The sequence below is a fragment of the Oryzias latipes genome, chromosome 5 (assembly GCF_053564925.1).
Source record: "Oryzias latipes strain Hd-rR chromosome 5, Olatipes_Hd-rR_3.1".
Lineage (NCBI taxonomy): Eukaryota > Metazoa > Chordata > Actinopteri > Beloniformes > Adrianichthyidae > Oryzias > Oryzias latipes.
The window spans coordinates 5,906,968-5,970,933 of NC_136241.1; the positions used below are offsets into that span (position 1 = coordinate 5,906,968).

Genomic DNA, 63,966 nt, shown 5'->3' on the forward strand with positions numbered 1-63,966 from the left:
CCCTGTCAGTTGTCTTACATAGGACTAACAAAACTGAGACAAAGAAAGTTTTTAAGGTAAATCTACAGCAAAGGTTATTGTTTTATTGCAATAGCAAGTTAGCAAAAACCATTTAGATAACAGAGAGCTCAAATAAAGAATCATATTAGCTGCTGGGATTTTTTAGGCTCTATGTCTCTTTTGTTTGATTGGATTGGATTTGACTTGATTTGATTGGAGTTTAGTTTAGTTTAGTTTAGTTTAGTTTAGTTTAGTTTAGTTTAGTTTAGTTTAGTTTAGTTTGTTTAGTTTAGTTTAGTTTAGTTTAGTTTAGTTTAGTTTAGTTTAGTTTAGTTTAGAGGGGCTCCAACTGTACTCCTAGAAAGTGAATTGGTGTACGTCTTCTTCCTGGTTTGAAATTCTCAAGTACCTAAAACCGCTTTTGACTCAAATTCTTTTAGCAAAAACTTGTACATGTTGCCTTTAGTCTGATAAACATTCCTTGCATGAGTGCCCAAAAAACTGTTTCAGTGAGGAAACATTTTTTATTTTTTATTTTAATGTTATTCCCATAGGTTTGCAAATACATTTTTTACAAGTCTAACTATAGCAAACTATAACTGCATCAGGATTGTTGGATATTTTTTATTCTGGACTAATTTAAGTGCTACTACAACACTAATATGATCAATTTTTTGGGGAAAACACATTCTTTACACATTTATAAAGCAGTGACACAGTACTTTGAACAGCTATGGGAGGAAAATCTGAATGCAAAAGTGGATGGTGCTTACTTAGACGACCTGAGCAGTTGAAGCAGAAACGTTTTGGTGGAACACAGGCAACACAGGCAATTGGGAATGTTTTTTTTTCTCTGGAAAAATGTAAATAAATATAACTATTTAGCCCTCTGATAAGGTTTTACAATGAACTTGAAAATTAAATTTGCAAATTAACATCAATAGCAGAAATACATGGTAATAAATATTGTGTTTTTTATGTTGACTTTATAGCCAGAAAATATTAATTCCTATTTAGAGACATCTTTTTTAGGCTTCAAATTTCCATGCACAAGAGAGGCAAATGAACAAAAACAAACAATTATTTCAGGAATTTGGTAAATACACTCATCATGCTGAAGCTATAACAGATTATAGCCAATTAATTTATTTGTTAGATGAACATCAGACACACTTTGAAGGGTAAACTATAAGATTAACCACTGATTATGGTTTATTAATTTGTTTTGCAACAGAATTTAGGATCACCTTTCTTTAAAAGAAAGAAAAAATTGAAATTAAAGTACAAAACTCCTCACAACCCATCTACACAGCCTTGGAATAGAACCACTCCTCAAATTTATTTCATGTCATCTAAATATAGTTTTACACTTTTTTCTGCTTATACATCAGCATGACTTTTTTTAACAGGTAAGTTTCAGAAAATACATGAAACCAAACAAAAACACAGATTTCAATCTTCTATTGATAGTTTCAAATTCAGGATTCCAACCTGCAAGTTGCAATTAATGCGAGCAGTTGACTCAATAACAATATGAAAGCAAAACCAGTTAAAAAAGAGCAATATATCCCAAAATAATATTGCCTTTAAACACCATTCACCTTATTACTCAAAGGAAAAAAAAACAATTTAAATAAATTGGCATTATATTGACACCAGACCGTTTTTTTTTTTTTAACGCTACATTTGTTGGCTATTGAGTGGTTTTTCATGAACAAAAAACTGATCGATAGAAGCATGTTTCCTTGTTGAACTGAACTGTAGAAGATGAATTGTCTCTACAAGATACCACACGAGGAAAGCCAGGTTTTGGTGTGACTGAGCAGGAAAGACTGCAGAGGAAGCCTCAGCTCATTAGTAGGATATGATGTGAATCTGAGGCTCTGGATCAATCTCAGGCTAAACCTCAGTATTGATAATTTGTGTCTGCTCAGTGGTCGTTACCAGCAGCTTAACACCTCTATGTTGCAGGAGTTACAGCCTAAACAGAGGACACTGACAATAACATGATGTCTTTACACCTCATTGTAACTGAAGAGCAAACATTCTCAGATGTCTCCATACATGGAAACAGGGATACAAATCACCAAGTTATGATGATGAGGTTTAGCTGAGTTGTCAGGTGTGATCAATAAGTTCGTGCCTTTCCTTGTTTGGGGTCTACTAAGACATAGAAAATCTATTTCACAGTGAAGGTGAGAGGCTTCAGCCAAATGCCCCCGCTCTGACTCACAGTGAACATTCAGATCAGTCAATTGGAGAGGAGGGACTGAAACGGGCGCTTCATCAACTGATCTGAAGTTCAGCTCAGATCATCTTCAAATCCACAAAAATAAAAAAGTAAAATACTGCAAGTTTGTGCTTGAATATGTTTTGATGTGAACTCATCTATTAAAAACTTATGCCATGCTCACTTATATTGTACCACAGAATATTTTTTACATATGTGAATGTTTAAGAAGTCCATTTTATTCTAAAATATTTACAAGATTTTTTTTTACTTTTTAACAAAATCCCCTCAAGCTGCATTGATTTCACTGTGATGTGCTGGGCAGTAGGACTGTGTTTGAAAATGTAGTGATTGAAAATATAAACTTAAAAAACTGTATCTCCAATCTATCATTTAAAAGCTTAATTTTAAGGAACTTTCAATGTATTCTTTCCAGGGAAAAACAAAAGGCTTTAATTTCAGTTTTTAACCCTAACTAACCATTCCTGTCAAATTTGATCCATGCATTTCTAAGACCCTCATCTCATTAGCATGATCCAAACGTTCCTTTAAAACCCATTGTATACACCTTGGTCAATTTTTTCTGCCCTGTAGTTCATCATCATTCCACCAGGGGCAGTAGTGGCACGATGATCATTCCAAAATGGCTGCTTCCATGAAATTTCTAAGGTTATGTCCAAATCCCCTCCCTGCTCCGTAATTACTAAAACACTACATAGTGTGACATGGATTTTAAAAGCAGTTTGGACACCGTGCTCACTACTGTTTTTTGGCCTTTTTTAAACGGCAAATATGACATCACCGATTTCACGGAGTAGAAACCTAATCAATAGGAGCAATATTAAGAAAACATTAATGGTTTATTAAAAAAATAAATTTATCCCTTGTGCTATCTTAGATGATCCCACCCTTACATTGACGTGTTCTCCCTACCATGACAAAGGTGGATAAAGGTGGAAAGATTTCATGTAATCCATGGACACCAGTGAAGATCACAAATCATTGAAGAAAAAAGGTTCAGACCACTGTCTAGTGGGTCTAGATGACCCAACTCCCAATGATAAAGTGCCCAGGATAGCACAAGGGTTAAGCACATTTTGTTTGCAAAAATTACTCAAACACAATGCATTGTGGTCTATATTCCCCACGCCGGCGAGGATCGATACACACTGATTTTTCACAGAGAATTATGGGAGATTATTAGGTCACTCGATTTAGGATTTGTAGATTTAGAAAGCACAACAAAATGGTGCACACAGTATAGTGCATTACTGAAAAGTAAAAGTATTTGGACATACCCTAAAACACTTTTGGCATCATTTCTCTAAATGACTATTTGGTGTATTGAAAAAATACCAAATTTCTTGTTAAATAATTCTTTATAATACATGATAAATGTGTGGATCAAATTTGAGATAAATAAGGTTTTCTTTTTCCCCTGAACACTATAGGTAGTATTTTTTTCATCTTAAATCAACATTGTTGTGTGTCAAAACTAAAAAAAACCACCCAACATATCAAAATTGATACTATCTAAAGCTCATAAAAAATAATACAAACATTTTTTTGCAAATCAAAGGGTTTAAAATTCCAAATAATTTGACATTTCTGTCATTTCTTTGATACAGTGGGTTTTACAGGGACAGTGGAAGAATGTATAACTACAGTAATCTAAGTTTATAGCTTTTTTAAACAGTTATGTAAAGACAGTTTTTCCTATCAATCAAAAATGTTTTTGAAAAAAAATTACACATCAATATTTTATCCAAATGTGTTAAACTGAATTAAACTTAAACATGATGTTAAACTAGTTTGGCAGTGAAACACAGTCCTACTGCACAGACATGACAGGACAAATTAATAGTTATGGATAAAAATGATCACTTTTTTTCTTCTTGTTTTTGCATGTTTTCAGAGATGGAGGAGACAAACGAGAGGATACAGTCAGTCGGCATAGATGAGGAAACCCGAGAAGGTGCTATATTTATTGGTGTTCCCCCCATGAACTTTGCCACCGTCCAGCTGAACGCACACTTCATCTCCTACGTCCAGGTGTAGGATGACGCTGTTGGAGGCATAGTCATAGTTCTGATCTGCATCTTGAGCGATAGCACTGGCCCTCACCTGGTACAGAAACAAGAAATAATAGAATAGTGAGTGCAAAAACAGGAGGATACAAATGTGAAGAAGCACCACTTTTGCATCAATTGGTTTGTGTTTCGCCAAATATTTTTGCTGGTTTGACAGACAGAAAGGAAGAGACACATCAGATCCAAACCTTACATTAAAAAAACCCCACTTTTAGTTTATTATTCAGAATGATTGATCCTACCAATGCCTTTTTCAAGGTAAGAAAAAAGACATTTTCTTACTTTTACACTGTCAGGTGATAATTAATAGCCTATAAGGTCACTTATTTACGGTGGCCCTGAAGTGCGAACCACAGCAACAAATCACTTGATGCAAAAACATTTTAAAGATCACAACGACGTTTAAAAAAGTAAAACAAAGATTAAAAAAACAGCTTTAAATTTTAAAAGACAAAAAACTAATTTTCAGAAAACAAAATGAAATGTTAGAAAAACAAAACACAATAAAAAAACGGAAAAGATTGGCCGAATCCGAATTGCTTCCCCGCCCCAAGGGCTCCTCCCCGCTGCTCAATTGTAGGGGCATTTGGAGCTGTAGAGGAGCCCCAACTTGTTTTTTAAGGCGTAGCGACTTAGGGCTGACTATTGCCATGCCGGAGGGGTGATCCATGTTACTCTGTGGCGTGGAGGAGAAATGTGTTTCTTCACGTGGGTGTGCTCTGAAACGCAAAGGTTTACATTTAAAAGTCATGACTTTTTGTTTTTGCATGACTTTTTAAATTCATTAAACAGATGTTGTGCATTCTCCGGGTGCTGGCAGCTACGCACTAACTTAGATGACCGGCAAGTATTCATGATGTCATCGAGTGAGTAGTAACGACTGGACTTGGAACACAATTTTCTATATCTCTTGTCTTGGAGGGATAAATGTAGGGGTAGGGAGAATCCGAATGGGTAGGAAATGGATTCAGATTTGGCATTAGGTACAATGGGGCATCTCTGATTGGATGATAATATCCAGTATCACTTAATGCCAAATAACTTTCGGTTGCAATGATGGACAAACGTAATCATTAAATCATCAACATCCCATAGCAACCTTTTATGGTTTCTCATTTTGTTTTCTGGAAAATATCTTGTTTTCTAAAATGTTTTTGTTTTTTACTTTTTGGTTTGTGAATTTTTTGTTTAGTTTTGTCTAAAATGTAACTGTGTTTATTTTTTATATCTTTTTTTTTTGCTGTTTTGATTGTCATTGTGATCTCTAAAATGTTTTTGCGTCGAGTTATTTGTTGATGTGATTTGCAGGGCCACCGTACTTATTCTATAGTTTTATACAACACATGCAATAAAGGTATAATCATGTTTTTATTATTTTACACCAAAGTTTGAATAAATGTATTAACCTTAACTCATCAGTAAACTCATAATTAAAACAGATTTTTATTGCTTTTTAACTGAATAATTTTCTGTCACCTTCCATCATTCGTTGACTTTATTTGAAGGTGACCAGTGCTGTTTTATTTCCTGTTTTTTACTGAGAATCTGGTGTAATGTCTTCAGCGCTGATGCTTTCCTGTCCAGTGGATAGATAGATTAGATGTGCAGTGATCTTTGGCCTCAAGCCTCCATCTGAAAGCGTCACCTTTCTAAGTCGCTATCACTTTTTCCAGAGGATTCTTGCTCCCACACCTGATCCACACAAGGATTTTAAAGTCAGGGGGGGATTGCAAGGCAAGATGATATCAAGGAACTCCTTGGTTCATTTGTCAAGCAGTTACAAAAAGCTCAGTAAAGTAATACTTATTCCAGTTTCTCATACAGATTTTGTTCTTAATCACTGATCTAAAGTTGACTGCTCATTGCAAGTTTCAAGTGTGCTAATAATTTGCGTAATGTTCATGCCTAACCAATACGGTAGGTGTTTTCAAAAGCACAGTTTTAATCAGATACATGGTTCAGTTCCAGCTTTTAATCATTTGTACAGCTATCCAGTCATACAGCTTTGATCCAGATTCCATCTGAGACAAGGAAAACAAACGTATACCGGCACATGGATCTATTTGTCTGCAGGTGGATGTATCAGAATGGAGCGGAGCAGGGAGCTCGTTGTCCACCCAGCATTATTTTTAACTTAACTACTACAGGCTTTTTTAAACAGCATTTCTTCATCTGCCCCTGATTAACAACAGTTTGAGCACAGAAATTCTCAGAAATACAATTTGAATCCTATTTTTCTTTAAGTATGTCCTCAAGCATCAGAAAAATGCTACAAGAACATGTTAAAAACACGATATTCACCTGAGTGGGTCCTTAAGTAAAAATGGGAGGACAAAGGTTTTTTAAGTTTCCTTTTGCCAATTGACTTAAAAATAAAATATTAAAGGTAACACTTTTATGTATAAAAAAACAACTTTTCTGCAAGTTAGAAAAAAAATCATCTAAATACTTAGAAATGCTTCAGGTAAACAAATGCAGAAAAAGGAACTGCACACCTGCAGACCTGATACATATATATACATACATATATATATATATATATATATATATATATATATATATATATATATATATATATATATATATATATATATATATATATATATACATATATATATATATATATATATATACATAATCTGCATACATAATACATGGAACCACAAAGCACCAACTCTGTTCTCGTCCCTCCCCCCGTCTTCAGTTATCAAAGTATCATAGTTTTTCCAACTACAAAAAATAATCATAGGTTAAAAATTTATAAGTTCCCATCAGTTGCCATCCACTACCTAATAATTTCAAGAAAAACATGTCTTTGTTTAAGCATTTGCTTCATGTTGGGAAGGTGACCATTTTTATTCCCCTGCCTAAGACAGAAATTAATCAATACATTTCCGTTCCTTTAATTCTGCTCACATCTCTCCATTAATTGCTGTCGCTTCCTTCACACCTAACACCCCTTCCATCATCCTCCTACCATTCACCACCACATTCTATCTCTTCATTCTCAGCCCATCTATCCATCTTTTTGTGACCGCACGAAGCAATAAGATGCAGGTCACGCACACAATTTCTCTCCCCCTCCACGGCAGTGTTGTCAGGAGCAGCGACTAAGTGTGTCCCTGTCCAGTCTAAATCGGATTGATTAACGACGTGCTGCAGTGGCGGGTCTCCTGAGAAACCCTACCCGACCCCCGAACCACCCCCTTACTTCCTTCCCCCTCTTCGTACAGCATCCCTCACCCCTCCGGTACCTTCCAGAGGCATTAGGGAAGGCTATACATGGCTGCAGGCTACAGTAATTGGTAGTCTGACAGCCATGGCAGATCCCCACCTAATAGGTCCAACTCCTCAGTAACTCCATACAGTCACAATAACTGGGGGCACGGGATAGGCAACAGTGGTCAAATGGCCTAAAGAAATACCAGCAGGAGGTCAGGATGAGAAACCAAACACATACACACCATCCTTCTCTGTGTCGAGAGATACAAGCATCTCTCTTTTCTTTTCGTTTATGGGGCTAAAGCGAACACCTGACATGTTAGACATAATGTTACCAAAAATGTGAGTGTTTCACTCTGAAGGGACTTAACTGCCCCCCTGAGGAGACCTAATAGGTTTTAGAAAAAAAATCAGTGAGAACAATCTGACAACTTGTACATCCAACATCTGTCTACATGGTTGAATAGGATTCCCCTGATAGTACTGTCAGCCGAGTTAAGGGCTGTCAGGCTGCTGTTGCTAACTTAGAATTCAATGTTAAACTGAACTGAGAACGTTATGTCTGCAAAAGAAGGAATGCTAATTCTCTAGCAAGAAGAAGTAAATAAATTGCAATCATTAATATGCTTTAAGATGAGAAATGTTGGTATTATTTTAGCAAACTGCCATGTTTCATATCAGCAACTGGTGGCTTAATGCCTTAGTCACAATCGTCCTTACGGCTGGACATGGGCTGTCACCAGGACGATATTTAGTTAATTATTTGTCAGTGTCTGACCCTTGTTTTCCACTTAAACTCCCGACCACTAGGAAGCAGCACAGCACACTGAGCCTCTTTGAGCAACTCTACTCAACACAAAACAACAACAATATCTCAGCGAGAAGCAGCTTGATTTGTTGTTATCAGACCTGCACTACTTAGTTTTTACTTGGGATGAGCAACGGAAAGAAACTCTGTGCCATGTTGATGCCAGTAACATATAAAAACCTTTGCTTTGCTGGGCTTTGTAGCGACTCTGATAAGAACAAGTGAAGCTGCACAGCAGCTAATGCATGGAGCATCAGCCAAAATGCTATCGGCAAAGGGGGCCAAAGTTCTGCAGAACCTCCCAGCAAAAGATTCTAGTTAAGCTACCTGAGGGATCAGAGTGATGTGTACAAGGCTCTGAAAAAGGCCAACGCCGTGGCGATGAGCAGTGAAATATGTGTTTACTTCCATGTGAGACAAAAACGGAGCTGCAGCGGTGTAGTGCAGACTGTGATGTATATAAAGCACCTTAGCCACATTAAAGCAACTTTAATGTTGCCTCATCACACTTATTTGTTCCTGAAAGAGTTTGAGTTTTTTCCCCTTTTATTTTTGGAGCACTGTTCAAGCTCCTTGACCATACTGGAGAAGCTACATTTAGAAATGTTGAAAATAAAAAGCACTTTATTTCCTTAATCATACTTTTAGAACCTTGTTGGTTAAGGCACATTCATTCTACTTATACTGAAAAATATTTTGTTGCGGAAATCAGACGATGTTGACCAGTAGCAGTTTTAGGCACGAGCTGTAAGGGCAATTGCCCGGGGCGCAAATTTAAAAGGGGGCGGCAGCTCTGTGCATTGAAAAAAAATCTGCGCTACTATTGGTTTTCCATTATCTGTTATATTACAGAAATTTAAAACGGCCTGAAACATGCGAACTGGTGCCCCCTGCAGCTGCAAGCGCTCCTGTCTTTGAGAAGGTGCCGCAAATGTGTGTGAAGAAAAAGGGGACAAGTCTGGAGGGTGAGGCTGCAAGCTAAGCACGGAGCGCAGCCTCGATTGTGCAACACCTGGATCATGGCGTGCCTTTAGGTTACTCTGCTCATGCTAATAATGTCATTCTTTATTAACTAATGTAGACATTTTTATTACGTGTCTTTATTTTTCACATATGGGCAGTGGCTAGACTCTGCTTGAAGCCAGTCCAGAATGGAGATATAAGGCACCTCCTTCCCTCCACTAGCCTAGGTGTACACCTTGGGCAAGTGTTAGCACACCCTGAGCCTCCCTAGTCAGGGTACGGCATTGGCGGTTCTGGCTATCAACTCGGTACCAGTTCCGGCAGTCAGCAGTAATGTCCACGTCAACTCGGCAACATATCTGGCAACAAGCAACAGAAGAGTTATGCAGTCGTCTCAACTATGTTGTGCCACTGGGCAACATAATCTTCTGCCAAGGGACACTATTGTGCACCGTTTAGTGTCGTCATCGTAGGTGCAGCCTCACTTTAATCATGGAAGTAAATTCGAATTTGACGAATAATATTACCGAGAGGCTTAAGAAGTGAAGGAGTAATTTTACGAACAGCTTGGAGATTGTGTAGAGAATGCAAGAAATGACATCATTATTATCATAGGATTATCTAAATGCCCGTGTTGGAAAAGATTGGTCGTCCTGGCACTCAGTAATTGGAAACCATGAGGTTGTAAACATGAAATCCAATGGACTCGTGCTACTTGAATTTTGTTCCAGGTATCAGTTATGTGTCATGGGAACCGTGTTTCAAATGAAAAACAGTCTTAAAATACGGTAGTCCAGAAGGGTCACAACACATTAACTTTACACACAACACACTAACTTTACACACAACACACTAACTTTACACACAACACACTAACTTTACACACAACAGATTAACTTTACACACAACACATTAACTTTACACACAACACATTAACTTAAAACAAACACATTAACTCACAACACAACACAATAACTCACAACACAACACATTAACTCACAACACAACACAATAACTCACAACACAACACATTAACTCACAACACAACACATTAACTCATGGCCCAGAAGGGTCACAACACAACACATTAACTTACCTCACAACACATTAACTCACAACGGAAGTAATTGAAGTGCTTTTATTCTGAAATTTCTACTGGGCTGAGCAGCTAACTACCTAACAGAAAGTAATGTCACAGTGAGCTGTGGAGGGAGCTGCACGCGCGCTCCTCTCCTCTCCTTTTTTCCGCTCTGTCCTCTCACACAGGCACGTGCAGTCCCCAACACACGCACACACAGGACAGAGCGGAAAAAAGGAGAGGAGAGGAGCGCGCGTGCAGCGACAGAGGGGGGTGTCAGAGCGGAGGGAGGAGTGTGTGTTCATATTGTGTGTGTTAGAGGAAGGAGAACCGTAGTAAAGACAAAGTTTCTGGCAACACTGCTGCTAGCTTCTCTTGTAGCAATAACATGCTCCCTCCACAGCTCACTGTGACATTACTTTCTGTTAGGTAGTTAGCTGCTCAGCCCAGTAGAAATTTCAGAATAAAAGCACTTCAATTGCTGCTTTATTTCCGTTGTGAGTTAATGTGTTGTGAGGTAAGTTAATGTGTTGTGTTGGGACCCTTCTGGGCCATGAGTTAATGTGTTGTGTTGTGAGTTAATGTGTTGTGTTGTGAGTTAATGTGTTGTGTTGTGAGTTAATGTGTTGTGTTGTGAGCTATTGTGTTGTGTTGTGAGTTAATGTGTTGTGTGTTAAGTTAATGTGTTGTGTGTTAAGTTAATGTGTTGTGTGTAAAGTTAGTGTGTTGTGTGTAAAGTTAGTGTGTTGTGTATAAAGTTAATGTGTTGTGTGTAAAGTTAATGTGTTGTGTGTAAAGTTAGTGTGTTGTGTATAAAGTTAATGTGTTGTGTTGTGACCCTTCTGGGCCACCGTATTAAAATCACTTGGCAGCATCCATGCTCTAAACATCTTCACCAAATTGATCATGTACTTGCCAATACAAGTGCAAAACATTATATCACCATTGCAAAAGTTGACACCACAGCTGATTGCTTTACATACCATTAACTACTAACCTCAAAATACAAGTTCAGAATTCATCGTAAAAAGAAAGGTTTGAAACCCCTAAAAAGTTCGATATCACGTTAACTTCAGAAAAGAAACAATGTTTGAAACTGTTTCTTGATGAGAAGCTTCCAGATTGTAGAAAGTATCAAATGACTGGTTTGACAATAAAGACGAGAAGATACAACAACTCTTGAAAGATAAACAAATGAATCGAAATGAATTACGCGAACGCATCATGCTTTTGAAAAATCAATGGTTTCATGAAAGAGCTGCAGAAGCTGAACGTCACGCTCAGTCCAAAAACCAACGAGAATTCTATGCAGCTATCAATAAGATCTACGGTCCCGGGAGCAAAACCACACACCCAGTATGGTCGAAAAGCGGCGTCCGTCTTACATCAACCCCGGACATCAAAGGTAGATGGGTAGACCACTTTAGCGAGCTACTTAACCAACCAACAAATGTCGACGCAAGCCTTATTGATGATATCGAACAGCTCCCAACCGATGTTTCACTTGATCTTCCAATAGCTGAAGAAGAACTTGATAATGCACTCAAAAATACAAAACTTGGTAAAAGCCCCGGTCCTGATGGTGTTTTGCCTGAAGTACTTATACATGGTGGAAATACCCTAAAAGCATTCCTTTTCAAGATTATTTCAATGTTCTGGATCACTGAAAACATACCATCAGAAGTTACTGACCCAAACATCACCATCCTCTTCAAAAAGGGAGATCGAAGTCAATGCGGGAACTATCGAGGGATTTCTCTGTTAAGTGTGGTGTGGAAAGTGTTTGCTGATATCCTCTTACAGAGACTCAAACGCATACCTGATAAGGTCAAACAACGTCAAAATATGTACATTGTTTTTGTCGATTTTACTAAGGCGTTCGACACCGTAAACAGGGACTTTCTCTTTAAAATTTTGGGTAAGCTCAGCTGTCCACCAAAGTTCATCAGGCTGATTCAAAGTCTTTATTCTCAAGTTAATGCCCCTCTTATTGTCGATAGAGTCTTGACCGAATCGTTTGAATACAATAGTGGTGTGAACAGGGATGCAAGTTAGCAACAACACTTTATGGTATCTATGCTTCTGTTCCTCTCTTACTTGCATACAAAAATATTAGCCAACAATTCAGTATCGAAATCAGATTCCCCTACGATGGTGATCTCTTTGACTTACAGAGATTGAAAGCCAAAACTAAAACCTTTACAAACTTTATCAGAGAAGCACAGTACGCTGATGACATCACCATCTTTAGCGACTCCTCACTTGGTCTGCAGACTTTGCTAACGGCATACAGCGACATGGCAAAACGAATGGGTCTCTCTATCAATATCCAAAAGACTGAAACTATGTGCATTGGTCTGGAAGAGCAGTTTTTCATCGATGGCAAGCCAATCAAAAATGTAAACCCTTGTAACCCTTGTTCTATCCTAGGCACTTTAACATTGGGAGTGGGGTCATCTAGACCCACTAGACAGTGCTCTGAACCTTTTTTCTTCAATGATTTGTGATCTTCACTGGTGTCCATGGATTACATGAAATCTTTCCACCTTTATCCACCTTTCTCATGGTAGGAAGAACACATCAATGCAAGGGTGGGGTCATCTAAGATAGCACAAGGGTTAAATACCTCGGGAGCATTGTTACCAGCGACTGTTCAGTAAAAGAGGAACTAGTCACACATAAAGACAGCAGGTAATGCAGTAAAACAGCTTCGCTAAATGAGATAAAAAAAAAAATAGATTGTTTGTTTACTGAGGTTTTTTGGAGATTTTTACAGTCGGTGTTGCACAACATTAGGAAAAAGCCAAATATCTTTGGAGTAATTCCAGTGATGGGTTCTATGATTTAGTTTTTAATGTTTTATAAGACCTAAAAACATATTCACAATAATAGGTTTTTAAAAATCAAATCCAACTGAAAACACACACAGGTCGTCACACACCAAGCAGAAATGAACTTATTTCTAAAAATGATGCAGTTGTCCAGCTCTTACAAAATGGACAAAAGAGCAAAGAAAACAAAATCATTTGTTATTTCTTATTATTAATATTTCCAGGCTTTGTTTGTTTTGCTCTGCAGCATCTTCATATTTGTATAATTTTGACAGAATATATTTTTAGGTAGAGCAACGTTATTGAAGTTATAATACGTTATTTAAGGTTTACCTTGACTTATTCTGGATTATAGGCCTGTTTTTATTCGTATTTTTTTTCAAAAAGTTTTAAAGGTTTAAAAGTTTAGGTTTAGTTTGTTTGACACCCTTAAAATACGAGTTTAGAAAATTCATGCATTTTTTGTGTGTGTAAAATCAGCAAATAGGAATACGGAACACAAGAGGATGTCGTCAAATTGTGTGTTGACTGTTCCCTTTAAAAACAAATATATTTTTAGTTACCAAAATAAAAGCACTCTTTGTCGGTCACGTGACTCATTTAATTTGAAAAAAGTGTTTCCATTGCAGTTTTGTGAAATATATCAATTTTGCCTCAAAAGCCACCTCCTCCAAGTGCAAATCCTTTGTTCAATAAATACGAGTTTTCTTAAAATTGTCGTGTTTTATTCATTAGGCAAATTCATTATCAAAAATCTATTCTGCACAATGACATACTCAATGGAAGTGCAGCTAATGGTACGGACCATTTCTATGACATCCCTTAAGGTAGTCGTACAAGCCACAAGAAAACTGCAAAACAAACCTGCTCACGTAGGCGCTCCACTCTATGACCCTCTACGGGCCCAGACAACACAAAAAGCCGCAACACCCATATGGGTGCACGTGACTAAGTCTTTACTTGTCCAGACAAACTGATGAAGCCTCTTAAATGAGGGAGAAACTTTGCTGCACAATTTTGCATTGACTCAGCAAAATGTGGGATAAATTTAGGCTTTTGAAACACACATGACACTCACAAACATTTGTGCAATATTTTACTGAGTTGTGAGACGATTATAGAGGGCTGTTTTTTTTTTTTTTGTTTCACGAAAAGGAGAGTATATATATATATATATATATAGGTTTTGCAGTTATAGTGCAGATTCAGTTTTGCTTAGCATCTTTCTAAATTGTGGATTCCTAACAGATGGAAACTCTACGAAATGCACAAGAGCAAAATATCAGACACTTCTAGTTTCAAGTATTGCAATATAACAAAAACACAAAACATGCATGGATTGTATATTTTGGGAACCCATTATCTAAAAAAAAGCACCAGGCATCTTAAATTTGAAAAATTGCAGAAAACAAGCCACAAAATTTCTGTAAAAACGTTTTTAAAATATGACTGCACTGTATTAATCCTCTGTGTATTTGTTTTTTCTTTTTTGTTTTAATGAAGTCCCTCTTCGATCATCTTTTAATCTATTTTCAAAGCATTCCCAGTCGTATTTTGATTATGACGTTTTAAGCCAAAATCTAAGAACCTGTGTTTTTTTCTACAATATAGTTTCTGCAGAGTGGCAGGAAAATTCACCTCTGAGTTGTGGGTTGGACTTGTGGCGAAGAGTGAGCCTGTCCCTACTCACCATCCTCCATCTGATTACACCCTCTCCTGCTAGCTTACAGCCCCTCACAACCCAACCTAATATTAGCAGTGCAACAAAAACTGCGAGCAGCAGTGGAGCTATCCTGGGGGGGGTATTCAGTTATGGTCCGGTGGTACATCCCATGAAGGGGTTTGTCCTCCCATGAGGATCTGTCCTCCAGCTCTGTTTCCTCTGCTCTCCATTGCCTGAGACATTCACTGAGCACACTGTCAGTTGGGATCTTGATGTATTCATGCATCTTGAATGTTTCATCCCGGATAGTGGTTTCTACACTCACTAGTCCTCAGCCTCCTTCCTTGCGACTAGCATACAGTCTCAGGGTGCTGGATTTGGGATGGAACCCTCCATGCATGGTGAGGAGCTTTCATGTTTTAACATCCGTGGTCTGTATCTCTTCTTTTGGCCATCTTATTATTCCTGCAGGGTATCTGATAACTGGCAGTGCGTAGCTGTTTATTTCCCATGTCTTATTCTTGCCATTGAGCTGGCTTCTCAGGACTTGCCTTACTCTTTGGAGGTATTTAGCTGTTGCAGCTTTCCTTGTTGCCTGCTCCAGGTTGCGGCTGCGGAATTCCAAGGTACTTGTAACTGTCCTCGATGTCTGCTATTGTTCCTTCTGGGAGTGAGACCCCTCCTGTGTGGACTACCTTGCCTCTCTTTGTCACCATCCGGCTGCATTTCTGGAGCCCGAATGACATCCCAATGTCAGTACTGTAGATCCTGGTGGTGTGGATCAGGGAGTCAATGTCATGCTCGCTCTTAGCATATAGCTTGATGTCATCCATGTATAGGAGGTGACTGATGTTGGCCCCATTTCTGAGTCGGTATCCATAGCCAGTTTTGGTGATTATTTGGCTGAGGGGGTTCAGACCTATGCAGAACAGTGTTGGGGGGACAGAGCATCACCTTGGTATATTCCACATTTGATGCAAGTGGCTTGCCATTGGCTTCAAGGGTGGTTTTCCACAGCTTCATCGAGTTTCCTATGAAGGCTCTTAGAGTCCTGTTGATGTTGTACAGCTCCAAGCATTCAGTGATCCATGTGTGTGGCATTGAGTCATAGGCCTTCTTGTAATCAATCCAGGCTGTGCACAGGTTGGTGTATCGTGACTTGCAGTCTTGAGCGACTATTCTGTCAACCAGGAGTTGGTGTTTGGCTCCTCTGGAGTCTCTACCAATGCCCTTCTGTGTGTTGCTCATGTATTGATCCATGTGCCTATTTATCTTGGAGAGACAGGTTATTGGCCAGTAGTAGTAGTAGTGGATGGGACTGCACCCTTTGAGGGATTCTTCTGGTTTAAGGTCGTTCGCCCTTCCGTTAGCCATTCGGGGTGAGTCCCATCTCTTAGCAGCTGGTTCATTTGTGCTGCCAGGCGCTCGTGGAGTGCGCTGAGTTTCTTTAAGCCAGTAGGCATGTGTCATGTCAGGGCCTGATGCTGTCCAGTTTTTCATACCTGAGACTGTTTCTTGGATGTCTGTCACAGTGATGGTTACTGGATTCAGTTCAGGGTGGTTGCTATGTTCTTTTCTCAGAGAGACCAGCCCTTGGGCATTGCTGTTATGTGCTGTCTCTTTCTCCCACATACTTTTCTTTTTTCTTTTTTTTCTAACTTCCTGCCCAACAGCTGGGCAAACAGATGAGAGCTGAAGGCCTCTTGTGTTGGACATATTTTACTTTAACAACAGGGGTTGTGAAGTTTCTGACAAACCAGAGGTATGTCTGAACAAACCCCTTTTGTAATCAAGGCCAAACTTTATTCATTTTAATCGTATTTGAAAATCTTTTGTGTTGGACCGGACGGAAAAGGAAAGGAAGAAGAAGAGAGAGGGATCTTGGAGAAGGGGGGGTGGGGGGGTAAAACAATGAAGCAGCATAAAGCAACAAGTTGCTGGGTGTTTATCATTACGGTAAGGTTCAGATGTAATACAAATCTAGAAGGGGCAGGGCCTGTCCACAGACACACTCAAATGTTATAAACACCCCTGTTGGCTGCAAAGATGTCCACATGTCAACATGTACACAATGTAAACAAACCAACTAGTGTGAAAGCCAACATACGTTTCCAGTACTGTTCAGTTTCTAGCCTTGGTGGGTCTGATTAACTGTTTTAACCCTGCCACTGAGTGTACACTTTTGCAGGCTGAGTTGCGAACAGCCTGTTTATCCCTCTGGCTTCAACCCCACCCAGAGGGGTTACATGCAGAGAATGTGAAGTAATTTATATATATATATATATATATATATATATATATATATATATATATATATATATATATATATATATATATATATATATATATATATAATATATATTATATATATATATATATATATATATATATATATATATATATATATATATATATATATATATATATATCCTAAATATATATTCTTGTTCTATATTTTTTGATGGACGTATAATCTTTATAATCTTTATACGCCGTCATAAAAATCTCAGACTCTGTCTCACTGGAGTATAGGGCTCTCTTTTGTTCTCCATGCGTTTCCATGGTGACTCGGGAAATCAGCGATCCATTGAGAATGTCTTTATGTACTTGCCGTACACGAGCATTAACCCAGGGTCCCCAAGTCGAGCGTAATTACGCCAACTCATATCCGGTCTTTTGGAACCGACATACCCAGAGTATCAAGTTCAGGCGGATTTCAGCCAGAGTTCAGGGTTAAAGTCAGGGTAGTTTAAACATGCCTTCTGGAATACCCCCCAGTATAGTTTAGATCCAAATTCCAGCTAAGACAAGGAAAACAAAGACATTCATGGATCTATTTGTCTGCAAGTGTCTAGAACAGTCAAGGAGGGAGCTTGTGGCCTAATTTAGCTTCTAAATCTCAAGATTTTTCTAACAGAATTTTTGTCTGCTTCTGGAACCGGTTTAGCTCGTGCTGGTTTGCGGCGCCTTTAATCCGTTCGACTCCGGGCTGCTCCCTGTTCCCTTCTCTACTTCTGTGCCGGTCCCAAGCCCAGTTGCTTTGAGAGGGTTGCGTCAGGAAGGGCATCCGGCGTAAAACATTGCCAAGTTTACCATGCGGCTCGTTCGCTGTGGCGACCCCTGATGGGAAAAGCCGAAAGGGAAAGAAGAAGATTTTTGTCTGCTTCTGATTCACAATAATTTGAATACAGAAATACTCAGAATTGTAATTCTATGCTTAATCTTCTTCATATGTGTCCTCCATCATCAGAAAAATGCTACAAGAACATGTGAAAAACATTCAAAACACCATTTTATTTTTGTCTTTAAGTCCAGATGCCGTGAATCATGAATGAATGTGAACCTTCATAGACATACTGTATATAAGCATCAAGTAGTGACAGACAGGCTTCTGTGAATGTTTTCAGTTGACTCATACTTAGTCTTGTTTATATCTTGGTCACAGATAAAGTTAGAATACATTTAATGGAAAATTGAAATGTCCTAGTTTGAGCCAAAATGTTGTTCCATTTTTTGTGCAAAACTGCAATTACCAGCTTTCTTTAACACAACACAAATAAATCACTGCTAATATTGTTTAAGTAATCTATATCCCTAAAGTTTACAAGTAGGAGACTCTGCAAAAGTTGCAGCAGTTTTAATCACTCCACTGCACTAAAATGCTCTAGAACATCAGCTAATTGTGTTTGCCAGCCAAAAGGACATGCTATAATATACGACTTATGGTTGACTACACTGTAAAGCACAAAGTGTTCCTTAGCCTCCACGTAGACAATGGGGATGCTGACATTTAATATGCTGTAAATGATTAGTCATGGATCCAGCCTCTTTCGGCATTAAGAGATGCAGTAAACAAAGTCTGTTGTTTGGATATCAAAACTACTTTTCCCGCTTGGACAAGACACTTTAGCCCACCTAAGATGATGCCACAGCTTCTGTACACTCCAGCCATCAATTCCTCAATGAAGATAGACAGTCTGCTGTTAAATCAATATTAACAAATAAAGCAAATAACTTTCTCCTTTGCAGTTCTTTCATTAACAAACAAAAAACTCAAAATAAGAAAAAAACATGTATGCTTATGTGTTCAGCGTGCTGGTTGGTCAATGATCCACACTTTGTCGAATCACTTAATTCAAAGAGTTTTGTGCATAACCCAAGGCTTCTTGTTCGTTTCACCTGCGTTGTGAAAGATCTGTGGCTTCAAATTAGATGTGCCTCTTTGTTTTTCTTCTTTCCCAACAAATATGACCGATGGTTAATCCGCTGAAGAGGTTTTGCAGCTTTCTTCCACAGGTTGTGTCATGGTGTTTAAATACAAAACCTAAAAGTGTCTGCTTCATAGCTAAATGCGAAATATGTAAAAGTGCCCCTCCGATGAAAATCATATTTTTGATTTTTGACATGTACTGCATTTTTCTTATGAAAGAGAACAAATGTAATAAAAAATAATTTCATTTTTGCATTTCTGAGTATTCCTTCTTTTAACCTGCTGTCAATCAAACTGTTGCAAAGACGCTCGGTTTGAATGAATGAGCCTTTGTGATGTTACAAAAGCCCAGGAGCGCATGTGCATTGCCCAAGCTCCCGGATCTGCCCTGCCCAGCGTGCACAAGCTCAGGTGCTGGAGAAGAGCAGATTTTTCATTGCTGCATTACTTGCACACATTTTAAGTGGGTCCAAGGCTGGATTCTGTTGTTTTCTGCATGCATTTAAAATTAAATTTAAAGTTAAAGTCCCATTAGCCGTCATGCTCTTAGGTGCGTGAAATCTGTTCTCCACGTTTTATTTATCCCCCAGAGGAGCGGTGAGCTGCAGAAACAGCCGCACTCAAGAACCATTTGGCAGTTTAACCCTAACCGTAATCCTAATCTTGACCCTTTCTCTGGCTCTGTGCGGCCAAGAAAAATGTTCATCTTATCTCGAAAATTACGTGTGAATAATAACTTTCTTTCTGGCATTTCATTTTATTTGCTGTTCAAGTGAATTCAACAATCTGCATGTTCTAGCATCAAATCAGTTCAGAGCCACAGCCAGTGCTGCCTGCTGCTGCAATGCAGCCTAAATTCCAACGTCATTCAAAGCATTTTTCATGTTCTTTTTCATGTGTAATTTTATTAAACAGCAGGGTCTGGTACAAACATCTGTTTTGTCATTTGTTCGAAAAGTGTCGATTTGGAACCAAAAATATGTCACTTTTCACCATTTCTTTATCGCTAATTGGGCGGCTGTGGTGCAGTGGCAGGGCGGTCGACCTCTGATTGGAATATTGCAGGTTTGATTACTGCCTTGCCCATCCATGTGTTGAAGTGTCCTTAGGCAAAACCCCACCTTGCCTCTCGTGGAAGGTTATCGCCACCCATTCACCCATTCAGTATGTGAATGGGGTCTGTGACTGTAAAGCACTCTGGGCCTTCCAAGTAGGTAGAAAAGAGCTATATGAGTATACGCCATTTAAAATTAAAGAGAAGCTTTAGAGAATAGAGACTGTCAGTCGGTGTTGTTTGTCTGAAGCTCTTCACTCATGCCAGACACAGCTATCATCGTCTGAAAGGGGGATATCAAGTGTGGGGCTACTCCGCTCAGTATCAATGGCCACGCCCATTTAGGGGAGATTTTGGAAATAGAGGCTTCAGATTAACAGGACGTATGGCTTTTTAAGACATTAAGGTTGTGGGATTTTGGTTTAAAATTTCATAATCAAAAGTAAAACACCACTGGGAAAAAATTGTCATACGGGGACTTTAACCCTATATAAATTTGTATCATATTTGATACAAAAAGTTATTTTTTTAACTGTTTTTTGTGTGAATTTCATCACAGGTTAAAAAAAAAGTCATAATTCCCCCAAATTAGAATTTTCTGTCAATTATTTGATGTAGTGGGCTTTACAGGATTGATCCACAAAACAGATACAAATATTTTTTTTAAATGACACAGCAACCAAAATCTGCATTGGCATTATCTCAGAACAGAATGCAACAACAGGCCTGATGTACCAGATGTTATCTGAATATTCCTGTTCATTCTGTCACTGAGGAACGTTTTAAGAGTAGGCCCACGATGATCACATGTGGTTCCCTGCCTCTAAAACCAGCACAGATGAGCCTGCAGGTTCAGCTGTCAGGAACAATCAGAGTGAAACCTTGTTTTGGTAAAGTAGGCAGGAGGCACCAGGGCATTGGGAGTGAAAACAAGAGAGAAAGGCAAATCAGGATTATTGTCAACAGCAGCGGAGATTGATAATGACAAGGGAGAGAATTTCTGTCTTTTGGGCCAATGCTGTTCTGACTTGATCTGCTGCTGTTGGGAGGAGGGAAGACCCCAGGGACACAAGAGAAGATTACACTGCCTACACTTTTCATTTGGGGAGCACATTAAATGTGGATAGAAGGTGGTAAAAAGAGGGGAGACATCAACAACGTAGAAAGACTTTACAGTCACAATGGTAAACGTCCAGCTAAATCAGCATTTCAGTTGTGTCATTGATTTGTGTGACACATTTATTAGCTGACCTGCTGTATTTCAAATATTTATTCTACATTTTTATGCCCTGGGTGTTCATAAATTCCAGAGCTTTGTCTTTGAATAAACCTGCTGGAAAAAGTTTGAGTGACAAAAACAAATAACAACCATTACAGAAAATGGACTTTTGGTTCAATACATAGATGGTAAGCAACCTCTTTAAATGGACTAAAACAGGATCAGAGTAAAGAAAGACAAAGTTAAAAGAGGCCTTGAGTGAAGGAGAGGGAGCCCGTTGGATAACAAACTGATCAAGCATGCTCGCTTTGGAAGAGAGGAGGGGGAATAAATGAGGTTGGGGAGCCGGGCTGTCCACGAAGTGTGTTATTTTTTCAGTTTTGTTTTGTTTCGCAGTGGTGCCTTGATCCTTTGGTAATAAAACTGACAGGATTCATTCACTGTGATGTACAGATCTCTCAGAGCGGAGCGAGCGATTGAGACAGGGTCTCTTAAACTTACCTGAGGGACCACTAAGGGTGAACTGGGAGTGAAAAGAAGGGCAAATGAAATGACTTTTTTTTTTCCGTAAAGGCCTCGGTATCTTTGGCTCCATCCATGGGTACCAGTTTGAGGCACTCTGCCTCTGTTATCCAGGTCGACATGTAAACCTTCTCCTGCACTGCAGACTCAGACACTAATTGGCATACTGAATGCTAATATTTTGCCATGACACTCAAGACCCAAAGTGTCAGGATGCTGATTAGAAAGTCTCTAATTGGCTCTACACTGAAACCTTTGAGGAAAGAGAAGATGGCTTAATTGGATATAAATGGGTTCTTTGACTGGCCTACCTGCAGAGCTTCTGCTGAGCTTCAGCTCTCCGGCCAAATTCACAATTCCTAACATTTTTTAACAGCCTTGTACGTGCTTTGGAAAATAACACGCACAAAACTGTACGCACAATTTCTAGACAGATGGACAGGATGTTGTAAGTATATTCAGCTCAGCTCACCTCAGAATGCAGAGTTCTAGTTCAAGGTGGTACTTCATTTCTACTGTCCACACTTGATTTTGTTCAATCTCTGTTTTGAACCGTAGATGTAACAGCCAGACATTCCCATAAACAAAGTAATAAGATTAGGCCTTTTAAGGGGTAGGAATGCAGGCGCATTCCTGATGCCGCGGTCACAAATACAACCGCAGCCGCACGAGGGGGAGGCATCAGCAGAATCTTCAAGAATTAATGCAGCTGCCGGATTTTTTGAAAATCATTGGCGTGGACATGAATGTAGACGGCGGCCGTCAGGCGGCCGTCAGGCGGCCATCAGGCGGCCATCAGGCGTCACTAAGTCCGGTGGGGATGACACCATTATGAAATCAGGCGAGATATGTGACCAGGGTCTGAGGATGGCTGGGTTAACCCGATGGCTCAGGCTCCAGTGTTGATGTTTTTTGAATTTTTCGGAACTCTTCAACCATTTGTGCAATTAACTAAATTACAGCGGATTCTGATCCGGAAAAAATCCATGTAAATCAGCTGATACTGACACAGAGGAAAGCAGCTTTGAACCAGAATGCAACACTTTACTTCTGTAAAGTGTTAGTCCTCGCCAGAATCCATTGAAATTACTTTAATTGGTAGTTTTAGCGGTTCAAAGAACGTGCGCTATTTTGCTGTCGCCAGACACAATATCCATTCAGCACAGCGAATGTTATCAACGCCACACACATATGAGCACGCAGCTACACCAGTTTGAGAACCCTTTACAATGCTAAACTTTTATGTGTCTGTTTTGTAAATCAGACATTTAGCCTGTGAAAACATTGCAAAAATTTGCAAAAACGCCCCAAGTTTGTAAAATAAACCAGCCCATTGTGTTCAAATGTATTGGACCATTGAAATATTTTTGACTAAATACAAGATGAAGCGTTTCTGCTTAAATAAAACCACAAGACATTGAGATTTCAGAGGGGAAAAACCCCAAATGCATAGATTTAAAACCCCATTTCCTGTTATAAAAAAACAGGAATAACCACGAAAATATGTCTCACAGGTTAGAAACTAAAACCCCTTTAAATGATGCATACATACTCTAAAAAAGCTCTATCTTCTTTTTTACACGTTCGTATTTGATCTGAAAATGCCAGTGTGACACACAACTGTTTATGGAAAAGACAAAACACTGGCGCCTTGATCAGGAGCAAAACCGATATAATGGGAGGCAAAAGGAAAGCACAACAAAGGCACTGCAAACAGCAACAACCAGCTGAGACCTTTCCTCAGGATATAATGGCCTCCCCCATTATCACAGAAATATATAGTTAAATAATGGTCAAGTTGCAAATACATGTGTTGTCTGGGAGAAAAGAAGAGAAGAACAAGGAAAGCTGCAAGGCGTATGACAGGGCTGTCTGCTTGCTCCACAAAATCGCCGTCTAAAAAGGATTGACTTTTTTCCCCTTATATCATATAATGCCTCCCATTATTACATGACACCACTGACACACCAAAGTAAAGCAAAAGCAGACAATAAACCCATGAAATATTCAATTAAAATATTCCAATTAGGCTACAAGTATTGGAGTATGAAGCAGCTGAAAAAATGCCAACATGAACTGAAATTAAAAACTATTGAATGAAGTGCTGCATGAGCCTCTTATTGACACCTTGTCTGGCTGCTTCTCTAATTAGCAGCCTCCAGATCACACGGCAGCAGCAGCAGCATCACACCTGCCTGCTGGAGGTGAGCCGTTCTTTCCTTTAATTGAGTCCAAGCTTGACATAGGAAATACATTTAAAGTGGTTATTTTAATTATCTCGTTAGCTTAAAGTTGTCACGCATGTGGATACTTTCCCTTTAAAGGGGTAATATAAAACTGAAGTGTTAAGTTTCACCTCAATGTTAACACTCAAAATTATTTTTGATGCTCTCTGCCTGAAGCTGATTGTCTAAAGGAATATTCAAAACAGTTATAACAGTTTTAAATTCAGCTTTTTCTAATTTTTACTTCTATCCTTTAGATTTTTTTTGGGTTGGGGTTTTTATCAGAACTGTCGTAGCTTTCCTCATGCTTTTAAAACCTATTTCTCTTGGCTGGTGCACCTTTAATTTTCTCACAGTTTAAAGATCAAATGTCAACTGTTATTCTATTTTTGCCGTGACCTTTACACCTTACCTTGTCACTGCTGAGAGCATTTTTCTGAGCTTTCTAAGGAACTGGTCCTTTCCACGGTTCGCAGCTACAGACTGACCAACTGACCAGCTCAGATTCACCCACACTCAACAAACTATAAATATTCATACTTTTGCCTCATGCTCATCACTGTAAAGGGCAAAGTACATATTGGTGGTGAATTATATATCAATTGAAAAGGTCATCTACCTCAACACCAATCTTTCCATGAGTTATGGGACACAAGAAAGGAAAAAGATTACATGAACTCAGTTTCCTGTCGGTGCATCTCTGCTGTAAACTTGCAAGTTAGTTGGATGTTTCATCAGCAAGTTTTTGAGATAGAAGATAACTTGACATATACTTTTGCAGCACACTTTTCCTATTCCCTTCTTCTCCGAAGAGCCTTTATCCATGAAGTGAGTCCCCATCCATCCCTCTCCATGTCAGCGCTCTTGTCTGTGTCCTGCCTGTCTCTGCAGTAATCTCTCCCCAGGATACGTCTTGTTCTCGGCTCCCTTTGACAAGACATTGATTAGCAACATGGATATGTCTGAAAATTGTTGTGGAACTACACACCCATGTACACACACCTACTCACACTCTGAAACCAGAAACAGAAAGTGAAATGCCAAAGAGTCCTGAGCTTCATAGTAACGTAACTTCACAGTAGTACTATGTAAAATTTGCAATCAGGCAAACAAAAACAAAGCTGTGTGAATGTTGGTATTTTCAGATGCTAAAATGAAATCTTGATTAACTGAATAAAAAGTAAAATTCTCCTGTTTATTGTAATTTGAAGCAAAAAAGTTGTTTATTGATATGCAGAATAAATTGGGATGCATGATGATAGATTCTTGCCAACATGTGATACACTGATTATTTCAAATCCTTGTTCAGCGACGCTGAAAAACCTGATTCCTTTGTTAAAGTTACAGCAATTTTTGGTTAAAAATAATTTTTCGTTACAGTTAATTGTTGTTTTATCCCTCCACATCACTGCTCCTTTGTAAAAATCACAAATAGCACATTTTATCTGGTTCTGGGAATTCAAATTAACTAAAAATCACAGATGTAAGAAATTTGATTGCAAATGTTCTGATATAATCAAAGTTGTAATATTTTGGCCAGACTTTTTGGCAGACATTTTTATACTATCAGCCTTTGTTTAAACACTTTTCTGTTTTTATTTATGATCTCAGGAATAAGTACATTTGTACGATAGAGTTTTAGGGCCACCAAAACAACAAAAAAAGTAAATTACGAGAACAAAAGTCGTAAATTTGCGAGAAAAAAGACTCAAAGTCTTATTTTTCCCGTTTTTTTCTCGTAAATTAAAGTGGATGTGAGCATAAAGCGCAGCAGCAAGTGAACACCACGCAGCAGCAGAGCAGACCAACTTAACTTAGTTGGACGGGTGAGCTGAATGTTTTTTGATAATGTTTCAAATGTTTGGAAGCTCATTTGTTTAATTTACATTTTATGAATGTTTTATTTATTGATGGGTGGCTTGCAGGATCTCTGCAGCCGTTGATGAAGACGTTGGTATCCCTGCACCTGTCCACCTTAATCCTTTCTTGCTCCATGAAAGACAAGATCTCTAAGTCTGTGTGACGCTTCCGTCTGAGGAGGAGCACTTTTTTGGCATTTTCAACATTCTAATGCTAATATAACAGACTATTTTCATTCATCTTTGTTGTTTTATGTTGAAACGAGACGTTTCATCTGGAGGAGGGACCGTATGTAACAATGATTTCGTACCCCATTGGTGTTTCTTCTGCGCATGAGAGGCTCATGACATAATGAGACGAATGGACTTCTGGGTATGTGAATGAAAAAGAAAGCCGTCCTATTCACCCAAACGTGTCTCTGAGCTCCTCATCCCCGGCAAATTTGGCTAAACTATCAATTATTTGATTTTGACTACGGCACAGTGGTTAGCGCTCTTGCCTCACAGCAGGAAGGCCCCAGATTTAAGTCCAGGCTGGGGGACCTAAAACAGAACATCAATGGGGGACCTTTCTGTGTCGAGTTTGCATGTTCTCCCCGTGCATGCATGGATTTTCTCCAGGGACTTTGGCTTCCTCCCACTGTCCAAAAACATGCTTCATAGATTCATTGGTTACTCTAAATTGTCCCTATTGTTAATGTGAGAGTGCATAAGTGTGTGATTTGTGACCCTGCAACAGACTGGCGACCTGTCCAGGTTGTATAGGCTCCAGCAGCCCCGTGAACCCGAAAGGGACAAAACGGGTTAGAAGATGAATTAATGAATGGTTTTGAGTCGCCAAAAGGTTCAGAAATTCTTTGTTTTTGAAACCTATCTGGAAATAAAACTTCACAACATCTTTCATCTTCAATCAAGGCTCCGATAAACAAATTTGGTGTTTTTCTTGTTAATTCACAACTTTTTTCTCGTAAATTTACGACTTTAAATCGCGTACATTTTTTTTGTTTTAAAGACTTTATTCTCGTAATTTAACAGTTATTACTTTTTTCTCGTAAATCTACCACTTAAAAGTCATAATTGAAAAAAAAAATAGTTTGTAAACTGGCCCTAAAACTCTGTTGTACATTTGTCAGTGCAGTTTCATAAGTTGATATTTGACAACCTGTAAATTGATCGTTCCATGTGAAGGAGCTTTACTCTTCTTCCACAGAAGCGGCAAGTAAAATGAACCTGTGAAGGCCAAGATCAGCTCTGAATTGGGTTAAATAATTCATTTGATGGAAGAGATAATTAATGGGGAAGGAGTCAGTAGACAGTGTGGATAGGAAAAGTGTAAATTGTGTTTGTGTGTGTGTGTGTGTGTGTGAGTGTGTGTGTGCGTGCACGTGTGTAAAGAAGGGCACAGGTGAAGGGGAGAGGATCTCATCTAAAGCCTATGAAAGATTTAGCAGCATGGAAGACAGGAATGACAATGTCAGTGAAGGCATGCTAAAAAACCAAGACCCCCAATTATATCTGGCATTTAACAGTCTGTTCTCTTTGCACTGCACTTCATGCACATCCTGTCAAATCAATAAAACGGGGAATAACTATATTTATAGACTTGATCGCTCACTAGATTCAGATATATTATTTTTGGAAGCCTTTAGCAAAGATAAAAAATTGTAATAATTAACATTAAACTTGACATGCTAATCATTTTCAGCCAAAGTCACTTCAAAGATAAAGAAAGTGGACAAAATAACAAATATATTTTCATTTTTTACCTATATATTTTTCATCTTTAAAACTGTCTTATTCATGGGCCTCTACTTGCAGATTAATATTTTTCGTAGGTAATTTGGCAGATTTTGCATCTCTTTTTTTTTTTTCAATAGCAACCAGAACTGTTGTTTAAGTCAAAATGTCAGGCCTGCTTTTTAATGGATGCAACATCTTTGGTCAAGCACAGGCTGTTGGATGTTATTGCACAAATGAAGACTATTTTTCACAGATTCAACATCCGCTGAACTTGCCTCTGCTTACTTCCTCACTTCTGAAGTTTTCATGTTAGTACTGCATCATCTCCTGAGTTTGTGGTCATGCGTTGATTAGTATGGATCCAGAATCCTCACGGGATCATAATTTTCTTTCTCTCCACCAACATTTGGAGGATTTCCCTGCATGATTTGGGAATTTTAAACCCAAAGATGCTCTAGCTCATGATTGTTGTCTTCATCTGACACCTTGCTGCAAGTGTTTAACAGTCTTAGGGTGATCTTGTAACTTAGTATTAATTTAGCAATGCTGAAGGGACCTTTTCTAAAGACCTTAATGTGTACAGTCTTCGGGTGCTCGGACATCATCATCTTTAATATCTTCTCTTATCCTCTTTTCATCTATTGTAAAAGCATTCCCGATAGTATTTTAATTATGATTACGCCATTTTTATCCAAAATCTAAAATCAGCGCCGCTTTCTTGGACAAAGTTTCTGCAGAGCAGTAGGAGTTCATCAGAAATTTACCTCTGAGTTGTGACTGTTGACAATAAGCCGGCCTAATTTCCCATCATCCCTCTGTTTACACTCTCTCCCGCTAGCTTACAGCCCCTCACACCCCCTCCTAACATAAATGGTGCAACAAAAATGATGAGCAATATCAGATCTATCCAGCCGTACAGTTTTGATCCAGATTCCAGCTCAGACGAGGAAAACAAAGGCGTACATGGATCTATTTCTGACAGTGGAGGCATCAGAATGGAGTAAATCAGGAAGCTTGAAGCTAACTACACGTTTTTTTAATTGGCAATTACCCATTTTTGGGGGCTCCAACAGCAGAAAAACAGTTTTGACATGGCAGACAATCAGTCTGGCAAATTCACATAAAAGGACAATTGAAACTTTACTACGATTTCATCTTTTGCTGACATTAGCTGCCAAATTCACCTGCACAGATCATCTTTTTTTTTTAAATTTAGGCCTATTTATTTCTGTAAAGGGATATTAAATATTACAGTTACATAAGTACTTTTCTATATTCTGTATCCTAAACTCCTACAAATGTATCTTCATACACCTCAAGAGAAAATAAATCTCATGTGAAATACAAATGTCTTGTTCAGAAGTGCTTTGTTTTTAAACTTGCTCTGTTGTTGTCTATGAGTAAATGATGCTCTTTGAGGTTTTCCACTTCATGTTTTGTGTTCCTTAATGTGTGGGAAATAAAAGAAACATTTTTATTGATCGTTTATTTCTTTTCAGTAACTATTTATTTTATGGGCTTGAAGTTTGCTTTAATTTTGGTTATTTTTGGTTCTTAGCTTTAGGATGGGATTCTGTAATTATGGAGCCTTCCCAGTCATTTTCCATGCTTCACTGCCCACACTTTTGGCATTAATTTTGTTTTCTGAATGTTAAATTATTTTTAAATTATAAGCAAAAAAGGATGAACAAGAAAAGAGAATTAGTTTGTAGTAAAGATGCTTGAGTTCCATCTCTGAAGCCACGTTCACCTTCTTGGAGCATTGGCAAACTGATGTCAGTGTTTAGACAAAGTGTGTAATGTCTCCTCCACACAACCAACCTGGATCTTTAAAGTATTCTACAGAAGTTCACAATAAACAGGCTGACAATGACACAACCTGATGGTGTAACCAAACCGGTACAGCTTTGGAGATACGTGAAACGCAGAATCTGCAGCATTTGGGATTTCTACTGTGCAAACTCTGAAATAAAATCCCTTTTTGCCTTTTAAGCTCTTAGCAGCACGTCTATTAAAAATATCTCAAGATGTGGAATTAGTGAAGTATATAATTGGAGGAGCAAGCACAGTGGTGGTCTGCGCAAGTCACTTTGCTATCTGCTCACGCACTTTGAAAATTATGTGTAAAGAAACTGTGCCTTCAACCAAACCTCAGTAACAAAGCAAAGCATGTGTTTTTCTACTTGGTAGTCTCTGGCAATCCCCAGGACATCACTCGTCTGTCAGAATCAGAGCTCCTCAGCTGACTGAAGCCTTAGTTCTTCAAGCTTGTCACTGTTCTCCAGATGGAAGAGGCTTTTTTTGTCAGTTTAGCGTGTTTGTTTATTACTGGTAAAGTCAGAGTCCCTCAGAAGACGATAGCCAGCTGTTGCATTTTGGCTTTGTTCCACAGAGACAAGGACGGTTGTTATCCTCTGAATCGCTTGACTGTTTCTGTCTTTCTCCAGCTTAGTTTGCATAGAAAAGAAATAAAGACTATGGAATTCCTTTTTTCATTTAAAGTTTGTCTCCCCTCATTATTCTGCCTTTATTTTTTAATGTTGCAAAACCAATCAGTATTGTTTTCTTTGCACCAAAAATGTTGATCTGGTTAATTCTTCTGTTATTCAATGTCAGGAAGGAGGCATTCATTGCCGATCGGTCTACAACACAGAACACAATGTTCACACTCACCTGACCGTTCTTCTTCAGGTCTGCCCACATGCTCGTCCCATCACCCCCTCTCATCAGAACATGGTAGGTGAAATAGTAGATACCCGGCAGAGGACAAGTGAACTTGCCTGTACTTGGCTCGTAATAGTTCCCTACGTTGGTCACCACATCGTCAAACTTCAGAATCTCGTTTCCTTCATGCTGCTTCCGGAGGCCAGCGTAAAAAGCTATTTTAGGAGTGTAATGAGAGGATCCATAGCCACCTGGTCCAGGCCCTGGTGGACCAGGAGGCCCAGGCTTACCTGGTTCTCCTGGAGGCCCTTTAGGACCTGGAGGACCAGGAAGTCCAGGACTCCCCCTGAACCCCTGTTTGACTCTGCGATTTGAGAGCTCAGGGGGTTGGGGCGAGACCGCTGTCAGCTCTCCCTGAGAAGGGGTGAAGGTGTCACACACCATCTTGCAGCTCCCAAGCATTTCATAATGGGTGCCACCACCTCCGGACCCTCCCCCTTTCGTTGTGTGGACTAAAAGGGGGATGGCCACGAGTAGAACCAGGACCATGGCCACACCAACTCCAGCCCCGATGACTCGCTTCTTGCGGCTGAGTCTTGAGGTAGCCAGCGTGAGGAAGTCCTCCTCCCCCTTAGCTGGAATAGTTGTGCCAGCCAGGCTGACCTCTGGACAGAAAATAATTTCAGTGAAAAAAAGAGGAAAATGTGGGATTTTTTGAGCAAACGTAAGGGCTTTAGTCTGTTTTTAAGGCCTCAGACTTTTTCAAATAGCAGAATTCTGTTAAAAGCCAACAAATATTTTTTTTCCCATTTCTTGGCGCTCAACAGATGTGTGCATCCGTTTTGCTCCTCACTCTCTTCCAGCTGAGAGTCTGACAACTTGAACCTAAGCTAAAGAAAAAATATCTAACTAGACAAATTTGACAGGTATTTGGGTGGAAAAATATCTTTGAAAATGTTGGTTTTCTCTTTCTGATCCAGCTCGGCGGTTGTAGAAGCTCCAGTGAATATCCGTTAGCTGCTCAGGCAGAGACTTGTCAGGTGGGGTCTACAGTATTCCCGCTGGGGTTCATCTCACCCACCACATACAAGGAAGGGCACTTTACTCCTCTGTCCAGGATGGAGAAAAAAAAAGAGCAAGGAAAAGACTAAATCTTTGGGGTTTTTTCTCAAGTTAGTGAAAGGTTTACAATTTATTTTAATAATATAAAAATGATTCTGCATTTAAACCAAACATTTCTTCATGATAAAAGGAGATTTATAAAATAAATGTAACCGTAAAGTACGTAGATTTAAAGGAAGCCCATCAGTTCCATCAAATACATTGAATATGTCTCAGTTCGCAAGTAAATGTTTGCTATACACAGCATATAATCACTATAAAAATAAAAAACAATAATATAAAAAACTTTTATTCTAAGAAACGTTACATATTTTAATGCACAATTTAATGTGATATTATCAAACTAGACATCCACATGGTAATAGCAATTGCATACAACATTTGTAGTGATAGATTATTGCCTAAATGTAACAGAGAACATTATAGAAGATAAAAATTTAATTAACTGTAATTTTTGGACATTTAGATTTTTAATTAAAATAATAGAAATGTTGATTTAAGGAGGAAGAAAAATCAATTATACCATAAAAAATAATAGAATAAAATAAGGAATTTTTTTAATCCTTTTTTCTTTTTCTTACCAGGACTTTTTTAGGATTATTTCTTTTTTATCTGCCACTCTTTCCGTGTCGTTCGGGCTCGGAGGAAACCGCCGCAGCTGGTCCACGCGCTGACGCGCCTTCACGTGCGCACCGGGAGAAGTTGCGTTTCGGTCCAAATTCAGACCGACTGAATCAGAATCAGTTTGACCGGCCGCATGAAACTTCCCACAGCAGGTCCAGGACTCCTTCGTGCTGGTCAGACCTCTCCGAGCAGAAAAAACAAAAGCCGAGAAATCGCCGATATGTAAATAAACATCAATTAGGTCTGTTTATTAATCATCGCGAGAGTAAAACATGCACATAAATCCGTGGAGTTCTGATCGTTCGGTAAGCTGAAACGCGGCGCACAGACACTTTATTTGCGGAGCAACAGTTCAGTCACTTGTTGTATTTTCTGTTCTCCTTCCCTCTCCGCAGCATCAGCCTCCTCCCGCCTCCTCCTCCATCCAGCCATCCCTCACACGCGCGGACGCGCGCGCACACCGTTCCATCCACTCTGACCTTTTCACAAATCAAATGGCTACATCTCCATGGCGCTTTATTCCAATTTAGTCGTTTCCTTTTAAAAAAATTAACAATTTATTTGTGCTACAGTTAAACTAAACGGCTGGAAAAAGTGAGCAAACAAATAAAAGCACAGCAGCAGAATCAGGGGTTTGAAGCTACGGGACAAAGTTAGGAATTTTCGTCCTATCTACTTTTTTAAAAGTCTGTCATGTTTTAAATGAATATCTGCTCGTAAATGTAGTTTATTGTCTGTGAAAAGAATTCAAATTGTGGGGTATGAGGATACAGGCCAGGAACATGTCTTACTTGCAGGTTGAGACAATTCAATTTATTTATCCCTTAGGGGGATAAATAGTTTTTACAGTACTATAATTCCTAGACACAAGGAAAGGTATAGTACACAGTAAAAAACAAAGATACACAATAAAAAAAATGAAAACAGAATTGTGTTTTGTTGAGTCGTTTCTTTTTTTTTTTTTAATTTGTTGAGTTTTTGTAGCTTTCAGATCTCATTAGTGGGAATGATGTATTCTGACATCTTCCCTCCTCCTTCACTTCCTCCTGGTCTTTTTTTTCTCTCTCAGTCACAGATTAATATGTTGATTCTTTAACTAAGATACTTTTCGTGCTGTCACTTTAGGGAACCCATTCTATTATGCCACATTCATTTTTTCTTCATGTCACTGAAGCCGTAGCTCCATCTGACATGAAACTTTCATCCATCTTGACGTGTGGCGATAGATAACCCTGCTTACATTGTACCAACAAATGTTGGCTTGTGAGCATTTACACAAAAAAAAAGACTCAAGTAAAACCATTTAGGCACTCAGTCCTACTATACTAGTATGCACTGTCAGTTCTGCTCCTTATTTATTCATCTCTCAACTTTACTGAGCTGGAGAGTGTAGCAGATATTGAATATGGATCAATAGATCACTCCCCAGGATGCATACTGTCAGCCGACTGAGCCCTCAGGCAGATGCCAAGCCTCTGGTCACATTTGCATTTGGAGATGGAAAATAACTACAGCTTGTCAGAAAGTGGGAAACTGTGTATTTTTAGGGTCTTTGTAAAAAAAAAACCTACCAATTCAAAAACTATACATGCCATAAAACAGCTCTATGCATTCATGAAAACATACTTTTTAAGTAAATCCATCCCCTGTGTGTGTGTGTAAACACATGCCTGGGTAAGCCTGCATTGGTATGCTTCTATATGTTCTTGTTGCAAATACAACCCTCACATGCATACAAACTGTATGTCCACAGATGCACACATTTATAATCAGAGTTTTGGCCACCTGACGAAGTACTCTGAGCTTACTCATTTTTATCACTACTTAAAAATACATTCACACAAAGAGAGAGGTTATAGACAATTGTATAAAAAAAGATGAACATGTGTTAGAATGAGGTATATTCCTTAAAGACCTGCTCCAATATAAAATGGGTTTTTTTAACATGTTTTTGTAGCACTTTTCTGATGATAAAGGACATATGTAAAGAAATTAAGCTGAAAATTACATTTCTGAGCATTTCTTTACTCAAACTGTTGTGAATCTTGAGCAGACGGAAAAATAGGATTTAAAAAAAATCTTTGTTGTGATGTAGAAACTGTGCTGGGCAGTCTCCCCCCCCCCCATTCTTTTCTTTTTTTTAACTGGTCCTTTCCAAGATCTGAGCAACCAGATGTGTTGGACATATTTTACTGTTACAACATGTGGTAATACATCTTCTGACACACGAGGTGTATGTTTGAATAAACCCCTTTTTGTAATTTAGGCAAAACTTCATTTGCATTTATTATATTTGAAACCGTTTTTTGTTGGACCACATGGAAAAGAAGTGGAGGGAAGAAGAGAGAGGGGGGGATGAAGGATGATTATAGAGGCGGGGGGGATCACAAAGCACCATGAAGCAAAAAGTTGCTGGAAGTTTGTATTCATTACTATGAGGTGTAGATGTATAATAAATTTAAGAGGGGCGGGGCCTGTCCACACACATTCAAATGTGGGCTCCAAAAATCTTCACATATAAACAGGTCAACATGTACACAATACAACTATAGTACGCATACTTATGCATACAGACTAACACATGTAAAACATTTCATTGAGATACACAAACTATTTGTGCAAAGGTGAGCTAGCACCTGTATTCGACTGAGTGTTTATGTTCTGCTGGAGTGGATGATGGAATGTAAAAAAAATGAGGGAGAGTGCCCAGTCATCCCCACACCAAGACCAGTGGTCGCCAGAACCCCCCAATACCCACACGGCATAGCAGATAGAGGAAAACCGCCCGGCAGGCAATCACATCAACCGCCCAGCCCAGGACCACCACAGGGGCCCTTCATGCCAGATAGCAGGGAGGAACAGGGCAACAGAGAGTGCAAGCTCAAGCCCAACCAGAAGAAGATCCCCCGCCGCACCCAGGCCCCACCTCCGGAGAGCAGCCAGAGTCCCAGACGAGCAGCCTACCACCCAGGAGTTCTGAGCATCCCCCCACCCAATATGGGGGGATGCTCAGAACCCCATGCTCCAGGCAGCCACCAGTCCAGCCAGGAGAGAGCAAGGCAGGGGCCGCCTACTCCCCCACAGGAGGAGGATGCCCAAGAAAAGTGGTGGTCCCCCAAAGTGTTATAAACATGGCCTGAACAGGCTCCCCCACTGTTGGTATTTTGGAGAGGCCCAGTGCTCAAGGGCAGGGAACAGAACCCGCACCACGGGACACGGACACCCCCAGGCTCAGACATGATGTGATCCCCGACTCATTGTCTTGCTAGCGAACTCAGGGATCCCTTTCCTCAACTGGGGAGAGGGCTGCCGGGACCAGAAAGCCAGCACCCAAGGGACATGGCCATTGTTGCCGAGGGCACAGTTCCCCCTGCCAGGGAGGGGGCAAGGGACAGAAGTTCAGAGGTCCCACCTTCCTTGTCTTCCTTGTCTTGTTCCTTTGCACTGAGAGGACATCTCCTGATCACTCACAGTGATGACCAAGCACCCTCCCCACCAAGGGGTCCTAAATTCCTAAAATGGATCCAGGACATCTTTGGCCAGAACCACTGTGACTCAGAGACCTGAATTCAGAACAGTGCAGGTGAAGTTTTCCAGATTCTTGGATTTCTTCAAGATAATCAAGTACAAATGAAATATGTGTCCAAACAAACAAATAAACTAGAATGAATGTCAAATCCATTCACATTTTAGTTTCCTAAAGTTCAGTCCACTGTTGTTTTTCCACATCCAAAGAATCCAAAGGGAACATTCTTAGAACATTCTAGAACACTGGATGGTCACATGACTTTGCTAAATTCAAAGTGTTTCCACACATTGGACTGAAATGATGGACTGATCCGTTTTTGCTGACTCACATGTGTGTTGTCTGCTGTGATGGACTTTGTCGTTTTTACCTTATGGTCAAATAAGCCTACTGTGTATCTTTCTTAATCTTATTTTCCTAAATTGATATAATCTATTTATTTCCTTAAGAAATTATTTTTTTAATGGTATAAGTCAATTCGATTCTACCTCAGACAGATCTTTCTTATTGGATTGTAGGAATAGAAATCCATTCATCAGTGAATCGTTACTCCCCTAATCATAAACCACTTTTCTAATTATTTAAACCAGCATCGAGTAGGTTGATGTTATTGGTTTCATTCAGAAATGTTGTATATGTGGATGTTTTGCTAAATTACTCATGGCTACATTCTAATTGTAGTTCTGGTGAAGCTTTTCAACTCATCAGTGTAAACATAGGTCTTCTCCTCTGCAGGTAAAACAACTTGAGTAACATGATGGAATGAGTCATTCTGGCTAATACACTGGTCTTTTAGAAAGTCGCACAGTGAGATAGATAAGACTGGACAGAGGCAATTTACCAGCTAGACTGTACGTCTGTCTGTTTAGCACAATCAGTAGAACCAATCAGGCCATGAGTAGAGAGTCAGCATGTGATCAGAGAGGTTACTATGGCATTAACCGACTGCTTCAATGTCGAGATGCTATCAGTGCAGCAAGACACAAATGCAAGCCAAGAAACTGGCTTTAGAAAGGGCTCAACCTGACCTGCAATCTCACTGGTCAGCACAGGAGAAGGAGCAAGAAACCCCTGAGAGAAATACAGGCAGAGCGCCTGTGAGGGTAATTAAAATGTTGGGGTCAGTGCATCACATTGGCAGTAACAAGCAATTATTGAGCATTTTAGTTTTAATTCTGCTCATTGAAAACTGTCATTCTAACGTTTTGTTTACAGAATGGTGAAACAGCTACTAGCATAAAAATATTCATATTGTTTTTCTACTTACATAAAACCTTTATAAAGGTAATATTTAGACGTGACTGTCCTCTAACTGCCGATGAGTGGCGGAACAAGTAAATGGGCAAAGAGGGCACGTCAATGCATTGTTTATCTATATCATATGGTAGTACTACTGCAGCTATCAAAATCTGTCTGAAATTATTAACTTTCTTCTCCAGGGTGTTAAAGTTAAGTCTTGTCCAAACTTCTGTAATTATTATTATGTATTGGTATGTTTTTAAAAAGTACAAAGCACATCTTCTGTGTAAAATATGTCGTTTCGTGTATGAGTTTGTGAAAAGAAAAATCACAGCTACAATTTTTTTCACCCATCTCCTTATTGATTTGGTCACCACTCTTCTATTTCTCCGTCAAAGTCCCACTCCGATCTATTTTCAAGCGTTCCCAGTGGTCTTTAATTAGGATGATGCCGGTTTTTTTTTGCCAAAATCAGAAAACTTGTGTCCTTTTTTATAGGACATAGTTTCTGCAGAGCGGCAGGGGTTCATGAAAAATTCAACCCCTGACTTGTTGAGCAACCCCACCCCCACTTTCTGTTACCCATCTTTTTACACTCACTCCCCCTCAGCTTACAGCCCGTCACACCCCAAACCTAACATTAGCGGTACAACAAAAATGGTGAGCAATATCAGATCCATCCAGCCGCAGAGTTTAGATCCAGATTCCAGCTCAGGATTTATTTGTCTGACAGTGGATGCATCAGTATGCAGCAGGAAGCTTGGGACCTGGTGATTGTGGTAACAACTATAAGCTTTTTTGAACTACATTTTTTGTCTGCTCCTGATTCACAACTATTGGAATAAAGAAATGTTCAGAAATGCAATTTTAGGGTTAATTTTCTGTATATATGTCCTCCATCATAAGAAAAATTACACAAGAACATGTTGAAAGCACAAAAAAGATATTTTTTATTCAAGCAGGTCTTGAAGTCGGACGCCTAAAAATAGTTTCATCTTTTTGTGCTTAGCTGTACATATTCTTCAGTCAGCGTAAAACTGGAAACACATGACATGAAAATGGTCTCCTTGTAGTGCGTAGAGGTGAGCAGAGCTGTAAGGGTGTAATTAAAATGGAAAGATTTTCAAATGAGTGTTAACAATTAAAAAAGTCGAGACATTTTTGCCTTGGTCTCACCGTTTTAGTTAAGGGCAGCAATTCAGCACCAGGTGGAGAGGAAGACTCCTGGGGTTTGGGTGTTGACCGTGCTGACTGAATGTTCAGTATGGTTCCTTCAGCAGTAAGCATTCTTCTTAAGTGTCAGGAAAATGTGTGTGTGCATGAACCTCTGTCCTGTGAGACATGCTCCTCTGTCTGTGTGCAGATCTGATTATGGTCCCTGATTGCGAGTGACAGTGTGCAGATTGAGTTGCACAGCCTTTCTAATTCTCTCTATTAATGAGCTGAGCTCCATACTGCTGCCCCGGACCCCATCTATTAATCACAATTTGTCATCTGTCTTGCTCTCTCCACACTTGCTGTCCTTCCCTCCCTCCTTCCTCTTTTCTCTTCTTCCTACCAGTCCCTCCTCCACCTGTCCCATTCCTTCCTTCTTCTGATCACATGTACACCATTCTTTTGCACCTGACTCTTCCACAATCTTTTTTTTACACTATTTAATGTTTTTTTTGTGTTTTCTTTTTCTTTCTATGTGCATAAATGTGTACACTGAATATTATTGGCATATGTTCCTTCTCATTGGACTTTCATTCCCACCTTCACATTTAACTCCTGTCCCCTGTCTTTCTATATACTGCACGGCCTAAGCTACAGAGGATATTTGCCCCCTGAATTATACGTCTTAATTCTGATTTTTAAAAGCATTATTTACCCACTCGTAAAATGTTTTTAATCCCTTTTTTTATGTCGTACTCAATTGTTCGTATTTATGACTCAGTTTTTTTGTAGATGAATGTCAAAACAGCTACTTTAAGTGGATTTTTTATCATATTTTTTTGGTCTGCAATACATTAGTGACATCACAAAGTTAACAATGTTTATAATTCCTAGCAGATGTATTGTTTCTGCCCCTGAATAAAGCAAAAAGCTAAAAGCAACCAAACAATCTAAAGTTGTCAAGCAGTTACAACAGCCGTTAATCCTTTAAAGTTCCATTCCGATCATGTTTTGATCCACTTTCAAAGTGTTCGAGTGGTCTTCAATGGGGATTATGCCGTTTTTAGCCAAAAACCAAAAACCTGTGTTGTTTTCTAAGACATAGTTTCTGAAGAGCGGCAGGAGTTCATTAGAAATTTACCTCTGAGTTGTGGGTGACACTTTTGCAGTGGAACAAACCTTCCCATCATCCATTTGTTTACACTTTCTCCCACTAGCTTACAGCCCCTCACAACCCCAACCTAGCATTAGCAGTGCAACAAAAATGGTGAGCAATATCAGAGCTATCCAGCCGTAAAGTTTAGATCCAGATTTCAGCTCAGAAGAGGAAAACAAAGACGTTCATGGATCTATTTGTCTGCAGGTGGATGATCAGAATGGAGCGGAGCAGGGAACAAAGAAATACTCAGAAGTGCAATTTTACTCTTAACTCTCTTTATAAATGTTCTCCATCAGGAGAAGAAACGCTACAAGAACATGTTAAAAACTAGAAAAACACAATTTTCATTGGAGTGGGTTTTTAACAAAGCTCCAGTGTTTACATTCTTTTAACTACGATAACCCTTCAACCATTTACGTTATTAACATATTTCCAGTGAATTCTGAAGCCAAGAAAAGCAGCTTTGTGTTGATGTGTGGCACTTTGCTGTAGTGAAGTTTCTACGCAATCAGAATCAGCGGATTAACATTAATTGCATATTTGGTCAAAGAGTCACATTGGCCAAAGAGCGTGTTATTTAGGTGTCACTGGCAGGTTGTTTGGTGTCACTCAAAGGGTAATCTGGATGTGGTGTTAACTGAAACCAAACTCTTACCTAGAAGAAAAGCATGACAAAGAAAACTGGTAGTCCTGCTAGTCTCAAAGTATAAACAGACTATCGATTAATAAAATGCCTAGAACCATAAACCCCCCAAAGTGAAGTGGCTTATGAAGAAAATGGTTGTTTTTTTCTAAAGAGCAACACAACGACCGCCTCGCAAACAACTTTTTTTTGCTTAAGACAAAAAATAATTGAATTTCTGGATGAAACGGCAAATGAAGTTAATAAATCATCCGAGTTTAGCGCTCCAGCATGTCCACCCTAAATGTTTATAAAGAGATCCACTCCGAGCAGGTGCTTCATCAACAGAGAACCGAGCTTCTGCCGAGTTTTCAGTCTAACGGATGATTGTAATCTTCAGTTTATGTTACCAAATTATTAGACTGTGGCACTAACCAAGCTTTTTATTAGAGCTTTAGAAAGCAGCTCAAACAGATTTGACACATTGCATCTGTACATGAACAATCCCTGACCTCCAAATATCGCATCATGACGTTGATCATCTCATCAATAATTGGTTATGAATGATAGGGACGTAAAAAGCACTATTCAATGCAACTGCACTTACTTTATTCTGTGACGTTTTCTTTTTTCAGGCGACGTTCTAGCAGCTCATGTTTTGGGTTTGTGTATGACTAACAAATAGGGACTTCTTCATTACCCAGAAACAGTGGCTACCGCTCTTTCTCATGTTCTACGTTGTTCTTTGAGTGGTTTATTTGGACTTCCTTCGTGGTTTTAACCCTTGTGCTATCCTAGGCACTTTAACATTGGGAGTTGGGTCATCTAGACCCAGTAGACAGTGCGCTGAACCTTTTTTCTTCGATGATTTGTGATCTTCACTGGTGTCCATGGATTACATGAAATCTTTCCACCTTTATCCACTTTTGTCATGGTAGGGAGAACACATCAATGTAAGGGTGGGGTCATCTAAGATAGCACAAGGGTCAACGTGGTTCATTTGAGAGACATCTGTGAACATTTCACAAAAAGACCACAACTTTTCCCACGTATATTCACGTATGACCAGTTTTTATCCTTGCAATATGTGGAAAATGTATGTAGTGACTGTGTGATATGGGCTTTCCTATGATCCATAGTAAAGTTGATGCCAACTCATAAATGTTCTCCTGCCTTCAGTTTTTTTTTTTTTTTGGTTACAGATATTGAACAATAACAGATCCAGAAAAGCAAAGCTCCTTCCTATTGTAATATTTATATAGTTATTGAAAATTTGATATTTAGATACAATTTTTCCTGCTGATTTGGTCATGACAGCATATTTCTAAAGTCTTGTGCAGCCTCAGTACCTGACATGCCTGCAGCCATTTATTCCATGCAACAATGCCATGTTTTTTTTTTGAGAAATCTGCAGCACAACCTTACCCTGTATGACGCAATTACATGCAGATCCAAATGTCCCTATTTAAAGATGATGGGCAAAAAACATTTGAATTACTATATGAGTCATAGTAATTTGATAAAAATCTGGAAAAAAAAAAAGTAGCTTTAAGTTTGGCTAAGCATTTGTGTTTATCCATCTGGTTTCTAAAACAGTGGCGGTGAGCAATGCCGTGATTAAGCGGGAACCAGAGAAGAGTTTATGGCAGAGGGGGCATAGGGAATAGTTGTCATGCAGTGCTTGGGTAGTTGTCTATGTCTGTACTTCACTTTGTAGTTAAAACTTTTCAAGTTTACAAATGTTTTTGGTTGAATGCAGCAAAAATGAAATCCACTTTCAGGAGAGTAGCTTGAAATGGAGTGAGATGCAGGCGGGGAAAAAAGAGGAAAAGAAATGGAACACAGCAACCCGTGACGAAGGACAGAAAGACAGCCGGGCTGAAAGAGAGCGCAAGGGATCATCCAGTATGGATGACAGGGGCAACCGAGAGAGGAGAGGAAAGGAGGGAGAGATATTGAAGCGAGACATCGATGACCTTCTTTTCGCTCTTAAACCATGCTGTTCATGCCATCGCATCACTCAGAGACAAGAACACCTCCTATACCCTGCTGCTGCGACACGAACATGACAGGGCTGTCGGATTCGCTGGACAATGCCTCCGACACACAAACACTTGCACACACAGTTTCCTTTTTTAAGCTCTGTAAAATTACACTGATAGAAAAAAACAGACCTTTTCGTGGATTTGATTTTTACACTGATAGAACAGATGCCACAACATGGGGCTGGAAGAACTTATAAAATCTATGAAGCATTTGTTTTGCTTGATTGGACCAGATTTTTTTGCAAGGATTTAAAAAGATTTATCCCAGGTTCTCTATGGGCTGGATGTTATTTTTTCTTGATTCCAACCAAAGAGTGAGCTATCAAGTCTTCTGGAGCTGAAATTCAGTATCCTTAAGCTACAGCTCCCTCTTCAAGCAGTCTTTGATGTGCCACATACTTCTTTGTTTGTTAAAAGGAACAGAAAGACCCAAACTCACAAAATAACTTTGAATAAAAATCAGTTAGACCAAAAACATTGGTGACAAGGAGGATACACCGAGGTGAACAGAAAAGAAAGAAGATTATCCACCTGAGTACAGGTGGATAATTTATTGTTCAGGTTGTACTTCTTCCCAGAGAATCAAAAAGTAAGAAAAAGATAGCAAATACAGGAGACATGGTAAAAAAAATTGTTTTTTTTTTGCTGATATAACAGAGAGTAGGATAAATGTAACACAAGACTAGAACAAGGACACACTGACAGAAGTACAACCAACTTGTGTGATAAGTCATTCAAAAACACTGTGACGGATGTTATCAATACTTTGATTTACAGCAGATCCATTCAAATTTCTGACACGGCACTAGCGCTCATCATCTATCAAAGGAGTCGTCTGCGTCTTATTCAGGCCACGGAATGACGAGCTCCTTAAGAATCTTTAATCTAATAAAGATTTCACTTTAATAGTGTTTTAACTGATGTAAAAATAAAAAATGTTTTTCTAAGTGTAGCAGAATGTCCATCCTCATCTATTTGCTGTAATCATCTAACTGTTTGAGACTGTCTGTCTGAAACTGATCCGTCTGCACCTCTAATCTTTTACCTGCCTTCTCTGCAAGGTGAATACAATTGCAATGAGAAGCCCCCCCACCGCCTCCCTCCCCCTGTGGTTTCTATCTTCCTCCCACACAGTGTCCTCCGCTCTCCCTTTACCTCCGGGTCTTTCACTTTTACTCTTGATCCGTCCACAAACCGCAGCGTACAGGCCTCGTTTGTTTTTGTGTTCGAGTTAATGTTTCATTTGTCTGCGCCTGGGTTTGCTTGTATTTGTGAACAAAAACTGCATTTCTCTGTCAGATCTGCCACAGCTCTGCATCTCATTTTGAAGAAGCTTTGTTTGTTTTCCCCAAGAATAGCAGCAATTAAAAAAATACTCTGATAGCTTTTTTTAACATGTTCTAGGTGAGTGGTCCCCGACCCCCGGGTGGTGGACCGGTACCAGTCTGTGGGCCATTTGGTAAAAAAACATACATTAACTTTGAACATGAACATTCCCCTCGTCAAGATAAGAGCAACAGAGCATTTATGGACGACCTCACAGTGACGGCAACCTCTGTTCAGATGGCTGCTCCAGGGGTTAGAACGACTCATCTATTGGGTGAGGATGAACTTCAAGCCTGTCAAGTCAGGTCTCTTGTCCTGAAGAAAGGCAGGGTTCCGCTTTGCCGTCAGAGGGACATCAATTCCAACGGTGACGGAGAAACCTGTCAAGAGCCTCGGCAAGATCTTCAACATTTTTCTACCAGACGCAAATCCACTACAGCAAACCAGGGCAGAATTGACTACGTGGCTAGTAACTATAGACAGGTCAGGGCTTCCAGGAAAATTTAAAACCTGGATTTACCAACATGGAGTCCTGCCATGGCTCCTTTGGCCCCTGCTTGTCTGTGAGGGGCCCATGTCAACTGTGGAGACGCTGCAATCAGGGACGTGCACAGGATTTCAGAGGAGCAGGGGCTCAAAGTGATAAAAGGGCAGTTAAAATACTTTTTTTGTTCTTTAAACAATAAGGAAACTAAGGCTACGTTCACACTGCAGGCTGAAACGACCCAATTCCGATTTTTTTGCCCCTATGCGACCCAATCCTGATCTTTTCATGACAGTCTGAATGACACAGATCCGATCTTTTCAAATGGGACCCAGGCCACTTGGGTTTGCCGTCCTGAATCCGAAACGTATCCGATCTTTTCAATTGCGACCGCCGTCTGACCGGCCAGGCCACCTAAATCCGAATCGTACGTCATCGAAACGCAACAAACGTCATCATTCTGCGTTGAAATAGGCGGGAACGAGAACGTAAACAGCAACCACGGCGGACGATGCTGCTGAGACCCGTCAGTGGAAGGGAAGCGATGTCCCCGATTGTATTATTATTTGGGGTGACAGCACTATTCAGGCCAAACTCCAGGGCTCTTATCGCAACCGGGCGGTTTTTGAAAAAAAATTAACAGCTAAATGGCCGAGCGTGGAGTTGAACATTTCTCGCGAGTACTTTTTTTTCTTTCTCCCCCTTCCCGACCGTGGCCAGAAGCGCGGGGGACCCAAGGCGGATCCTCCTCCTCCCTGTTCTGACCCTCAGATTCTCCAGGATTCTCCGGAATGGGTTAATAAAGACTCCATAGCATTTATTCTGGGGGAAACCTTCTTTTATTACCGTTGTCCTTCCTCCGTAACACACAATATGAATGCGCGCCCACACTGCCGCCCCCCCATTCTCTCCCGCTGCACGCGCTCTTTTCCTGTCCCTTACACAAACGCGCGCGCGCGTGGGCCCGATACATTCCACAACAGTGGTTACAGACGATCCCCGCTCCAATGCCTTCTTAAAAATGGGAAGATTGTAATTGTGCTGGCTCCTTTGTGAAAATAAATGTATTAATGAAAAAAGATCTCCGCTGTTGACAACACTGTTGTTGACATCCATGTTAACGTTAGCTACTTCCGCAAACAACGAGTGACGTCATTCGACGTTGAGTACTCTTCTGCGCATGCGGGTCAACTCTGGGTCGTTTCACGGTCACACTGTAGATCACAAAAGTTCGGATTTACTTGGAAATGTGAACGGTCTAGCAAACAATTCGGATTTTTTCAAAAAATCGGAATTGAGCATTAAGCCCTGCAGTGTGAACGTAGCCTAAGTAAACTACAAATAGATAACTACTCCATTATGATACCTGTGTAGGAAAAAGTGATGCAATTGTCATTTTTTTATGTGAGCAAAATATTGAGGCAATTTATGTTTATGGCACAATGTGCTGCAGGCACAACCAACATGAATCAAGTTTAATCCAGATGGCAATACTTTAAACACAGACACCCTACAACTATTATCCCCAGAATTCTGTAATGTTTAATAATATTTAATGATATACTGTTACTGTGAGGATTCTGCAGTTTAATTAAGTTTTTCAGTGGTGTTTTTGGTCATGTTCTGCCCTCTGTCAGTCACTCCAGGTTCATGTTAATCATCTTTTTCTTTCTGTTCATTCTCCTCAGTGATTAGAAGTGTCTGGTTTTCAGTTCTAGACTGTCAGGTCATCTGCTTTATCTGCTTTTTGTTTCTCCTCAGATAGCACAAGGGTTTCCTGTGTAACCCTTGTGCTATCCAAGGCACTTTAACATTGGGAATTGGGTCATCTAGACCCCACTAGACAGTGCGCTGAACGTTTTGTCTTCAATGATTCTTGATCTTCACTGGTGTCCATGGATTACATGAAATCCTCTCCACCTTCATCCACCTTTGTCATGGTAGGGAGAACACGTCAATGTACGGGTGGGGTTATCTGGAACCCATAAGATACTATAAGGGTTAAGTTTATTTATTAAATGTTTATGTTTCTGCCTCCAAACTCAGTTTCCTGCATTTTGGCTCTAACACCTCCAGTTCCTGACAGTCGTATTCAATGTGATTCTTTTTCTATGTCGGAATTTACAGTTAAATTCTCTTTTGCATCTTATCCTCCAAACACAGACTTTTGTTGTGATTGGAAAGATTTAAAAACCGAAAGACAGTGAAACTGAATGATACAGAGTTTAAACAAGGCAAATCTACTCAGAAAATATTACGTTTGACAGATACATGTAGTATCAGACCCAGAGTGAGGGAGCTATGAACTTGCCATAAATACTGTTCATTTATTTCAGTGCTATATTTTATTTTCTTACTACCAAACTTCCTGTCCCTGCACAATCTGCTTTGAGTTGAATTGATGCGCTGCTCAAACGTCTGGCTAAAGTAAAAAGTGACTCTTTGACTAAAATATAACTGAGAGCCGCAAAGACAGTAGCGGCAGCTCAGAACCCCCAGGTTACAAGAAAATGGGTTTGATAGAATTCCGGGGGTTAGGTATGTTTAATGTCGCTTTCCCTGCACAAACTCCACGGTAGACAATGTCTATTTTACCCTTATCCAGGGGATGTTTTAATAAACTCTTTGCTTCGACATTACAAGTATACACCCTTCTCTTCCGGTGTTACACTCTCAACCCTCCGGTTGGAACCCAAAACTAAACAAGCAATTCCTATTGCTACATCCCTTTTCTCTTAAAAAATTAAATAACTCCGATTATAACAGTATCCAACTTTAATATGCACTTTTTTCAGGTTCTTCAAAATAAAGTTATTTTCTCCCAAATAAAATTACATCCTTTTGTAATAACCTTACATTCTGTTCTAATGGCTTTCTTTATTCCAAATAATATAACATTCTTTCCCCTTCTCATTTTTTTTTTTCTTCAAAGAAAGTCTCTATAAGCAAATATTAACATCTTAACTGCAAACATAGTCTTTCAGGTATCTTGGCTGGTGACAACACGTCCGGACTTGGTGGTGGTACTTTGTAGGTCTCCTTGGCTTGGACCTGAGTTTAGCCTAACAGGTTCTGGTGTTGATGGTATTCTTAAGTCGACCTCCACAGCTCTTCTCAGATGTCGACGGTTCCTCCGCAGAACTCTGCCATTGTCCATCTCCACCTCATAGGATCGGTCTCCAAGTGTTTTGCACACTCTCGCCTTGTCCCATAAGCCGTGTGGTTCGAAAGGTTGAACTCTGACTGAGTGTCCTGGGTTCAAATCGTCCATGTCTCTTGCTGTGCGGTTGTAATATTTAGATTGTCTCTCCCTGTTCTTCGTCAGTCCTTGGTCGTTCTTTGTTACTTTGGGCTGTAAAAGACTGTCACTCATTGGAATAAGTGCTCTTGTTCTTCTGCTTAAAAGTCTCTGTGCTAGACTTGTGTCCAAGCCTTGTGTTGGAGTGTTTCTGTGATCCAATAAGGCCAAATATGGATCCTGTCCAGCCAGTTTGGCTTTTCTCATTAGTCTTTTTGCTGTTTTGACTGCAGACTCTGCCTTGCCATTGCTCTGAGGTGATGATGTCTTATGTTTAAAGTCCCATTTCTGGCTAAAGCTGGCAAACTCTGTTGAGCTGTACTGTGGCCCATTGTCAGAAAAAACAACTTCTGGTATTCCTTGACGTGCGAAATGAGCTTTCAGTTTCCTAATCACAGTACTTGACTTAGTATCTGGTAGGTGATCAATCTCCCAGAAATTGGAATAGTAATCCACTGTAATTAGGTACTCTCTACCGTCAAAGTTGAATAAGTCTGTCCCAACTTTGGTCCTTGGTCTGTCGGTCAGCTCGTGTGGTCTTAGTGTCTCTTTTTGTTGTTTAGCGTCCACTTTTCGGCATATATCACATTTTCCGATATATTTTTTGATGTGGTCATTCATACCGTGCCAATAAATGCAGTCTCTGGCTCTTCTGAGGCATCCCTCTGTGCCGATATGTGTTGAGTGGATCCGCTGGGTTGTTTCCGCCTGCAGCGCGTCTGGAATCACCACTCTTTCTCCTTTGAAGACCAGTCCATCCTGTGTACTCAGCTCGTCTTGCATAGATTGGAATTGGGTTATTTCTGTTGGCACCTCCTTTTTACAAGCTGGCCATCCCTTTTGTATTGTTTCTATCAGAATTTGTAGTTTATGGTCAGTTTTTGTTCCTGTGCGTTTTTTTTCCATGCTCTCCGTTGAGACGGGTACATACTCTACCATGTTGACATATTCTGTCTCCAACTCTGTCTGACTTTTGTTGTTGCTGTATTGTAGGTAGGCTCTACTCAAGGTATCGGCTAGCAGCATGTCCCGGCCTGGAACATAGGTTATGTTTATCTCATATTTCTGTAGTCTCAATAACATCCTTTGCAGTCTCTTAGGCGCTTGCATCAGTGGTTTTTTGAAAATGTTTTCGAGCGGCTTATGATCTGACTGCACTCTAACAAGACGACCGTATGTGTATTGGTGGAATTTTTCCATGCCAAATACAATGGCTAAGCACTCCTTTTCAATTTGTGCATAACCTCTTTCTGTGAGCGTTAATGCACGACTTGCAAATGCCACTGGCTTACCTTTTTGAGTCAGAGCAGCACCCAGCCCCGTCTCACTGGCATCACACTGCAGTGTCAACTCCTCTTCTGGGCTGTAATATTTTAAGACTGGGACTTGTGTTATTTTTTCTTTCAGTCTTTTAAATGCATCTTCTTGCACATCTGACCATTCCCACAGGCTGTCTTTGTGAGTAAGTTGTCTAAGAGGCTCACAGTCATCTGATAAATGTTTGTAAAACTTTGCCAAATAGTTGATCATTCCTACCAGTCTCTGCACACCTTTAACATCCGTCGGTGCTGGCATCTCTGTGATTGCTCTTACCTTTTCCGGGTCAGCTCTCAGACCATCGGCTGTGAGCAGATGTCCAATGTATGGAACTTCTCTTCTCCTGAGTTTGAGTTTCTCCGCATTCAGTTTTATGTTTTTCTCTCTGCATCTTTCTAGAAAAAGTCTCAGGTTTCTGTCGTGATCTTTCTCCGCTTCCTCAGTTGTATCACCTTTTCCTGTGATCAGAATATCATCAGCGATGACGTATGTGCCAGGTAGGTTCTCCAATGCCTGCATCAGTCTGCGCTGAAAAACCTCTGGAGCTGGGCCGATCCCCATCGGCATCCTTAGCCAACGAAAACGACCAAATGGTGTTGCGAATGTTGTGAGCTGACTTGACTCCTCCGTGAGCTTTACATGCCAAAATCCATGTTTCACGTCACATACTGTGAAGACCTTAGCTTTTGACACATCTGGTAGTATGTCATCTATTGTCGGTAGCGGAAAATGACTTTGCTTTAACGCTTTGTTAAGCGGTCTAGGGTCAATACTGATTCTGGGTCTGCCATTCGGTTTCCGCACAGTCACCATACCACTGATCCATTCTGTACTGTGGTCGACAGGTGTTATGATCCGTCTGTCTTCAGGACTTTTCAGTTCTTCCTTCAGTGGTTTCATCATTGACACCGGGACTCTGCATTTCGGCAGTTTAACAGGCTGCACAGTTGGGTCTATTTCCAGCTCATATTCACCTTTTAAGCATCCATCTCCTGTAAATACATCTTGAAATTCTGTTTTTATCTCCTCCACCAGGTATTTTCTTCTGCAGGTGCTTTTGTCACTGAGCTGTCCAAAGCGTAGATGTTGTCATATTTGACTTGTATTAGCTTCATTGCTTCACTCGCTGATCTTCCGAGTAGAGGTGTTTTGCAGTCCTCTCCTACCACTTGGAACTCTACTTTGTATTTTTTATTGTTTTTTGGATTAACCATTTTGACTTTACATTTTCCTAATGGACACAACATTGACTTGTTGTACATCACTAGCACCTTATCCGTGTGCTCCATTTTTACGTTCGGGTTCAACAGGTTAATGGGAATGACGTTGCATGTTGCACCACAGTCGATCTGAAACTGTACCAGGCTGTTGTCAATCATGCCTGCAAAAAGCTGTTCCTTCTTTTTCCCGACTCCTTCTTCGAACTGGTTCACTTCTTCAGCAGTTTGTGTTATGGCTGTGACTGTCAGTATGTCCTCACCTGAGTCTGAATCTTGCTCTGTCACTGTGTGGACCGTTTTTCTTTTTTCTCTCGGAGTGTTTTCCTTCCTGACGGTTTTACTCCTGCATGTTATGGCAAAATGATTTTCTCTGCCACACTTTTTACAGTTTTTTCCATATGCTGGGCATTTTGATTTGATTCTTTCATGCGTTCTTCCACAATATCTGCAGGAAATCCCTCTCTCTTGACACTTCCTCTCTTTTTGTCTTACTACATGTATCTCTTCTAATGTCTGTCCAGTTATGGTTTTGTTGTATTCTCTTGAAATCTCCATTGCTCTGCATATATCCAGACATTTGTCTAATGTGAGATTCTCTTCTCTGAGCAGCCGTTCTCTCCAACTGGAGCTGCTTGTCCCACAGACAATCCTGTCTCTGATCAATGAGTCTCTTAATTGTCCAAAGTTGCAGGTACTTGCTAGCATTCTCAGGTCTGTAACATATTTATCAATATTTTCTCCCAGAGCCTGATTGCGTGCAAAACATCTGTATCTTTCAACTGTTTCATTAACTTTGGGATTACAGTGTTCATCTGTTTTAGCCATCAGACCATTCACTGTCACTCTTGACTGAGCTCCGATGAGCGTTCCGCAGAGCTCTCTTCCTCGTTCCCCGATGAGATAGTAAAACAGCTTCACTCTTGCCTTTTCCTCTGTGTCTGGCAGAGCTAGTTCCGTGTAGAGTGTAAACTCTTCTTTCCATGTTTTCCATGCTTTCGGAAGGTTTGCTGCATCCATACTCCATTGTGCAGGTGGTTTTAATCCTTCCATCTTTAATACTTTCTGTCCTACTCCTTTTTTCGGCGTCTGTCCTGCCGCTTCAAGCCGTTAGCACCCACGCGGCTAACTAGCTTAGCCTAGCTTAACGGGACGGTCCGCTCCGCTTCTTCTTCACTCACGCACCGGGTGTGTCGTTCGAAGAACCGCTGCCACCATGTTTAATGTCGCTTTCCCTGCACAAACTCCACGGTAGACAATGTCTATTTTACCCTTATCCAGGGGATGTTTTAATAAACTCTTTGCTTCGACATTACAAGTATACACCCTTCTCTTCCGGTGTTACACTCTCAACCCTCCGGTTGGAACCCAAAACTAAACAAGCAATTCCTATTGCTACAAGGTAGCCACATTTTTTCTTGTATCTTTAACAGAAATGTAATAATGTTAATTAAAAACAAAAAAGAGGGCACTTTTTGATTAGAGGCAAAAAGGGCAGGTGCTCAAGCACCCCTAGGGCCCAATGTGTGCATGTGGCAGTTTCCCCTGACTGAAACTCCACACAGGAACTCAAACATACAGACACATCGTATACTCAGGGACTAAGCTAATGCTGGTTGGGTGGGTGCACACATTCAACCATTTAAAACATCTTAGAAAGTTCCTGACAGCAACACACACTGATATACACACTGTTAACTCCTTTTATTCCTTTATTATTTTGGGTGTATTATGTTTATGTATTTTTGTATGTCTTGCTGACTTGTGTCTTACCTTTTTCAGTTTCACTTCCTGGGTCAAAGGACCCGATCTCTGGGTTTGGTAGGCTTTTGTAGGGCCTGACCAAAAATCAGCAATTAACCTCAACTGAAACCACCTGGCCCAGGGGAGGGGCCATGTCTTATAAAAGTGTGAATTTTGGTTCATGAGAGAGAGGAGTTTGGGTTTCAGAGCATGTATGGACATTGCTGCTGGTTACCTACTGTAAAATAAAAATAACAGCCATTTTCAGCATTCACAAAAACCTTGTGGAGTGGCTTTTATTGGTCTTGCCTTGGACCTGTCGGTCTCACTCCGGACAGGAGCGTGACATTTGGTGTCAGAAGTGGGATCATGACCCAGAAGACAAGGAGCAAGGCTGCCAAACATTTGATGGAGCTGGAGCCAGCTGAACCTGATGTGGAAGGTAAAGACTGGGCAACTGATGATGGGGATGGGGGTCCTACCTTCCAGCCACCAGGAGCTGCGTCCTCAGAGCAGGAGATGGTTACACTGCTGCGGGAGTTCATTTATGCCCAGAGGAGCAGAGAAGAAATGCTGCTTGGGGAGCTCCAAGGTTTGCGGACAGCAATGGAGGCTGGCAGGGGGCTGCCATCTCTTTCCAATGTGGAGGTTGCTGCCTCTCCTACAGGACTTTCCTTGGGTGGGCCTTCACCACTGCAGCAACCAGCTCTGCAGTCTCAGCCAACGGTTCCAGCCCTACGGAAGGACCCCAAGTTGCTACCGTTCCAGTCTGGTGAGGACATTGAGAATTATTTACTCCGGTTTGAACGTGTAGCGAAGACCTGGGCTTGGCCGGAGACTGAGTGGGCCTACAGATTGGTTCCTCTACTGACTGGGAAGGCATTGGAGGCCTATTCTGCCATGGATGAGGACCTTTCTGATTCTTATTTAGATCTGAAGCAAGCTCTCTTGGCTAAATTTGACATTTCTGCTGAGACTTATCGCCAGCGTTTCAGGAGTACAGCTGTTCCTCAGGGAGAGACGCCCACAGAGACCTACCAGCGCCTGAAAGGTTTATATCGACGTTGGATTAAGCCAGACCAGTGCAGTGTGGAGGACATCGGGGAGGTCATCATACTCGAGCAGCTATTGAGGATGTTTCCACCAGACGTTCGAACATGGGTTAAGGAGCGGGAACCCACTTCTGGCTTGGAGGCTGCAAAACTGGCAACGCAATACATCAACGCCCGAAGACCCCACGTGACCAGCACTTCACAGCGGCCGTTGCGTAAGGGACATGAGGACAGTCGGCTAGAAGGTCAGAGGTCCAGAAACCATGGGACATTTGGGAATGTGGGGGCTACAAGGGTGGAGCAGCAGGCTACTGTTAGTCGGGGTGCTGTTGGGACTAATAGGTTTGGACATCAGGCTGGTTCCAGTCATGGGGAAATCATCTGCTACTACTGTCAACAACCTGGTCACAAGGCCTCAGACTGTCCCCTTAAAAAGTCTAAACTTTCAGGTTACTGCTATGTTCCAGGTAATGACTTATGCAGACAAAGTACCCCACATTCATCCTCATTGTATCCTGTTCAAGTTAATGGTAAATATGTGTCCGCTTTATTAGACAGCGGAAGTTCTTTGTCACTGGTTAAGAAGTGTTGTCTGTCAAATGGTGTCATTGATTATAAAAACAAGACTAACATTAAGTGTGTTCATGGGGATCAGAGATCGTATCCTACAGCAGAGGTTGCTATAGCCGTTGACGGCCATGCATTTTTGTTACAGGTGGGGGTTATTGACCAACTGTCTGTAGAGTGTGTTTTGGGAAGAGATTTGCCGGTTCTCCATGATTTGATCACACAAATGAAACCTAAAATATGTGCAGTGGTTACAAGGTCTCAAACAAAAGCTGGCTTGGAGCCCCTGCCAGATCTTCACAGTGATCTGTGTGAGGGTGGTTCCAAAGGCCCCAGGAAATCCCGACGCCAGCGTCGCATTGACAAAATTACAGGTACAGATTCTGATGTAAAAGTTTATCCTGAACCTGTAAGTGTTAACTGGGATATTCCGAATGACATAAGTTTTTTGCAAATGTCTGATCCTTCTCTGTCTTGGTTGTATAAGCAGGTGGAGAATGGGGAGGGAAAACAAGGATCTGGATTGAGGTTTTTGGTTGAAAATGACATTTTGTATGCTACAGGGGAGGCAGGTAAACGGTTGGTCGTTCCAGTTAGTTGTAGGCCTCTCGTTCTACATCTAGCACACACAATACCATGGGCAGGACATCTGGGACAGCAGAAAACATACATGAGGTTGGGATCCCGGTTTTTCTGGCCTACAATGTTCAAAGATGTCAAACAGTATTGCTCTACATGCCCAGACTGTCAGGTCACCTCACACATCAAAGTCAGACAGGCACCGTTACACCCATTACCGGTAATTGGTACCCCCTTTCGGCGCATAGCCATGGATGTGGTTGGGCCATTAGAGAAGAGTAGCTCTGGTTATAAATACATTTTAGTAATCTGTGACTACGCCACACGTTTTCCAGAAGCTTTTCCCCTTCGAAGCATAAAGACACCGAAAATAATCAGTGCCCTTGTCCAGCTTTTCTCTCGAGTTGGGGTGCCAGATGAGATCATCACGGACCAGGCTACCAACTTCACCTCTGGCACCATGAAGCAACTACAGAAGGAACTTGGCATCAAAGGCATAAGGACAACCCCCTACCATCCACAGACTGATGGCTTGGTTGAGAGATTCAACCAAACGCTCAAACAAATGCTGCGCAAGTTTGTGGCTGATACAGGCCGTGATTGGGACAAGTGGTTGCCTTTTGTCTTGTTTGCTTACAGGGAGGTGCCTCAAGCATCAACTGGCTTCTCCCCGTTCGAGCTGCTTTACGGGTGGCCTGTCCAAGGGCCACTAGATCTTCTGAGGAAAGAGTGGGAGGCTACCAAGAAACCAGTACCAGAAGGTATCTTGTCTTATGTCCTCCAGATGCGTGAACGCCTTGAGAAGTACCAGGATGAGGCCCAAGTCAATCTGGAGCGGGCTCAGCAAGACCAGAAGTACTGGTATGACAAACGGGCTCGACAAAGAGAGTTTAAACCAGGTGAGATGGTCCTGATTCTGCTTCCCACAAGCAGCAACAAACTGTTAGCCAAATGGCAAGGACCTTACGAGGTATTGAGGAGGACTGGACCAGTGACTTATGAAGTGGCTCACCCAGACAAGGGAAAAGCATCCCAAGTCTACCACATCAACTTGCTAAAGGCGTGGAAGGAGCGTGATTCAGCTCAGGTGTTGTTGGTGCGTCAGGCTAACGAAGACGATGGTGAGTCAGAGACTAATCTGCACCAACTCTTACAGCCAAAAACACCTCGTCTGGAGCACCTAACCTTAGCACACCAACAAGCTTTGCAAAGGCTGCTGCAGGAGATGCCTGGGCTATTTCGGGATGGTCCAGGTCAAACAACACTCATCAAGCACACCATCCGTCTCCAAAGACCTGAGACTCCTCCAATACGTCAGAGGCCGTACCGCATCCCAGAACGATTGGTGGGGGTCCTGAAAGATGAAATCCAGCGGATGCTGGATCTTGGGGTTATCGAGCCATCAAGGAGTGAGTGGTCCAGCCCCATGGTGATGGTGCCCAAGAAGGATGGCTCTCAGAGGCCCTGCATCGACTTCCGAAAGGTGAATGCTGTCTCCTGTTTTGATGCCTATCCTATGCCCCGCATAGATGACCTGGTGGAGCGTGTTGGGACTGCCAAATATATAACGACATTGGACCTCTGCAAGGGGTATTGGCAGATTCCACTAGATGAGACGTCAAAGCAGTACACCGCCTTTTGTGCCCCAACAGGACTCTACCATTTCACAGTGATGCCATTTGGGCTCCATGGTGCCCCAGCAACATTCCAGCGTTTGATGGATGCTGTCCTGAGGGGGTTTGAAGCCTTCAGTGCGGCTTATCTGGATGACGTCGTCATCTTCAGCCAGTCCTGGGAGGACCATCTCATGCATTTAAGAGCTGTTCTGAGTGCGATTGAAGGGGCTGGTTTGACTCTAAATGCTCAAAAGTGCGAGTGGGCCAAGGGAGAAGTCCAGTACCTGGGGTTCCAGCTTGGAGGGGGTCGCATCCGCCCTCTTGTGGACAAGGTCGATGCCATTCGTAATGCCCAACGCCCACGCACCAAGAAGCAAGTAAGGTCTTTCATCGGCCTTGTGGGGTGGTATTCCAACTTCATCCCTCACTACTCCACTCTCGCCACCCCCTTAACCAATCTCACAAAGAAGGGGGCTCCTAACACTGTCAAATGGACTGCTGACTGTGAACAATCTTTTATTGCATTAAAGACTGCAATGTGCTCTTCACCTGTTCTCTGTAGTCCTGACTTCCAGAAGCGTTTCACGGTCCAAGCAGACGCTTCCGATGTTGGCATTGGAGCTGTGTTGACTCAGAGTGATCAGGGGGGAGAGAGGCCTGTGTTGTACCTCAGCCGAAAACTGGAGCCCAGAGAAGTGAGGTTTTCCACCATAGAAAAGGAGGCCCTAGCCATCAAGTGGGCCCTGGAAAGTCTTCGTTACTATCTCCTGGGGCGTGAGTTTGACCTGGAAACGGACCACAAAGCCTTGTCCTGGATTGGAACCATGAAGGACCGAAATGCCAGGGTGACCCGTTGGTACCTTGACCTGCAACCTTTCTGTTTCAAAATACGGCACAAATCTGGCAAAACAAATCTGATGGCAGACTACCTGTCTCGGTGGGCCACCACGGCGGCGCCAGGAGAGGGGGGAGGTAATGTGGCAGTTTCCCCTGACTGAAACTCCACACAGGAACTCAAACATACAGACACATCGTATACTCAGGGACTAAGCTAATGCTGGTTGGGTGGGTGCACACATTCAACCATTTAAAACATCTTAGAAAGTTCCTGACAGCAACACACACTGATATACACACTGTTAACTCCTTTTATTCCTTTATTATTTTGGGTGTATTATGTTTATGTATTTTTGTATGTCTTGCTGACTTGTGTCTTACCTTTTTCAGTTTCACTTCCTGGGTCAAAGGACCCGATCTCTGGGTTTGGTAGGCTTTTGTAGGGCCTGACCAAAAATCAGCAATTAACCTCAACTGAAACCACCTGGCCCAGGGGAGGGGCCATGTCTTATAAAAGTGTGAATTTTGGTTCATGAGAGAGAGGAGTTTGGGTTTCAGAGCATGTATGGACATTGCTGCTGGTTACCTACTGTAAAATAAAAATAACAGCCATTTTCAGCATTCACAAAAACCTTGTGGAGTGGCTTTTATTGGTCTTGCCTTGGACCTGTCGGTCTCACTCCGGACAGGAGCGTGACAGTGCACATACCTGGCTGGAACATACCATCAGCCAGTTCCTCCGGAGGTGGCTAGGGCTCTTTGGATCCCTCAGCAACATGGACCTGTATGGCCATTCCACCATGCTGCAGCTTCCACTCAGTGGCCAGTCAGAGGAGTTAAAGGTCACATGTGCCAGGGAGTTGATGATATACCAAGACTCCTCCAACATAAAAGTTGCTACAGCAGGAATCCCGGTGAAAATTGGAAGGAAGTGGAAGGCACAGGAAGCCGTCAACAGAGCCAAGGCCAGGCTGCAGCACAACATCTTGGTTAGCAACATCACAGTGGGCTGGGCACAACTAGGCAGCTTTTGCAAACTCAGCTACGACAAAGCTAGAGGAAAGGAGAGAAGACAAATGGTGCAGAATGAGATCAGAGCAGAGGTGGAGGAAGGACGCTGGATCAAGATGGTGGCGGTGTACCAACAAGGCGCCTGGACAAGGTGGGAGCACGCAAAACAGCATAGAATCCTCTTGGTCAGAGCTCTGGAGATGGAGATGATATCAAGTTCTTCATCCAATTCTTGTATGGCGTTCTCCCAAGTTCAACCAATCTGCAGCGCTGGGGTTTATCAAACACAGCAGCATGCCAGCTGTGCCAGAAGAGAGCCCCCCTTGGGGAAAGGACGGAACCGCTGGCATCACTATTAGGTCCTGAAGGCCTGGGCAGACAAAGTCAGCACAGCAATCACCAACTGCAAGTACCAGCACACCCCCAAGCAGTTTATCACCTTTGTCAGAGCTGGGGAAAAGGTACAACAACAGCCAAATCCTGCAGGAGGGCTTCTCACCACTGCACCAGACCTGGAAAGACAACTCAAGTTGCCAGAACACATCTCTGCCATTTCACTCCGCCCAGACATGGTGTTAACATCACAGTCATCAAGGCAAGTGGTCCTGGTTGAGCTCACTGTGCCCTGGGAAGACAGAATCGCGGACGCCAACAAACGCAAATACAACTAGCCGGCGACAGAATGCCGGTGCAAAGGCTGGAAAGCCCACTGCGAACCAATAGAGGTGGGGAGCCTAGGTTTTGCTGACCAGTCACTACCACGCACCTTCCAACTCCTTGGGGTAAAAGGTCAGCTGTGCAGAAAAGGCATCAAAAATATAATTAAGGCTGCAGAGAAAGCCTCAAGATGGCTATGAATTCAGAGGGGGGATCCATGGAGTGGTGGGGCACAAGTCGGGGGCTGATCACCTCCGGCTGGGTCACCAGAGCGAGGTTATTTGATGTTTAAAGACCTGAAACACCCTATGACCTGGGTTTATCACTGATATGTCCAAGTAGCACCTAGTGGTGTATAAACAAGTTATGGTAAAGCTTTAAATTATAAACGCTTTTTTTCAGCTAAAACATGTAGACAGAAATATATTAGTTTATTGTGGGGGGTAAAATTACCGGGTGAACTATTTCTCTTGAAAAGCTGATGCAGGAGGTTGTGCATTCAGCCTGACACACTGCCTAGATTATATGAGGCACCTACTGGAAATTCTTCTTGGCCCACATACATGGATCGGACACAGCTGAGGCTACGATTTCCAGAATATATGTTGTTTGGTGACATAAAATAAAGAGAGGACCTTGAAGTATTGTTTTGATAGTCACAGAAAGAAGGTGAGATATTTGTCTAGTAGATGTTGCAAAGGTTCAGGAACAAAAAGAGCCAAAGTGCTCTTTTTCCTCCAGTGTGTGTGGACTCGTGTGCCATAACCATCGACTGGCTTGTTATTGCCACTTTACGTCATGCCCAGCTCATTTGTCACTGTTTTGCCTCACCATATAAAGCCTGTAGTATACAGCCCCACATCTGTCTGGGGGGATGAAGCCTAATTTATCTAAAATGTCAAATGTTGGGTTAAACGATTTGTTGAAAAAGTTAGACAGCTATGGATTTTAAAAATGTATTGAAGCTTCTCAGCTGATGACTTATGATTGGTTGTGTTTACAGCCCAGACAGTAAATCTGCCTTGATTCTGGTATTTTTGTTGTTTGACAATTCTCCTACATATCTCTATGGTTTTTCACTGTCTCTGTTTTAAAAGCCACAACTGCTTCGTTTTAGGTAATTTACAATTAAAAATAGTCTGCACTTTATTTTCTGTTTATATCTGATGGTGCATTCAAAAACACTGATATATCTTTATTATTGGCACAATGGCTGGATGCTCAGCGGCTGAAATTCAGCCCTCTCTGTGCTCCCTCTTAGTGTAATGCTGAGCTGGGTACCACTAGATCTGAATAATTCATGGATGCTCTGCCTTCTTTCACTTGTTTTAAATGCTGGTTATAAACCTGGCAGCTATGAATCATTCATCAGAGGTAATAAAGTCTCCCGTTAATTAACCCTTATTTTTACAATAGTGAAAAAGGTCATAAACTGATCCCTGCACTGACCTCTTAGACCACCTGCTTACTCCTTTCAAACCTCAAACCAAGGTTTAACAGCCGGTTCTGCTGTGACGGAGCCGGGTTTTGCTTTGCCACAGAAGTTAAATCCAGTCAAGACAAAAGCCATTTCACCAAAATCTATATTTTTTAGGTGAAAAAAGCTTTAAAGAACTATATGATAGGAAGAAATTAGTGCAGAAAGAATGTTAAATGTGTGTCTGTGTGAGAGTGTGTGTGTAATTGCCGTGACGAGACAAGATGTGAAGAACTCAGCTGTGCATGTTGTCAGAGCGCTTGAACGCTTCAAGGATGGCCCACTGAGAGGATGAATGAAGAAGAAACAGAAGGGGGTACGAAAGGAGGAGTGAAAAAAGACGGATATTTACAGTAGGAATCCACATGTGTACAGACCGACAGACACATGCGTTTTCAGAGTTATACAGAAAAAAATGGGTTGGCTTTTTGAGTTCAGATGAACCTGTTTGCACTTGATTTAAAGGACAGAATTTGTTTTTACTTCAGAATAAAATTATGTGTATTAAGCATACAAGAAGACTATTTTTACATTTTACGTCTTATTCCAGGGATTGCTCCAAACGTGTGGATTGTACGGGTCACCGCAAAAATCTCTATGCATGATTATAAGTAATTACACAATTATTGTCTTCTTTATTTCTGAAATTAGTTTGGTAATTTATCTGTGTGATTTTTTTGTAGTATTGTCCACAATTAATACTTGAAATAAACCAATTAATCAGATCAAATCAATTCTTGCTTAAGGACCTGTGAACACAAGGCAAGGATCAGCGGAACCAAACCTGCAATTTTCCAGTCAGAGGTCAACTGCTCTGGATCTGCAATGTGGACATTATTCTTCTTCTTTTCAAAAGTTTGATGATTAAATGGTAAAAAATTGCATTTTCTGCTGATTAGGATGTATGCATTATTGTTTTCATTCGATCAAGACAGAGATTTTCACTCTTTTTTATCAGCCCTCTTGTGGTACATTCAAATTAAATCCAGTTTTCATATAATCTTCTATTCATTCATTGGTTGTAAATCTTTTGAAGGGAAGTCCAGTTCATTTCTGTTTCAGGGCGCAGGAGTACCACGTCTGGAGCAAATGAAAACCTGTGAACATCCATAAGTTTCACTCCTTTTGCTGGAATGGCTGAGTTCTTAGTTCCTGCTGATACTTAAACCCAATAAGAAAAAACATGACTGAGTCATGGACCCATGCAGCATAGAATTTACGTGTTTTACTGAGCTCATGACAAGAGCTTCAACATCCTCCATTCCACTATTGTCTTGGACAGGTAAGCGCTAGGTGGGTTAGTGTTTCTGCGGACAGCTTTTGATGAGAAGATCTGGGACTGATGCGGTGTGCTTGTGAGGCCGGGATGTGTGTCTGTGGTGGGGAGTGACAGACAGTGACGGTGGGTACACAGTGCAACCTTTAGAGGGGAGTCAGAGGAGCATGACGGCCAGGCTCCAAGGTAACTCAGAGAAAAACAGGGAGAGGTGCTGTGGGGGTTCTTGAAGGAAAAAGACAAAGTTGACAGGCGGAGAGATAGAAAGTTCAAAGTATTTGTGTCATCTGCCCTTCTGTCTGTTTGCTTTGCTGTGCACTTTAAACTAAGTCCCAGGAGCCCAACTATTTGCATCTTTTTAACAAATGAAGACTTTCAATTTGATAGTTTCATGATATGTAATTTCCAATGAAGCTGTTACCTTATTTTTATGCACGTGTGTCACTGTAATTATGTAAATGTACTACTTTTTAGAGTTTTCTGTAACATCGCCTCATTAAAATGTTGTCATGTTATGTAATCCAGTCTTTTTATCAGCCAGTTAAAATAAATGTGCCTGTAGATACATTCTAGATCAATTGAAGCCGTTTTAAAGACCCACTTTTTGTATTTTGTAAAATTGTATTTTTAAAATTGTATTTTTGGTGTTTATAACATGTTTTTGTTGCATTTTTCAGATAATAGAGACAGATAAGCATAAAATGGCATTTCTGAGTTTTCTTTATTGAAACTTTTCTGAATCAGGAACAGACAAAAAATGTAATTTGGAAAAGATCGTATTTGTTATGTGGAAAATACGCTGGGCGGGCCACAAGCTCCCTGCTCCGCCCCATTCTGATGTATCCACTTAAGACAAATAGATCCTTACTGGAATCTGGATCAAAATTGTATGGCTGGATGGCTCCAATATTACTCACCATTTATGTTGCACCGCTAATGTTAGGTAGTGAGTGTGAGGGGCTGTAAGCTAGAGGGAGAGAGTGTAAACAGATGGTAAGTGGGGACAGGCTTACTCTGTACCAACATTCTTGCCCTATACTTGAGTTTCTAATTAACTCCTGCTGCTCTGCAGAAACTATGTCCTAGAAAACAAGGTTGTGTTTTGTTTTTGTTTTTTGGGCTAAAAAAATTCCATCATTATAATTAAAAGACCAGCTGTGATTGCTTTGAAAATAGATTTAAAAAAATAAAAAGATAATCAAAGTGGGACTTGATTAAGGATCCTGGTCCTCATGACACACCAACTGAAATATTGTTGATACCGAAAAGTTGTGTGCCCATCAAAACCAGCTCATGGGCCTAGTGGAGGAGTGTCATCGATTGCAAAGAATCTAAAAATGTGGCCCAATGGCACTCAGCCTTAAGGAGTAGGATTGGGAGCGGGTTAAACCGACAAATGGCTGCTAAGCTGTCACCGCAGGCCACCACTCCCCAGAAGATTGGTCTAATGCAGGGAACACACTTCAGATGTGTTTCAATTGACGGAGCTTTGACTTAAAAATTAACCAAGAGGTGAGCAGAACATATTGACAGCAGTCTGTACAACATCATTGGTTAAAACAAACAAAATAAAACACCCTTGCAATCATCTCCTCACTATTTACTTTACTATGTGCACAAATTTGAGCTCTAAATAAATAAATGCAGCAGACTTTTTTCCTGACAAAAAATTAAAGTTTTCATTTTTTAAACAACATACCAACTTCAGAGCCAATTAGGTTGTTGATCAAGTGTAAACCATGTTTATCCTATTCATCCCAAAGCCTGCACAGTTAGTGGAGCAAATCTGTAGCAACTGTTTCTAAGTCCTGGTCATGACTGACTGTAAGCTAACATTAAGAGCAGTTGAACTAGCATAGGAGCAGGGGACCTTGGACCACAGGATCGACACACTTGTTGTTGTTTACCCTTTGGCTTGTCCCGTTAGGTGTCGCCACAGCAAATCAGCTTTCACAGGTGCCCCTCCTGATACAACCTTGATTTTTCAAGGCACAGGGAGACCCAGATAGGAAGCAGCACAAGGGTCTTGCCAAAAGACCCACACTGGATTTTCACCTGGGAATCGAACCGCTGCAACAGTCCTACACCCAGCCAACTGAGCTATCCAGCACTACGTTACACTGACAGGACACAAAGTGTAGGGGAAACAATTTAGGTATCGAAGTGCCTTTTAGGAAACCAGATCATTTTCAGGCCCTTAGGCATCTTTAGGTACAGATTATAGTTTCCTGAAGCCATTTTCACTTTAGGATCATCTTGGCACAGATAATGTTAACAAACTAAAGAGAGAAAAATAATCTTCTGTGTGGTTTTAAATGATCCTAGATTTTCTAAACAAATGTTTCCTTCCACTTTGTAAATTGAGACTTAACCATTTTTCCATGTCCTGCAGTAATTTTAATTAGTTTCTCCATACTTATTCACACACACACACGCTGGCTCACAGACACTTTTATTCACAACACATGGAGACATGGGGCCTATTTACACATTGCAAATGCTCACATGTATGTGATGTCATGGCTGACAGTTACCTTAATCCTCATTAAAAGTCCTCTCCTGTCAATTAAAGCTTTGTAAATAATTAACTTGGATTGAAGTAAATAGAGTTAACAGAGAATGTGTGGGCACAACTAAAGTCTAAAGAGTGATGAAGCTTCCACACGTTAAGTGAGTTTTTCTGTAAGAGCTGTTAATGCTTCTGTAAAGGGCTTTTCTATCTCCAGATTTGAGCATACGCCAGACTGTATGCTGAAATCCAAATCCAGTAGTAGTCCAATCATCATCAGATTCTGCTTATTCTGTGATTAAAACACATGAGAGTTCTTAACCAAATCTGTCAGTTTTGCCCATGTGGCTAAAAAAGCTTTGGGAGAAGTGCTACTTTAGGGTTCAGAGATCAACCGTGTTCACTGCTCGCAAAGTGCTTACCAAGTCTCTATTTTGTTGTTCATTTGAAATGATGAATATTTAAAAGAAATTGCTGCCTCTCAATATGGAACATATATTTTGTTCTTGACAAATTTTAATTGAATACTATGGTTATTTTCAAAATAATGTATTACAGTGCTCCCTCGTGCATCGCGGGGGATACGGTCCATAGATATACTGTGATGGGTGAAATCTTTGAAGCAGGATCATAGATGTTTCAAGGCTGAAAAACCCATCTCTACACTGCTTTCTCTGACAGACATGAACATTTTACACTTTTATCTGTTGTTTAAACACCAAAGTTCAACCATTCATAAAAGAAATGGGTCAAGGATTGTAGAATAAAAAAATAGGAGTGAATGAATCGACTTGATCAATGAATCAATTGATCTAACCAGATTGATCTGTCTGAGGCAAGTCGTTAATCGAATCGGTCAATACCATCAAAATGAAATAAATCAATCATGATCAATATTGGAAAATACCATTTGGATTGAGACACAGTAGGTTTATTTTACCATGAGGTAAAAATGAACAAGAGCGACTGACGATCTTTAGCATAGTAAAAATAAATGAATTAATAAATAAATAAATAGGCTACTGGGACAAATTTGGGGAGAATTACCATGTTTGTCAAAGGCTGTGTGTTATGTGCACTGCACTGTCCTGTCTGCTTGTTTAACACCTGATGCTCGTGAACCTTCTTCC

The 63,966-nt window shown here is 40.8% G+C and overlaps 1 protein-coding gene and 1 pseudogene across 1 annotated transcript; one reads left to right on the forward strand and one right to left on the reverse strand.

Annotated features, from left to right (window-relative positions):
* Positions 1-1,130: 1,130 nt before the first annotated feature.
* c1ql4b (complement component 1, q subcomponent-like 4b) lies at positions 1,131-32,573 on the reverse strand. The gene is made up of 3 exons (XM_004068504.5): positions 32,082-32,573; positions 30,388-31,487; positions 1,131-4,354 (listed from the first exon to the last, which is right to left on the reverse strand). The coding sequence occupies exons 2-3, from the start codon at positions 30,925-30,927 to the stop codon at positions 4,175-4,177; spliced, it is 720 nt and encodes a 239-aa protein (XP_004068552.1). The 5' UTR covers positions 30,928-31,487; positions 32,082-32,573; the 3' UTR covers positions 1,131-4,174.
* A 2,389-nt stretch (positions 32,574-34,962) lies between these two features.
* LOC105354054 (uncharacterized) lies at positions 34,963-57,859 on the forward strand (annotated as a pseudogene).
* Positions 57,860-63,966: the final 6,107 nt, after the last annotated feature.

Coding starts and splice junctions, on each gene's coding strand:
- c1ql4b (XM_004068504.5), bottom strand. CDS start 30,927: ATGGTCCTGGTTCTACTCGTGGCCATCCCCCTTTTAGTCCACACAACG. Junction 4,355..30,387: donor ACCTGAAGAAGAACGGTCAG/GTGAGTGTGAAC, acceptor TTTCTGTACCAG/GTGAGGGCCAGTGCTATCGC.